General features: G+C 36.8%; 9 protein-coding genes, 1 long non-coding RNA gene and 1 pseudogene across 13 annotated transcripts; 6 read left to right on the forward strand and 5 right to left on the reverse strand.

The window, feature by feature from the left end:
• The first annotated feature begins 9,452 nt into the window (after positions 1-9,452).
• LOC126595088 (zinc-finger homeodomain protein 11-like) lies at positions 9,453-11,071 on the forward strand. The gene has a single exon (XM_050261430.1). The coding sequence runs from the start codon at positions 9,783-9,785 to the stop codon at positions 10,782-10,784; it is 1,002 nt and encodes a 333-aa protein (XP_050117387.1). The 5' UTR covers positions 9,453-9,782; the 3' UTR covers positions 10,785-11,071.
• A 4,094-nt stretch (positions 11,072-15,165) lies between these two features.
• LOC126597407 (60S ribosomal protein L34-like) lies at positions 15,166-16,638 on the forward strand. The gene is made up of 4 exons (XM_050264204.1): positions 15,166-15,334; positions 15,533-15,612; positions 16,099-16,208; positions 16,304-16,638. Exons 1-4 carry the CDS (start codon positions 15,256-15,258, stop codon positions 16,398-16,400), a joined length of 366 nt encoding a protein of 121 aa, XP_050120161.1. The 5' UTR covers positions 15,166-15,255; the 3' UTR covers positions 16,401-16,638.
• Positions 16,639-18,006: 1,368 nt separating this feature from the next.
• LOC126595698 (protein FEZ-like) lies at positions 18,007-22,094 on the reverse strand. The gene is made up of 3 exons (XM_050262004.1): positions 19,842-22,094; positions 19,216-19,538; positions 18,007-19,058 (listed from the first exon to the last, which is right to left on the reverse strand). Exons 1-3 carry the CDS (start codon positions 20,029-20,031, stop codon positions 18,183-18,185), a joined length of 1,389 nt encoding a protein of 462 aa, XP_050117961.1. The 5' UTR covers positions 20,032-22,094; the 3' UTR covers positions 18,007-18,182.
• A 2,265-nt stretch (positions 22,095-24,359) lies between these two features.
• On the reverse strand, positions 24,360-27,485 carry LOC126594779 (uncharacterized). Its single transcript, XM_050261035.1, has 10 exons — positions 27,144-27,485; positions 26,943-27,034; positions 26,756-26,863; positions 26,562-26,644; positions 26,030-26,163; positions 25,839-25,888; positions 25,662-25,754; positions 25,050-25,141; positions 24,827-24,933; positions 24,360-24,705 (listed from the first exon to the last, which is right to left on the reverse strand). Exons 1-10 carry the CDS (start codon positions 27,420-27,422, stop codon positions 24,664-24,666), a joined length of 1,080 nt encoding a protein of 359 aa, XP_050116992.1. The 5' UTR covers positions 27,423-27,485; the 3' UTR covers positions 24,360-24,663.
• A 6,265-nt stretch (positions 27,486-33,750) lies between these two features.
• On the forward strand, positions 33,751-38,690 carry LOC126596600 (probable methyltransferase PMT2). Its single transcript, XM_050263233.1, has 7 exons — positions 33,751-34,039; positions 34,641-35,286; positions 35,431-35,641; positions 35,751-36,045; positions 36,465-36,836; positions 37,252-37,329; positions 38,071-38,690. The coding sequence occupies exons 2-7, from the start codon at positions 34,648-34,650 to the stop codon at positions 38,294-38,296; spliced, it is 1,821 nt and encodes a 606-aa protein (XP_050119190.1). The 5' UTR covers positions 33,751-34,039; positions 34,641-34,647; the 3' UTR covers positions 38,297-38,690.
• A 1,619-nt stretch (positions 38,691-40,309) lies between these two features.
• On the forward strand, positions 40,310-42,704 carry LOC126597664 (protein PHYTOCHROME KINASE SUBSTRATE 1-like). The gene is made up of 2 exons (XM_050264478.1): positions 40,310-42,176; positions 42,600-42,704. The coding sequence occupies exons 1-2, from the start codon at positions 40,743-40,745 to the stop codon at positions 42,675-42,677; spliced, it is 1,512 nt and encodes a 503-aa protein (XP_050120435.1). The 5' UTR covers positions 40,310-40,742; the 3' UTR covers positions 42,678-42,704.
• A 1,745-nt stretch (positions 42,705-44,449) lies between these two features.
• LOC126595713 (uncharacterized) lies at positions 44,450-47,316 on the reverse strand. The gene is made up of 2 exons (XR_007613666.1): positions 46,481-47,316; positions 44,450-44,934 (listed from the first exon to the last, which is right to left on the reverse strand). It is a non-coding gene; the product is annotated as an uncharacterized LOC126595713 (long non-coding RNA).
• Positions 47,317-50,408: 3,092 nt separating this feature from the next.
• Positions 50,409-53,125, reverse strand: LOC126597024 (sphinganine C4-monooxygenase 1-like). The gene is made up of 2 exons (XM_050263777.1): positions 52,632-53,125; positions 50,409-51,246 (listed from the first exon to the last, which is right to left on the reverse strand). Exons 1-2 carry the CDS (start codon positions 52,851-52,853, stop codon positions 50,695-50,697), a joined length of 774 nt encoding a protein of 257 aa, XP_050119734.1. The 5' UTR covers positions 52,854-53,125; the 3' UTR covers positions 50,409-50,694.
• A 1,236-nt stretch (positions 53,126-54,361) lies between these two features.
• Positions 54,362-55,711, forward strand: LOC126595619 (uncharacterized). 2 transcript variants are annotated; one of them, XR_007613626.1, is made up of 2 exons: positions 54,362-54,805; positions 54,888-55,711. XR_007613626.1 is itself a non-coding variant. In XM_050261902.1 (2 exons), the coding sequence occupies exons 1-2, from the start codon at positions 54,528-54,530 to the stop codon at positions 55,503-55,505; spliced, it is 660 nt and encodes a 219-aa protein (XP_050117859.1). In that variant the 5' UTR covers positions 54,362-54,527; the 3' UTR covers positions 55,506-55,711. The 2 variants fall into 2 exon arrangements, 1 of the variants encoding a protein (XP_050117859.1); XM_050261902.1 differs by having other exon boundaries at positions 55,124-55,711.
• A 952-nt stretch (positions 55,712-56,663) lies between these two features.
• On the forward strand, positions 56,664-58,035 carry LOC126596786 (uncharacterized; annotated as a pseudogene).
• On the reverse strand, positions 58,031-60,667 carry LOC126595618 (origin of replication complex subunit 6). 3 transcript variants are annotated; one of them, XM_050261900.1, is made up of 10 exons: positions 60,377-60,664; positions 60,242-60,288; positions 60,045-60,149; positions 59,856-59,936; positions 59,550-59,661; positions 59,383-59,445; positions 59,188-59,275; positions 59,028-59,098; positions 58,469-58,558; positions 58,031-58,367 (listed from the first exon to the last, which is right to left on the reverse strand). In XM_050261900.1, the coding sequence occupies exons 1-10, from the start codon at positions 60,494-60,496 to the stop codon at positions 58,335-58,337; spliced, it is 810 nt and encodes a 269-aa protein (XP_050117857.1). In that variant the 5' UTR covers positions 60,497-60,664; the 3' UTR covers positions 58,031-58,334. The 3 variants fall into 3 exon arrangements, with proteins under 3 accessions (XP_050117857.1, XP_050117855.1, XP_050117858.1); XM_050261898.1 differs by having other exon boundaries at positions 58,462-58,558; XM_050261901.1 differs by lacking the exon at positions 59,383-59,445 and having other exon boundaries at positions 58,462-58,558; positions 60,377-60,667.
• Between the last annotated feature and the right edge of the window lie 281 nt (positions 60,668-60,948).

The raw sequence follows: 60,948 nt of genomic DNA on the forward strand, positions 1-60,948 counted from the left end.
GTAATTTAGTTTGAGATATAAGTCATTCACAATGTAGCCTCTTGGAGTTTATGTAGCCGTCTCGACAATTTTGTAGTGTTTGATATCAATAATATTTATAGTTTCGTAATCCGTTTGTTCGTTCATTGTGGTATGCACACCTTGATATTCAACTTGGTATCAGAGCGAGTTCGATCCTTAGGGTTCAATCCATTCTAGTTGGTATCAATTTGTGTGCCTTTGTCGTCGTTCGTTTTAGATTTGTTAGTTGATATTGATTGTTTGCAAGGAAATGAAAAATGAAAGAGAAATAGAAAGAAAAAAAAGGTTTTGCTTGCAGAGGAGAAGATTCCCCAGCAAATAAAAAAAGGGGACGAAGGAGAAAAGAAAGGAAAAAAAAAAAGGAACCACGGAAAGGAAGAAGAAGGAAGAAAAAAGGGAAAAGAAGGAAGAAACAAGGAAAAAGAAGAAAGGAACAAAAAATATGGCTGTTGTGTTTTGAGGTTTGGGGCCCACGTGATGCTGTTGTTTGGGCTTGTTTCTGTAGTTTGTTGTTGCCTTCTACAACAATCGCTCGAATGCTTGGATTGATGACCATTCGAGTGACGTTGTGGACAAAGTAAATTGGATTTTTTGATTGTTTGTTCAGAAGTTGGAATTTGCATTGGTATCGGCATCGGTATTAACATTGGTATTGGCATTGGCATTGGAATTTGAATTGGCACTGGCACTGGAATTTGGAGTCTTGCATCCATATCTACTTTGGCAAACCCATGTCATGTACCGTCATGAGTTTGACGGGAGGTGTTGGAAAATATTAATATTTATGTTTATTTTAGTATTTGAGTTTTCCTTATTAGTTTAGGATTTGGGTCTAACCCATCCTAGTTAGGGTTTCTTACGTTTAGTTTTCTATAAATATTGCTTGTAATTTAGTTTGATAAATAAGTCATTCACAATGTAGCCTCTTGAAATTTATGTAGCCGTCTCGGCGATTTTGTAGTGTTTGATATCAATAATATTTCTAGTTTTGTAATCCGTTTGTTCGTTCATTGTGGTATGCGCAGTCTGATATTCAACATACTACTTCCTATGCTCTTGATCCCTTCTGAATCAGAATCGAAAGGAAATACTAGCCCAACAAACTACAGATTAGTGTACAGCATTTCTGAAAGGAAAGTTTACACGAATTTTACGTTACGAGTGCTTTCTGGTGAGAGGTGTTGCGGCTCTAGCCATGGTTGGTTGGCCACAATGGATCTGGCAGACCTACCTATCTATGATCATAGCTCTCGTAAACTCTTTCAGAAAAGAAGCGACCATTCGTCTCCCTCCTCTAGGGTTGAAAGCAAAAGATAATGATCCCAGAACACCTCACGAATCCTTTCAAGGATTAAGTTCGAAAGGTTGTACTGTCGCTGATCCCAAATTGAATCCAGACAATTATGTGATTGCTGCGTTATATGGTAATTAAGATCCCAAATTGGCTATTACAAATGCAGGACACAATTATTGGATTTCCTTTAGTAAGGAAATGACTGATGTATTTTACAAAGGCCAAGTCTACGCAATTAGAAATTGTGGGCATGTGGTGACACTCAAGGTTGCGACGTTATACATAAAGAGTTTTGTACCTAGTGCAGACTTGGGATTTTCTAGTTGGGTATATCTTGTGGAATCAACGAAGGGACACCTATTCTATGTTCAAAGAGTTCGAACAACGATGAGAGCCCTTCCTCATATGAGTATAGGATTCATCGTTTGCAAGTTGGTATTCCACGATAAACCTGTTGAGCATGTTGAGGTGAAAAGCATTGGAGATGAGGCTTGGTTCGTCGATAGCAAAGGTTCATTCTCTGTTGTGGCTTCAAGTTTCCTGAGTGTACACCAAATTGCATACACCACACGAATGGATATAGGAGAAAACGGCAAGGATTTGTTGAGTGTGACATGGTTATGTTCAATTTAGAAGAACCAACACCCCGGCTAACTTTGCAAAACCTGCAACTTGGATTGTGCCAAATGTCTTTGCCTTGTGAACATAACTTTTCTTCCTATAATGTCTGCTAGTTCATCTTACAATTCTACTTGTTTTAGGTAACTGTCAAACTCTCTATCTTATGTTTCATATATTGGAATTCTCATCATTTCTTATATGATTTAATTAGTTGGTTAATATGTTGTTTTCAATTCCAAACGGTATGGAATCATATGTTCAAAACATTACTGGCCCTCTGATTGGAGCTTATGGACCTTTGAATTGCACTTTGACTTAAACTAAGAAAATATTCTGAGCATAGTTTTTCTTTTCAATTTATGTACCTTTTCTATTTTCGACGTAACATTGCAATTAACTAACTATTGATTTAGCAATATTTTTTTAATAATGTTAAGAGTTCTTCTCGTGAGGAACCTACTTGTCTCTCCACTTATGATTAACGTATTTTCACCATACGAACATTATAATCGAAATCATTTTCATTTTCTTTGGAGATCGTACATTCTGATTAACAAATCACCCTCCTCCATTAAGCATATTTTAAAATGTTTGCTTGAAGTATTGAATTACCTTTGATGTTTAAGCAGTAATGCTTATTTACAAAGATAGGTTCATCTTAAAGGTAATAAGTTTGCCCTTGACTTCAAAGCTACTGCTCACGATTACTCATTTTTATTTGGAGATGGCATCAAGATAAAAGAGATTATCCACTAATCTACAATTTCTATAATGCATGTGTAAGAATTCGATTAGACACAACCCTTACTTGAAAACGAATATTATTTTTACTTTGTATCTATCTTTTGGAAGCAAAATCCAAATTATTTGCTGCTACATGATTGAAGAACAAATGAATAATTAGAGAAAATAAAAAAGGGGATTAGTGATGTGATTACATATGCAAAAATAGTAATAAGATAATGCTTATCCATCCTGTGGGGGATTTAGCTGGCTCTGTGTGGGAAGTGGAAGATCTTTTAGTTTTGGGTGGAAGCTGGTTGGGTGTTTATCTTGTTGTGTAATACTAATATTGCATGAAAAAACATAAATGCTTTTAGGTGGATGCTGATCCACCCCATAAATATAATTTCAAGCAGCTCTTGTGATATATTATCCCCTTCTCTCTACTGCGTGCTCAGCAAAGGATAAAAATTTGATGGTCCATATTATAAAATGGTGCCCACACCTGCCACTTGTAATGGCAATAGACCCTTCTGGAATCTGGTTCTGTTAATTAATCAACTAGAGCTCGACATCTCTCAAGTCTCTAGTCTCGTGAAAACAATGACGATATCTCAATTTAATAATTATTAACCTTTTTAGCTCACTGTAACTTATCACTACCTTCACTGATATGATTTTCATTTATTCACGTATTATTAGTTGTTGAGTTTTATCACAAACCACATCCATAATATTAGTTGGTGCTATAAACTCCAAAAGACTGGCCTAAGTGAAAGTAGCAAAAGTTTAGAACTCGTAATTTTCATGTGAGTTCGAAATCTCAGTATGCATTTTTTTGAAGTAACAGATTCTATTTTAGCGTACCATTTGATCCAGGAGGGATTTGTCATTGCGTGTGGAAAATTATCTACACATTTTGAAGGTGGTTTTTTCGTTTTTTTTTTTTCCTGCGTTTCCTTAATTAGATTCTTCAGTTTTGCCTTGCGTGCCAAAGACACAGAACCCAGATTGAAAAAAGGACAAATTGGAATGAACCAATGAAGGTTTTTGAATGTAATATTTTCACTGCATACACTAATTTTGTCGTGGAAGCACTCAAAACTAATATTACAAGAGAGAGAGAGAGAGAGCGAATTGTGACATAATTTATCAAATATAGCTAAAAATTAACTTTTAATTTCAAAAATGTCACTTTTTATAAAAACTTTCAAATATATCCAAAATTTCATTTAAATAGACACAAATAGACTCAAATTTAACAATTAAATAAATTAAAGGCTTTTTAGCTACTGTCGCCTCAAGCTTTGGTCCAATTTCACATTCGCTTCAACACTCCACCACAACAACCCTATCCCTTCGACCCCCTCATCACCGGCATTAAGCGACGCTGCGGTTACCGCAAGTGGGAGTAGCAGAATTTCAATCATGCCTTCAACGTCTTTTTTCTTACTAATATCTTTTTTAGTTTTAAATATAAAAAAATAGTTTTTAAAGCTAATCCACATGTCGTTATATGATTGTATTTGTGAAACCCACGTAATGCCACATCATCACACTAACAGAGCAATTGATAGATTTTTCACGAAAAAACTAAAATGATCACGATGGACATATTCAAAGAAAGATAAATGATTCATGATAACAAATTCAAGAATCCTACTATTGATTATCATTAATTATTAAGGATCAGATTAATGAGTTATGTCAATGTCACGAATCATTTTGGCTAAAAAGCCTTTAATTTATTTGATTGTTAAATTTGAGGGTATTTGTGTCTATTTAAGTGGAATTTTGGATACATTTGAAAGATTTGATAAAAAGTGACATTTTTGAAATTAAGGGTTAATTTTTTGCTATATTTGATAAATACTCTCTCCAACCTTGGATAAAACTCAAATTTCCCCTTCCCCCGCCACCCCCCCCCAAAAAAAAAATCCAACCCAACCCAACCCAAGTGCTAGGGGTAGGCACGGTGCGGTTCGTTGCGGTTCCACCCCTAAAATGGAACTGGAACCGGAAAATATCAACGGTTCGGTTCGGTACGGTTCCGTTTAAATTTATTACTAGAACCTTACGGTTCGGTTTACACCGGTTCCGATTCGGTTCTTGCCGGTTTACGGTTCCGAATACTAAATTATTTGAACACCACATCATCATACATTCAAATACATCTTCTAAAACTGATTATATAAGTTGCATACAATACATCTTTTTTAATGCAAATGTCTTTGGCAGTGGCACCAAGTGAATAAAAAGAGACAACTAACAGAAATATGCATTGATCAGTTAGTCAACAAACAAAAAAATGAAGAACTCAATTACTCAAGCAGCATTAGTCTCCTGATATTGGCAGCAACAGCAACAGTGGCAAGCAAACAGAAATATTGAAATTGCAAGGACACAACGACAGCAGCAAGCAAAAATGACTAGAAATAGCAGAAGACGGCATATTGCTTGGTTGTCTCATGAGTCTCCTTACTCCAACACGTAGCGCTCCATTTTCACCTCTGGAACATACATGTAAAACAACACATAAGCAAACAATACACCAACTTAATGTTAAGCTAACAAAAGAAATTTTAGATTTTAAACTAAGTGTTAGAGATGATCTAAGTGGGGTGAGTTTATCCAATTCTGTTGCCCCTTACCGTTTATGTCAATTTGCTCATTGCGCGTGCTGTTGGAGAATGACAGAATTGTCAGAACATTGTATGGACAATTTTTTACTCCCTCGATTCCTAAAGCCCTTATTTTATCTTCGGGAAAAAAAAATTTCCTAAAGCCCTTCTTTTTCAATGGCCTATACCCAAGTAGCTAGCTAGGTTTCTAGTTGAGCATACAAGTCACTAATCACTATTTTTTTCGATTCTAACTAATCTCCGTTCTTTTTTACGTTGACGTGCAATGGTTAGAGCGGATATATTCTTTTGAATAATAATTTTGTATTTTAAAAACGAATTAACTTTTCTATTTTAATATGAAATAAACTGTGTTACGGTCAATCATTTATGTGTTTAGAATTTATCGGACACATGTGTATGAGCTAATTGTGACCGTTTGTATATGTGAGGTCTACAAGCTATAAGGTATCAATAGCTGAAATCACGTCCGACCATCCTTCTTAATAGGATTTGGGAAGAAAGTTGAGACCCCATTGTGATCTTATTTTCTAATTTCTTGGATTCTAACAAAAGCATAATTGAGGTTTATAAACATAAACGACAAGGAAACATCACATCTGAAGCAATGGATGGAGAGATTAGGAGGAGGATTACTCCAACGTTGTGTGCCTTTTGTTTTCGTTTTGAGATGACTAATATCTAATCCAAATGCTGTTGCCATGATTAATATAAAACATGGCGTGTGTGTGGGCGTGGCCGCATTTCTTGCTACGTTCTGTTCATTGCAACGCGTGGATGGATCATTGAGAAGATAACTGAGGATAGGACCAGAAACCGACATGCGTTTTAATTGTAGAGTGGGATTCTCTTCTTTTTCAATTTTTCTTTCGTTCATTCTCATCTTATTTAAACAATCATATTAAGTCACGTCTACATCGTTTTGTGTTGATTTTTTTTTTAAAAAGAAAAACAAAACCCAAGAGGAAAGTGAGAATGAATGAGAGAGAAAGGGAGATTTAGATAATAGAGAATCATACTCCTTTAACTTTTGATTAAAATTTAACTTTTGATTGAAAACACTTTTTTCTTTAATTTTCTGGTGATGACTTGTTTTTCTTACTAGTCAAGCAGCCTGTATTTGTTACTGGAAGATCCAGTTAACCTAAAGATGATGTCAATTTGCCATAATCATCATCATCATCATCATCATCATTAATATTTGATGGAGGGATGGACTCATAAGTTTAGTTGACAAATTGTGGCCTCTAATTTCAACTCAATTAATTCAAGGCTTTCTTATGTTTTTCAACCGTAACAGTTGTTAGCAGTTGGTGTTCTGTATTACCAATATGTTATAATGACAAATGCTGAGGAAACTCCTTTAAAGTGAGATTCTTTATGGATTTTCTGTTACCTCATATTTTAACGTTAATTTTCGTGTCAATATTATAAAATATCGTGTCAAAACATAAGGTGGCAAAGAATTCACAGACAGTCACACTTTTGAAATAGTCTCCTTAGCCTTTTTCGCTTATAATATAAGTGGGCGTCAAATTTATATTTTGAGAAATGCTAAGAAGGCTTTCTTCATGTACTCTTTGTGACATCATAGTTTAACGTCAATTCTCGTACCGATGTTACAAAGCATTGTGCAAAAAACATGAGATGACAGAGAGTTACCACTTTTGAGAGAGTCCTCTTAACATTTATTTTATATTTATTTTATGTATTTAGAAAGTATATACTTGACTTCTTTCGTTGGAATACTCCTTCTTACTTACTTATCAATCACATTTGACATGTGTGCATAAAAGTTAAATTTCTTGTTTTTCATAAGTTATTTGTTCATGTCTTAAGCCCTGATTTAAAGAGAGGAAATTTGGGATTTGTGGTAACAAAAATTCCATTCCTCTGATTGGTGGTTTTTGCCTAACGTTTTATAAAATGTGGCATGGTTTCATCTCTCTTGAATCTTGATGACCAGTTCCGATTTAAGGAAGAAATGGTGATCGAGGAGAAATGGATTCGTTGTGCGAAAAGTGTGTTACCACCTGTGGCTGCCTACCTAGTAAGGGCCGCTCCTCAGCCATGTATCACTATGTATATTGTTTAATGCTGTAGTAATACATGGCATTGCATGCTATTGCTTTGAAACTCTTGTGCATTTGATGTTCCAATCCTTATAATCTAGTAAAAATAATATTTGGCTATTAAGGGATGATTAAAAGTTCTTACTCAAAGTTGTTCGCCGTTATCAATTCACGGAACTTCATAATCGTTCACATTATAAATCACTATATAAAGATAGATTATGCAAAAAATCAATTAAAACTAAGGTCGTTTAATTATCTAAGTATATAAAAGCAGATGTATAGAATTGATAAAAACATTACAACTGTAACATCCCACATCGCCCAATTGTAAGCCTTTTATGTATATTCTCATCTCTACCTAGGAAGAGACATTTTGGGAGCTCACCGGCTTCGGGTTCCATCGAAACTCTGAAGTTAAGCGAGTCCCATGATGGGTGACCCACTGAGAAGTTCTCGTACGAGTTCCCAGAAACAAAATCGTGAGGGCGTGGTCAGGGCCCAAAGCGGACAATATCATGTTACGGTGGAGTCGAGCCCAGAATGTGACAATTTGGTATCAGAGCCAATCCCTGACCGAAAGTGTGCTAACGATGACGTCGGGGCCCCTAAGGGGGTGGACAACATCCCACATTGTCCAGGGGAGTGGATCATGTAAGCCTTATATGTATATTCTCATATCTACCTAGCACGAGGCATTTTGGAAACTCACTGGCTTCGGGTTCCATCGAAACTCTGAAGTTAAGCGAGTTCGCACGAGAGCAATCCCATGATGGGTGACCCACTGGGAGGTTCTCGTGTGAGTTCCCAGAAACAAAACCATGAGGGCGTAGTCGGGGCCCAAAGCGGATAATATCGTGCTACGGCGAAGTCGAGCCTAGGATGCGGTGGGGCCCCAGACCAAGATGTGACAACAACCGTCTATGTATTTGATACAATAGATTAACCAAACGACTTTAGTTTTAATTCATTTTTTTCTGAGATGATCTTTACAGAGCGACTCGTAATTTGAACGATTATAATAATAAGTACAAAGCTCTGTAATTCAAATACGAAGAGTTTTAAGTACAAAATTATACTTATCTTTGAGTAGTTAAACATTATTCAACTCAATAATTCATTTCAAAGTCCTAATAAACTTTCAAATTTTGATTTACACCAAGACAAAAAGCGAAGAAAGTATTCAAAAATTGGATTAGTTTGGTACAACTCAGAAGAGGAGGGAATCCCCACTGCCACAGGGCCACAGGGCCACAGGCAAAGCAAAACGATGCGCACCAGGAGGCACTGGGAGCTAGCTGTGTGCTGAAAACCCATGTACTATTTGAACTGCGAATCTTATGCGTACAACCTCACTCGCATGACACGTACACGTTTCGTTGGGTGGCAGGTGTCCAAAATTTGAATCGCTGACTCCTACGAATATATATTCCAAATTCCAAACTTATATAAGAACAAAGAAAATTTGCACAATAGTATACGAATTTTTTCCAATTTATCAAATTATCACCTAGACTAAAGAAACTTACAGTTGACCACTCAAATTTTGAATTGTATTCGAGCACATATGTGATATGTCTGCTTCTATTCATTCTCATTTCCGTCGAATAATGGCTCGTGACAAGAAGATGTGCACTTTGTAAAAGCTATTTTCGTAATTTCAATCTAATATGGTCTAGGTTTGATGAGTTCTGAGTTTTTTAGGAGAAAAAAGTTGTATATACACATAATATATGTCTATTGAGTGATGAACGGTCCCAGTATTTTAAGAGTTGTTTGGTATTTAATTTGGAACGTATGTTTAGTTTTTTTTTTTTTTTAATCAAATGAAACATTTGTTAAATTAGATGTTACATAAAAGAGCAGACGAAGTTTAAATCCACACCATTATCCTATACTAACATTCTTATCCATCACCATAGTAAGGAGTCACTTCAGTTCACATGAGTAATTGTACATAATTGAAAAAGTCAAAAGGAATATCATTTATGCAATTTTCTCCAAAAATAAAAGAATAGAATGAAAAGAATTATATGAGAGCCTAATTTATTGCTCTCAACGAACACATGAAGGCACGGACTGACATACGTTACCTCAGATTAAACCCCCATCCCTTCAAGAAGTGAGAGAGATTTTTTCCCCTAGCTTAATTAGGTGGTTGAGAATATTGGTCTGTGTTTTTATGGAGCTAAAACAGGTTTAGGTACACCACTAATTATTGGATTAAATTCATATCAGATATCTCTGCCCCCACTAAACACCCCATCTATATATTTGTCTTCACTTCTCATTACATCCTTCATCACCCCAATCATCCTCCAAAACCCCATTTAAGTTTTCAACTTTGAGCTTTCACACCCTAAGAACAAAACCCTAATCAGTTTCTTATGCTTCTTCTCGCCTAAAGTTATGAACTTTACCACCGTCACCGCCACCATCCAAACCCCAGATACGGACACCGAACCGCCCTCGCCGTCGGACCCCAAATCCAACTTCTTCAGCAGCAGGTCCTTATCCTTCACCAACGGCGCGTTCCAGCCTCAGTCGACGCCAACAATGGTGGTTGCCTACAAAGAATGTCTCAAGAACCATGCTGCCAGCTTAGGCGGCCATGCTCTCGACGGTTGCGGCGAGTTCTTGCCTTCCCCCTCCTCCAACCCAGCTGACCCGACCTCGCTAAAATGCGCCGCTTGTGGCTGTCACCGCAACTTCCACCGCCGTGACCAGTACAGACCCAAAAGTAATGTTATTCGCAACCCCCACCGCCTGCTACCGGCGCCGAAACCAGCTCACTACAACCACAGCTCAAGCCCCAGCCCGAGCTCGAGCCCCAACCCAACTTTGAGCCCGCAGTCTCCACCGCCAGTCTCCCACTTGCCCCCCTCCTATTTCGCTTCCCCGCCGCAAATGCTGCTCGCTCTCAGTTCCGGCTTCTCTGGGCCGTCTGATGAGCACCCCCACCAGCACCAACTCAATCCGACGGCTGTGAAGAAAACGGAGAAGTACCCAGGTGAGAAAAAGAGATCCAGAACAAGGTTCAGCCAAGAGCAGAAGGAAAAGATGTTGTCTTTTGCCGAGAAAGTGGGGTGGAGATTGCAAAAGAGCGAAGAAAGACTGGTGGAGGATTTCTGCAGCGAGGTGGGGATTGGGAGGGGAGTTTTCAAGGTTTGGATGCACAATAACAAGCACGGTCGGAGGAGATTGGAGAGATTGGGCAGCGGAAACGGCAGCTTAGGCGACGGTGGGAATATGAACAAAAATGTCAGTGAGATCAACGGTGATGGTGAAAGACTTGGTTTTGACTCCATGAATGCTCACATCGCCAGCTACAATGTCAATGCCAACCCCCTGAACGAAGGCAGCAGAGCAAGTTTCCACCTTTCCACCAATGGGTCGTCGTCTTCGTCGTGAACCAGAGAGAAAGATGGAAGCTTTTGGGAGATATTAAAGTTAATTAATCACGCTTATTAGTATAAACATCTCTTGTTAATTCGCTAGCTCGTTCGTTAATTAATAGCTACCGCGTACTGACCGATCTGCTACTGTTTTGGCGAGGCCGAGAGGAAGGGATTAGAGAGGATAACGATTAAAGAGAAAGTTAATCATATGTTTAGCTGAAAGATATTATTCTTAATGCAAAGTTAATTAGTCGATGTTTTTAGCTTTCCATTAGTAATATAAAGTTGCTTTCTTATGCAGACATGTTTGTTTGTTTTCTAGCTGCTGATTAGTCTTTTTCCTTGTGGTTTAACGATTATAATATTTGATATTTCCATTTTTGGGTGGCATGAATTTCGTGTTTGGTATTTTAAATTCCCTTTAAATGTTTAATATTATCCATTAAGCTTAAAGGCAAAGCCTTCCCCATGCTTGTTTGTCCTATAGGGCACCCGTATTCCTAATTTTATTGAACTAATTTTTAACTTGAATAATATTTGGTTATTTAAAGGATGAGTTAGAGTTTTTACTTAAAAAAACTTGCTTGTTGCTAATTTATGAAACTTCGCGTTTGTAATGAAAACAGTTTATATTTAAGTCATTCTATAAATATTGTCTTTGTTAAAAATCAACTAAACCTAAGATCGTTTAATCATCGAACTGTATAAAAAATAGATAACGAAATTGGTAAAAGCATTACGAACCGTCTATGTATTTGCTACAATGCTACAATAGATTGACTAAACGACTTTAGATTTAATTTATTTTTTTTGCAGAAATGATCTTTACAATGTGATCATAATATGAACGATTCAAAATCATAAACATAAAACTCTCTGAAGAGTTTTGAGTAGGAGTTCATACTCATCATTAAGTAGCTAAGCATGATTATTCAATCATATTGTATTATACTATTATTGGTATGATAGGTCATGTTATTCGTATCTAGATACTATTATTGGTTCGAGATACTATTGGAGAACCTCCAAATCATTCAACACAAATTTAAGTATAGGAGGAGATAAAACAAAAAAAAAAAGATTAGTGGTAATTAATCTTCATGAGATAGGGCATAAGATTATCAGGTCGAGATCTAGAACCGAGTCCCCGTGACTCTTTAAATTGAGATAGAATTGGGACCAGCAAACAAAAATTAATAATCTCCTTCATCAAACTTGTTCTTTGGCCTTACAATATTAATGCTTCCTTTCTGACATCACCAAATCCACCATTTCCATACTTATTATCCTCACCTGTGTGTCAAAGTTGTGCATGGTCCTTTCATTTTCGTAGTCTTCCCTTCACATTTCACTCAATCACTGAGAAAGGAAAGACCGCTTGCATAGAACGGGTCCACAGTTTCGATGACGTTTGTGGTAACGTTATGTCGAGAAACACCGGTTGCACATGAATTTGCATATCTGGTTTTAGGGTGTAGCAACATGTATGTACTAAAACAAAGGAAGATCACATCAAAGTTCAGATACATCTCTACAAAAGCGAATATAAATAACCGACACATTGTTCTAATCAAGTAACGTAACGTGCGTTGCTTTGCCGTGATGTTTAGACTTCAAAACGAGGAAAATGTTAAACTACGGACGCCGGGATTAGGTATGAAGTTTGAACCCAGAAGGGACATGTGTAAAAGATGTGTTGTCGTGCTGCGCATGCAGTTGTCTAATTTAGAATGCTGAAGATGATTGCCTGGGCTTTTAAGGCAAGCCAAGCAGGAGAGGTTGGCTAAATCCAAAAGATAATAATTAAAATTAGGGTTTAGGTGATGGAAGCGGTGCCCAGGAGCCTGTACATATAAAGAAATTTTTTATTGTGATGGAAACACGAGTAATGCATCACTTTTTTTTATATAAGTGGTGAAAAGTTTTACTTTTTAAGTTATTAATTTTTTAACACACATATCTCATCATTTGTATAGTAATACATGATGTACCATCTTGTATGTCGATCACACTAAAAAATCTCTCCTACAAACGCCACCCTTACTTTGTTTGATTGGTTACTTAGAACGGCAAGCATTGTTTTCCTTCTTTGCTTTGCTGCTGATGAATATATTTATATATAAATTATAATCCGCTATATATATATATATATATATATATATGTTGATGAACGATGGTGATGATGACACATCTCTCTCTGAGATTCTCCTAATCCAATTTTGTTGTAATCAATTTGATCCACCGCCCTATTTGTACACACGTGTCAAGAATCAAAGGTTAAGTCCTTGTTCTTTATTCTTCCTTACTTTATTTGGGACTTAGATCTCTTCATATTTTAATTTGGATTTTTAACTGATTTTGTTGGAACATGAATATTTGTTAGGCAACAAATAAAAAAGAAAGAAGCGATGCTTTGACATTTTGACAAATATGTGAGGGCTTATTGGGACAATGCAATGGCTTCATTCTTCTGGGGCCCAAATCTTTACAAATAGAAGACCGAAATTGTTTGTGAAATGTCACTTAGAGCGGCAGGTAACGTCAATAAAAAAGTAATGATATTTATACACTCTGATGTGAGTTTAATTTTTATCGATTTTTTAAACAACTAACAATTTAATTCACTAGCTTTATCGTTATTAAAAAAATACTGTTATATGATGAAATCAGTTTTAAGTGGCAAATCAAATAAGGACGAGCGAAGGCTATTGTCTCAACTGGCCTTGTTTTGCCACTTATAATGTTCCAAAGTTTCCGGAAACACTTTCAGCCGTGTTTTACAACATGCTTATAAATTATCATCTGCTCAAATCTCGTTGTAACATGATGTACTATGTGATAGTGTTCTATTACATGTGGAGTATGTTTGTTCCCAATTATCCCATATAAAAATAGAGAACTGTTATTAGCACTTCACAAATCTCATTTTACACTCCTTACAAGTGTTTTTTTCTTTCTAATTATAGAAAGTTTAGAGTACAAAATGAGATTTTTGGAATGTCAATAATAATTCCCTAAAATCATAGCATACTTAGGGTGGTCCCTCTCAAGGACTCCTCTCTTTAGAAGATCGTTTTCAAACGCAAGTCCTGTCGATGAGCTCTCAAGTATGTCAAAAAGGGACATGGATCCTCTCCGGATCCATTGGTTCTAATCCATCAAGTCTCATCATCTGGACCATTGCAATTTGATACAATGTCTACAAACAGGAGCTCACTTTAAAAGTTATAATAATTTTAACCATTGGATCAAATTTCAATGGTCCGGATGATGAGACTTGGTAGATTAGGACCAATGAATCCGGAGAGGATCCATGTCCATAAACAACATGGGAACGAAAACGAGGGCTCCACTTGAAGTGGCACCAAAACCAACGGCTCTCTTTTGAGTTTTGACAAGTTTAGCACTCTTTATATCAACCTTAATTCAACTTGAGCAATGAATAAATCACGCTCAAGTCTTCCTTCTTGGTGCTTTTTGAACTTCTTCACCACACAATTTCCACTTCTTTGTATTTCTTCAAGCTTTCTCTCCTTCTGCAATTTGATACGTAAATAATGATTATCGCTCTTTGTAGGGACCACAGTTAACGCCTATTTATTTGACTTGTATATACGATCAAATATTTAAGTGTGTGAATGGGAAATGTGTTATCTGGTATTCAGAATTTGTCACATCTACACTCAATTTTAGATATTCCTCATTTGAGGAAAACTGTAAAAGATAATGTAAAGTTGGGTACAAACAAAATACGCAGTCAAGAAATTGGCCGGCTGTGGCCATCATTATCAAGAAATTAGCATGTCATTATATACTTAATCATAATCATAACAATTTAAAACGTACTTGTCAAACCTATTCATAATGCACACGCATGTAAAGATGAGACATCAACATTTGAAACTAGACTCATACCATCCCATTACACAAGTTCGATTGGTTCAAAAATATAACTTTAATCCAACAAATGCGATTTATTTGTTTCTTTTAACCATCAAATCTATGTAGAATCAAATTCAGTTCATATCTAAAAAATGAAGACCGTATATGCCCCCAAACAAAATTATTCCTTGTAGTGCAACTTGTTGGTATAATGATTTTGACACAAATGATATTTTACTGGAAAAGAGATTCAAACTTAATTCAAAATAGAAAAACGCTATTATAACTAACTTGACTACGATTAGATCAACCGATACGATGATTTAAGTTGCCTAACATCTGCAAGATAGTTACTTGATCCAAAACAAAGTCCGGAAGGGTTTAGTGGGCCTAACTAGCCCAATACATTACCACAGTGGGCCTAACAAGCAGTCCAGTTTTTTTGTTAAAACGACATCGCATCAAATCATTGGTGGCAATGACGCAAAGATCTAATGACAACCCTCCGATCTTATGCAAATCCATTAAATAATTGTTCGTATAAAGCCTTTCATCTTCAACAAAACCCTAGACTGAGTGGCAGCTGAAACTCGATTGCAAAAATGGTGCAGCGTCTCACGTATCGCGCCCGGCACAGCTACGCCACCAAATCCAACCAGCACAGGATCGTCAAAACCCCTGGTAAACTAAATATTACTGCTCTTAAACCCTAATTCTGTTTGCTTCGTTTCTGGGTCAAATTTGTGTTTATTTGCATATGAAATGTTGGATTAAGATGGTTTTTTTGAGATTAAGATTGTATTTTGATTTGTGGGTTTTGTTTAATTTGTGTTAGTTGAAGTTCTGGTGCTGTTATTGATGATTGTTTTGGGTGAACAGGAGGGAAGCTAGTTTACCAGACCACTAAGAAGAGGGCAAGCGGGCCCAAGTGCCCTGTTACCGGCAAGAGGATTCAAGGGGTATTTATTTGCCTTATTTAATTTCGAAATGATGGTTCTGTTTTCACATATTCTGTTGATTTAATAGGATTTCGTTGTTAGTTTCGTATCCGTAGTCTTTTTGTGGGTTCACAGTGTTTTGCATTTGCAAATGAGTGAGAGTTTAATTCTTTTACTTAGAGATATGCCGCAACAATAATCCCAGTTTATTGGTAGGTTATGCATTAGAGTTGGAGCTACTATCTATGAAACTGTTGATCTACCCTCGTGTAATTGGATTCATATAATTTGTGCTAGAATTATCAATATCATGCTCAGTTCACCATTGTGTGTGGAGAGGGAACGGTTCAAGTTCTCGTGAATTTGACCTTCTCTCGAAGCTCAAAGTAAAAAGTACCCTTGAACTTATATATTCTGTTTGCAAAACAATATTGTGCATAATGATTGCGTAGTCCAGTTACTTTAAGTTTGTTCTGAGTGGCGATACATTGTTGTCATTGTTTGTAGATCCCTCACTTGAGGCCTACTGAGTATAAGAGGTCCAGATTATCTAGGAATCGGAGGACTGTTAACCGAGCTTATGGAGGTGTATTGTCTGGAGGTGCTGTCAAAGAAAGGTTCGTGTATTGATTTCATTACGACGTTTTCTTCTTCTTTTCATGTTATGTTGCACTGATGGGATTTAGGCAAGTTGCTTTCTATTGGTTTGCAGGATCATCAGGGCCTTTCTGGTGGAGGAACAGAAGATTGTGAAAAAAGTGTTGAAGATCCAGAAGGCAAAGGAAAAGCAAGCTTCAAAGACCAAATGAAACTCAACCGAGTTTTAAGTAGCTTCAGACTACGCTGATTTTGGCTTATGGTGAGCTATGGGATCTAATTCGAGGTGTTCCAATTTGTACTTTTATATTTTGTTGTGGATGGTTTAAGTTATGATGTTAAGTACATTTTCTTCAGAAGTGCATCCTACCATGGAATTTCCTGTTTTGTATTTCAGTGGTAACATATACGCTTTCGAGTTATTTGTGTAGTGTCAGATTACTAGCTTTATTTGCGATTGTAGTTATGTCACGGTTTTTACATGTTTCTGCTTGTGAATGGTGGGAACTCTACATGTTTCATCTTGCCCCAGGGGACATAGAAGTGCAATTTTTCAAGGGAAACAGTAAATGACCACCTAGCTTCTGTCATGAAGTGAAAGTATTCGCAGTCTAATACAACAAGGGTTTTTCTACGTCTCCCTCGAGCACACAAGATCAAGCTGAAAAGCGCTTCAGCCTGACGACATATTTGTCGTTAGGCGGGAGTGTCTCCTTGAACGGAGGACGGTCTTTGAGGTCATTCACCCAAGACAAAAGTGCCAGGGTCTTCGGGCCTCATGGAAAAACAGGATTCGTGGTATGATCTGATCGATATCAGAATCACTTGTTTGTAGTCAGCAATTAGGATTCGCAGTGAAGAAATTTCTTTGTGCAGGATGTCCCGTCTTTCTTTAAAAAGTGAGGCTTTCTTAGTTCGTCCTACCTTTAACATCCTACGGTTCCCAACTGTTTGAAGTGATTAAATATGACTCATAAGTATGACAGATCATGATCATGATCATGATCACGCAGTAAAAAAGAGCAGGAACCCCTTTTCATCAATGTACTGGAGGATGACGGAGTGACTAGGAGGTGATCACGGTGATCGGGTTGCTCTCATGAATAAGAACAGGAACCCTTTTGTGGACATGATTGTAGGATAGCCGCAGTGATTCTCTCTCTCTCTCTCTCTCTCTCTCTAAACTTGGAAGAGTTATAGAAAATTTTGGTCTTTTTTATGTTTTGAATGATACAATTGGATAAAAAAAAGTTTCCCTGAATTTGTTTTGGTAAAATTCTCTTGGATATAGACTAATATCTAAATGGGCCTATCTCAGCTTCGCATTTTGCTCTCTCCGTATTCTAACGACTCTCATGAATATTTCGGCTCCGAATCCAATTGAAAGTACCTGCTCCTTTGGTTCTTGTCAGCCCCATGTACCAAAAAGGTAATTATAAAGAGACAAACAAAACCAAAGCTTCGACTGTTTTTTTTACAAAGAGTAGGATTATTTACATTAAACTACAAGAAGGGAGATTCGAACACTGGATCTCAAATGCAGAGGCAAATACTCTTAATCAACTGAGTTACAAGCCACTTACAAACTTTCTCGTTAACTATCCCGCCTATGTTCATTGCAAATCCTAATCCAATTTTTTGTTTTTTGTTTTTGTTTTTGGGTTCAAATATGATCCAATGCTTAGTACATATATAAAGCTTTCATCCAACATCCACGTTTTTGTTTTGGACACAAAAAACAAAACATGTTGATTAATGTTTTTAGGTCTCTCGAGTCTGAGGACATGACTTAGTTAATTTGATAGAGGACCCCAAACATGTCAAACCTGATCAGCCTTCTATTTCCTTAATCATACCCTTTGGGGCTTAATTAGCAAAAAGAATTCTACAAACACGAAACTTAATTAAATAATGAGCTATAGCCTATAGCTGGCACAACCTAATAAGCTAAGAAACATTAGTAATTATGCAATGTTTCTAATTATGTGACAAGTTTAAGTATAGCATCTGGTTGTGGACATTTCAGTCGGACATGGCGAAGACTCCCACGTCAAACTCGACTTCCATGCATCCCCTCCTCCTACATCCATAGGCAAAGGCAAACTACTCATCAATGGAAACCCAATATTTGATCTCGCACTTGTCTCCCACTGATGATCGTCTCTTTCTTCTGTCACGTTCGAGTTCACATTTTGAATGTTTTTAATCAACCCAGCTATATTGTCATAAACATTGCCAAGGTTATTATTACTTCCTTGCATGATCTCATGATGATGTGCCAATGCCGTCGACGAAAAGCCTCCGTTAGTACTAAAGTCAAAATTAGTACTCTCTGCAGAGGAGCCCTTGACGTTGTTGCTGCCATTGTAATCTCCAACCATCGAGGATGACATGTTTAACAAGAAGGAGGACACATCCACCGTGCATTTTTCAGCTGCTGGTCCGGATGAAGTTTCTAGAGGTGATGGAAATGTGAAGCTAGGGTTAGAAAAGTAATCTGATGATCCACTGGGAAAATTGGAGGAAATGGGAAAGTACTGATAGGGTAGTTTGACACTGCAACCCATCATCAGGGGGTTTACGGGTTTGTAGGAGTTGGGATAAATATCTAGAGGGGATATATTGCTTGTTGTGGATGAGATTTGTATGTCATTGTTGTTGCCAGAGAAGTTGGTTTTTGATGTCAGGCTCTCTGAACTAAACTCATGATGTTGATGAGTTGTATTGTGTGCACCTTTGGAGCCTAACATATGATCACCAAAAGTGTTTGTTTCAGGCAAGGCAGACACCCAAGAGTGATTAGAAAGGGCTCTCTGGTGAGCATTACTTGAATTTGTTTTCTTAAATATCCTGCATATTGCCCATGAATCCTGCAACGTGTATATATAAATATTAGCATCGGAAATGTTTTTGTCAACTAGTCTCACAAGTTTGACAACAGATTGACAGTTTAACAATATAACAATTAGATATTATGTGAAAATAGCGATGCATATATAGAAAAATAGTTTTTTTTTTTTGGCATACATTTGCAGGAATAGTTTTGTCCATGAACGATGATGATCTCTTTGGTGGGAGTGAATCCGTGACAGAAGGTAAACGAAACTCATGCATCATCCAGTCGGTTTTGACCCCTTTGGCAGCTCTACCTTTGTAGAAAACAAGAGACTTCTTCAACCCAATACACTTGGAGGAACTACATGCATCTTCGGATGAATAGATGGGACGGTCGGTTCCTGTTGCTTTCCAGAACCCGGCTCCGGTAACCCTGTTAGGCCTTGTGCTGTTTCTGTATTTTCTGTCCCTTGGACAGTAGAAATACCACTCTTTCTCCCCAGAAGCTGCCAACTCTACACATATCATGCAAAAAAGTAAGTTAAAAAGTTTATAGCTAAGCCGTTCAAAACAGATGCAACTAAAGCCCTTGTATATTTTGAACAAATTAGAAAGTGAAACCCTAACCTTAAAACACAGATTACATACACACAAACATATATAACAGATATTAGGTTCAAAACTTCTATGTAGTAGTGGTAAATAGCGGGCATATCAAAGAACACATAAGAGAGAAAAAGATGCTATATAATATTACACGGAGATGGAAGTCCTTTTAGTCATGCATGAATATGTAAGATTATGTTTTGAAAAATTACTTGGAAGATCCCAGGGGTCAAATTTATAGATGTCGATTTGCTTGATGAGCTCAATAGAGAGGGGCCTCTGCTGAACCTTCCTCTTGAGATAAAACCCTACCAGCTCCTCATCAGTTGGATGAAAACGAAACCCTGGCAGCATCACTTCATCCATTTTTTCTCCTCCAATATTATCACTTCTCTCATCCATTTTTTTCTACAAAGCCCTAAAGTACTGGTAGGTATATACTGCTTCTCACTAACTATTTAAAGTTACCCAACAGTGAGAAACTGAAGAAATTAATGTTAATGTTAATTACAGTGCTACTGTGTGCATATATAACACCTGAATATGCCTGAAACTGCAGTAAGACGCAAACCCTAGCTGTAGCTAGAAAAGATGAACACACAGAACGAGAACGAAGAAGAAGAAGTGAAGAGGTGGAGTGAAAGCAACGAGTTTAAGATGGCGGTGAGGGATTGGAGTTAATTTGTAGGGAAAATATATGCTTCCTGAGGAGGGTTCTGCCTCCGAAGGATCAGCCGCCTTTTCTGGTGACTTAATATATATGAGTCTGTGTGTTTTGCGAATATCACGTTGGCTACTTCACACTCTCAGACAGTAGTACAGATAGAAATTAATTAGAAGGGAGCTCTTAAATATTGAAATCAAAATCAAATTAAAATTACACCTACCAAGAAAAAAATTAAAGCTGAAGTCAAGAAAATAGATTTCCATAAGAAGACCCTTATTTCTAACTTGGACCTTAATGAACCCAATTTAGGGTTTTGTTTATTAATCCAAGTATTGGAATCTCAAGGAAACCCACCACTATCAGCACCAGCTTATAGGGATTATGAATCCTTTTTTATTAATTAATATTTCTTAAATATATATGTTTTATAATACAAGCTTTTTATTCATAATTCATCTAAACTACTGAGCATTTGAAATTCTATACAGGGATGAGCACACTACTATAGAGAACTTGACTAGCCCTGATCTTCACCTCAACTATTAGAACGAGAGATTTGAACTTGAAAAAACACACTAGTCTGACCAACTTAATTAAGTTTAATCTACAAAAGATTGTTTATTAGTAATAATTAAGTTTTGGTCTCTCCACTACAAATCAAGACAAGGAAAATTTCCAAGCAAGTACTAGTTTTTTAAGTTGAGGTATTTGAATTGGTGTTTGGAAACGTGGACCTGAGCCAACCTCCAAGACAAAGCTCAAACAGTTTCAATATTTTAGAACTTGAATTCCTATGAGAGGACTTATTAGGATCCCATCATTATAATTAAGTGATATTATATTAGTTTCTCAATATCCGAAATTCCCGTTTCTATTCCATTCCCAGAACTTCTATTCCACTGACTTTGTCAGGTTCAATAGGTTTAATAATTTTAGCGTCATTATCTCACTCATCTGCAATTTAATCAGCTGGCTATTACCCTCCAAATCTAGCCAATATGGACCACTTGCCCTGGATAGAATACACAATACAGGTTACGTTTTACATGATATGGTGAAATTATGTGTTTGACCTTTCAGGAGAATCGTTCCACCTATCTTTCAGAAACTGATCAGAGTCAGAGGCTTAATTAAGTTATTAATTAGTATTTACTCATCTTATCTGGAAATTTCAAATTAATTACCATAGTTTTTACAGGTATTAGGAAAGCTAACCCTCAATGATTTTTTTGATGGTTATATGTTAAATATACAACTTCGTGCCCGTGTTCCCCTCAATTTTTTCTTTTCTAATTTTCTGTGCTGTAATGCATGTTTAAGTTTGTGTCACTATAGTTATATAAATTCATGATTATATATGATGAAAACTATAGAAAAGTAGATTTCATCCCAATTGCATTAGAATATTTTAGGAAAAACCCACACATCTTTTGACTATTTTTTTCATGTTAAAAAACATATCATATTGTGATAATGAGGTCAATTAATAGCTTAGAGTTCTCATCTAAGATTTTGTTTCATGCCTGCTTTACCCTCTACAGTTTTTATTTGTCAACAATACTTTTTTAATTTAATGTTATTTATGTGGTACAAATTGATTTTTAGCTTAAAAATCAATAGATTTGAGTCTTATATATTAGTAATGTAGATTGGTGTGATACCCAATGTGTAGGTATGTGGATGAGGCTGATATTAAAAGTATATGTAATGTGGATATATAGGTTTTGATACCTATCGTGGAGGTGATGTAGATAGGATTTGCTTACCTAGTGATGAAATTTCAATTGACTATGCATACTAAGTGTCCATGTGTTGATTGTATTTGGATTTTTTTTAAGAGACATTTTATATACCTCAACAATAGGTTTTATGACTTCCTTTTTTTTTTTCTACAAACGATATAGGGAAGGTTTTCAAACATGGGACCTTCGTTGCAAGGGCGAATGCTCTTAACCAACTGAGCTACAAACACTTGCAATAGATCTTATGGTTATATATGATGAAAAATATAAGTTATACATTTTTTTTTTGTCAAACGATAGATTTTGTTAGATTGGTGTTAAATTAATCACCGATGGGGTTTGAACTCATGGCGGTATGCAAGAGCTCAACACCTTCCACCACTGTGGTAAAGGCCACTTGCGAAAAATACAAGTTATACCAACTGCATGATTAATAAGTGACTGGAAGAAAAAAAATTGTCACATTCAAGTCCTGTTATTAGTGTAATCAGCCACCTTGTTTATTATTTCACAATGTCATTTTTTTAAGAGAAATGTTAAGGAGGCTCTCTTAAAAGTGAGACTCTCTATCACTTCACAGTTTAACGCAAATTCTCATGTCAACATTATAAAATATTTTGTCAAAAATATGAGATGACAGATAGTCTATGAAAAGTCCCCACTTGTGAGAGTCTCCTTAATATTTTTTTATTATTTTAAATTCTAAACTTCATCACAAAGTCAAAACTAAATGTCACTAGACTAGTTACAATGAATATTAACTTGCTAAGCATTTCATGAAAATCATATCTTATGATTGCTTGTTGTGTCGTTATAAGCATATATGGGTGGGGAAAGAGAGCTATGGGGCTTTAACGTACATTTAAGTCTTTTAAGATGAGTAAAAGTTTATCTGATTTTGTAGACTTTGGAAAAACCAAGTGTGGGATTCCTCAATTCCTTGCCTTCTGCAAAACCAAAAAGGTTTCATTTTTCCAACAGCAATGAATAAGTTAAATTACAGTTTAAAATCCATGCATTCTTCATTTTGTTAATGGATAATGCTAGGGAGATCAAAATGTAAAACTATATTTACAAATCAAATGATGTGTCATAAATAAGAAATAAGCACTAGACAGTAGTATTATGTGATTCAAGGCTCTTTTTTTCAAACAAATATTAATTAGTTCAAAGTCCAGTTGGTCATACAGTACTTGAGTTTGCTTACAAACAAGGTCTACTGTGCTGTGCTGGTTGGCAAGTGAAGTACTGTAGTAATCAATTATTCAAGAGTGATAAATTAGGGTTTTCACAGAGTCAAATGCCAAAACTTGGGGACTCCAAAGTCAGTGAAACTCCCCAAATTTCTTACCCTCGGTTGGAACCCATTTTGTCTGTTGATTGACCTAGAATTACTTCCCCGAGCGTGCAACCAAAGTCTTTAAAAAAAAGGGTCAAACTCTTCAACTCCAAGCATCTATACACCTCTTTCTACGTGAAACATTATTAACCCCCCACACCCTTCCATTTCAACCATTCATTAACTCTACCATGTATATTTGCAAAGGGCCAACCTAACACTCCACTTAACAAGGTTTATGAATTTTACCAACCGCACTCACTTGTAAACAATTGCTTGCTCAATATTCATTAATATTCACTATCAGCTTATAATTGAAATGGTTAAGAGGTTTATCTATGTTCTTAAAAAATGATGTGTTCAAGCTCTTCCTTAATATCGTTTGTATAAAATAAAATAAAAAAAAAATTATTATTAACACTTCAAAAATCTCATTCTACCATCCTCATAAGTGTATTTTTTTTTCTAATTATATAAAGTTTGGAGTGCAAAATGAGATTTTTGGAGTGCTACTAGAAATTCTCAAAAAAAATTATGTATCTCATAATTACATCACTTAAATCCTAATCTTTGCCTAGATTATGTTAACTTGTGTCACTGTGTGAACTGCTGAAGGTGAATTGACCCTTACTTCGTTAAGAGGAAATAATTAGTTAAATCGGAATTTCATGACTAAAGTATCTTCTATCTGGAATTGATACAATACTCTACTTAAGCTAATCTAAACTAAGAGGAAGGATATTCAAATTCAAATGTATAGGATGAACACATCCGTTCTAACCAATGTGCCCACGACCATTGCATAACCTTTTCCAATTAAGAAGGTTGCATGTACACTTTTGTCAACAAACAAGTGAGAAACAAGGGCCAATGACATCGTGGAATACAACAATACTACTTATATCATAATATTTTCTTTCTTTATTTTCTCATTATTTTCTCTTTTGTTTGTACGTCTTCCTTAGAACTCAGTCAACAACCAAACCAAAAAAGAGAACTTAGTCAAACAAAAGTAATACACTATACGGTACATACGAAAGCGATCCCACAGTACATTGTTTGTACGTTGTGTGTCTACACTGGTAGAGCCGAAAGTAGGTTTAATGCCTCTAATACATATTAACTTTTGCCTATTGATCTGGAACAAGCACCAAAAAGATTAAAGATCCTGATTTTTGGCGACATTTAAGCAAGCCTTGCAGGCCGTCTTCTAACATTGTGCACCCGTTGCAGCAATCCTCTGTGTCGATTACCATCAACGTAATATATACTCAACTACTATCCTATCAGGTTGTCTGCAACAGTTCCTTGATATCGTACCCTTGTAGCTGTCACATAAACAAGAAGATTGGTTTTAGCAATGAGAAAGAGTACTTGATGCTTACCCTTCAGCTTCGGAATTCGGACTCATCTATAACCATAACTTACATACTCCGAAATCTTGTTTACCTGAAGGAACGTCAGAAGCAAGATCACTCCTGAGTTCCAGAGAGCATGTATTGTGATGGGAGTTACAAGGTTGCGAGTTTGAGCATACGACAATCCCAGAGCAGTGCCTATACAGACCATAAAGTAAATGAGATAAAAATGTGTTTGATGAAACCTAAAGCACATTAATGTGCGCCCGAGGTGATGCACAAATTTGATTTGATTACTTTGGTAGACATGCTACCTAGCACAAACAGCTGGGGAAACTCTCCAGGAGTGAGATGTGCAAGTGCAAATACAGCGGCACTTATTACAATAGCCACTGGTGTAGGTACCCTGCAAAACACATTTTCAACGGCAATAAGATACTCAGGGATGAACACTTGACACCAACAAATGCAACAATACTAAAACAAGTGAAACTAAAAAGTTTTAAACCCATGCTCAGCCACCTCTCCGAAACCTTATGTAAAAATTTTGTATGATTCTGCCATTCTCCTACATAAGTACCTCAAAAGCAGTTTCTTCTACCATATATTTCTTATCCTCTACACTATTCCGGCTGTGCTCTTGTTAGTAGAAATATCCGATTCTGGTTGATTAACTCAGAAAATAAGTTTTAGGAGTGAACCAAATCACACTGTCTGGATGGCAACTTCCTAGTTAAACTAGCCCTCAATTTTCCAAAACTTATAACCAATTCTACGGGTAGTAATTACTGGGAATATTTATAAACAATTGCAGGCAAGCTTAGAGGAAGAACTGTGCACGTTTATTAGAGAAATTTAGATAGAAATACTCAATCATTTTAGGCATATTATGCAACTCTATTAAACAGAGAAAAAGGGAAGTATACCATTTAGTCATGGAGACCATAAAAAACCCGCGAAACACAGTTTCTTCGAGAATTGGAGCCAAAACTCCAGTGATGCCTAGCAAGCAAGCAGTACTGCACCCAACATTAACAAGAGCTTAATCAACTTGCTTAATCCTCAAGTTCTAGTGATGAAAAAGAAAAGACCTTCTAAAGTACCTAATACCGGACGATCCAATCAGTGGAAGCAAACTTACTAGAGCGTCCTTCTGAAATCATGTCAATATGAATAAAACATATAGTCATGTTAAAATTATAATTAAAACAAATAATTTGCTTATTAATTCAATCCAGTGTCCATTGCATCCTATAGATAAAGAGATAATAAGATAAATTTGAATAATTCAAACCTCTCGTTCTGGGCTCTCCCCCCTCAACATGGACAATGCAGCCCCTGTCACTGCAATAGCAGCTATGGCACCAACAAAACCAATCCCTGCCCACAATAGCCATCCCTTCTGTAGATTGAAAGGTTCCTTCAAATCTGAAACGGTAAAAGCTCATTATCTATTTATCAGAAATGGTAATAGCTAATTAACTCAATTGGCCACAGTCTAGAAATAGGCCTTGACAAACCAGAATCTGGCAACGATGAGCTTTCAAATCTAAATTTCGCAACTATATGTTAATGGAAGAAATACAGATTACTATTCATTGCAACTCAACAAATCACACATTCTATATATAAGCTACAACAAGAGTTATCTCATTGAGACATTTACCAAAATAATGTTACAACGGGTACCCTTTGCCACCGCTTTGCATTGAAGCAATTAACAGTGAGCAGGGTGAACGACAATCCAACAAGAAGAAAATTTACGAGTGTGTTTGTGTTTGTGTTTTCGTTCTAGGATAAAGAAATAAATTGGAAAAAATCAGTACCGTAGCGATAAACATCTTCAGGCAGTGGTTGGTAAGTGTTGGCAACGGTATATAGAACAGCAAGTACAGCTGCAGTTGTAATACTAGCGAAACAATAACCAAACCAATCAGACCACGTCGAAATTCGCTAAGCACGGTTATAAACACTGCAAAAGAGCTCCTGCAAGTAGAATTACAATGTGATTACGCATTACCCTTGATCAAGAAACAGTATCTCTGCCTTCTCATCCAAACTCAAATCCTGAATTCGAATTCCTAAATACGGTATAGCTGCCGCCTCTACCAGTCCTGTCAAAACAAAACTGCCTGGGACAAAAATTAATCTTTCTTCTTCTGAATTGTGATAGTAACATTTATAAGCTAATTAAACACTAAACCCACCTCAGCCCACAAGCAAGCGATGTTAACGACGCCGTTTGCCATTCCCAGGGGACATCCCACCGCTTCAAAATCAGCCACTGCGATTCATTTTCCTGATAATTTCACCCAAAGATGATTACTTTAAAGTTGAAATGATTACTTTAAAGTTGAAACTCTCTCTTCTTAATCTGGGTTCTCTTGGTTGAAGCTGAAAGCGAGTACCTTTTCTTGGAAATCGCCTTTGGGCTTTCCTCCGCCGCTGAAAAAGCAAATGTACGGCGGATTTCTGACGTTTCTGAGCCTTGAAAGCTGGGTCGATCGGCGCGGCGAGAAGCCGGGGGTGAAGCTTCTGCGGCCGTCGAGAAAAAGGGAGGGGATTTGGGTTTTGGAGGAAGTTGGCTTGGGTGAGTCCGAGAAGCAGGAGAAGGAAGATTGAGCTACAGATGTGAACAGCGTGCACACCATTGCTGGTTTTGATATTGTATTCGAACTTTTAAGCATGCAGAGAATTGCCGAGCAGCGGGAGAGACGACTGTTTGAGCAGGGGGATAAGGCTGGCCTGAGGTTTGCATAATTTCACTTTTCACCCCGTAATGTTTCTAAAATTGCATTGAGCTCCCTGTGAAGTGTGAACAAGTTGCTTGGGCCGTTTGGGTTTGGCTAAACTCCTTTGATGGACTCCTCCGTTGTAGGCTGGTATGACCAGGCCTAGGTGGGCTTTTTGGTATTTTGGGCCTCAGGCTGATAATCCGCTCGTGAAGGCTTTCACTCAGATGTTTTTGAAATCGAGTCGTTTGATAAACATTTCAATTTAGATTTTTAATTTTCTATTTTTTTGTTAGATTTGAGGGCAAATATAGAAGAGAAACAAGGGATACATGGCGGGAGAGATTTAGAAGAAATCAATAAGAAAATGGATGCAAAATTGACTTCCCTCACATCTTAAACATAATACATGAAAATCAAACCCTAAAAAATGACGTGGTTATAAAACGGGTTATTGACTTCTCAGTTTTACAACTGCTATTTGATACTTTAAAAAAAATATATCTTATACTGATCATTTATTTCTTTGTCACTTTGTTTGCAGGTGACTAGTATATTAGGTTCGTAAAATCATCCGCAAGCCAAATGTACAAGTCAAGACGTAGTTTTATTGCTATAACTTTTATGTTTATACTTGTGATTCTTGTAGCTGGCTCGAGCTTAACCATTTTTTTTTTTTTGGAAAAATAATAATATTGTAAACTATTATAGTTTATGGTGAAAAGTCTGATTTTTTTTTTAACAAATGATATTATCTATACTAAGTAGAAGGGGTGAGATTAGTCTCACAATGAGTTACCAGTAATGTGGTTAAATTCGCCTTTGGTGAGAATCGAACATACAAACTCTTACTTACAAATGAATAATCTGAATTTAGATGCAATGAGTCGAATACTCTACCTTATCCAAGTGCCCTAACTCACGTTTGTCAGTATAACATAAATTAATAAGATATAATAATGCGCATATCTTCGTCTGTATATTTATATGGATTAGGATCCTCTCCTGAGCAGATGGAGAGGATCCTCCTGACCAGGCCCATCGGGCCGTTCATTTTTTATCCAACGGCTACAAACAGGGGGTCCTCTAAAAATTATAATAATTATAACTGTTAGATACAAAATGAACGGCCCGATGGCCTTGGTCAGGAGGATCCTCTCCATCTGCTCAGGAGAGGATCCTGATCCTATTTATATTAACCTCATGTTTTCTTTGTTGTCCGACCTAACATATGACCAAATGGACCACCATTTGTAATTAAATGGTTCCAAGCCAACTTCCCCCAAATTTAATTTCTAATTATAAATTATTGGAATTTGGAATGGAAGCTGTTAAGTAGGATCCTCTTATCATACTTTAATTTAATATTTGATAATTCATGTGGAATTGAAATAATTCAGCAGCTTGATCCGATCTAAATCCGGCAAACTCTCTGACCGATTGGAGAACAAGGGAGCAAAGTGAGTTGCGTTCATGTTTTTGAGTCAAAATAAAATATGCATAAAGTCGTAGGACAAATAAACTAATGAGATGAAACTTGTAATGGTAGGGGAATGGGACATCGTGGTCACCCACACAATCTCTAGTCTATGTACAAAGCCAAAGTCCATTTAATATGCTTTTTTTTACATGTACGATATTATTTACAGTATGTATGGGAGAGCGAGTCAAGATTCATAGTAAGCTAGCTATAATAATTTGGTCTGAATTCTGTTTTGGCAAGAATCAAACTGAAGAAAAATATTAGACCGTAGTATAAAATGGCAAAACAATCTAATATTTACCAATTTTAGTAATTTTGAAAGGAGGTTTGAATTTATTAATCATGGTGTTGCTTGGCTATTGCCGCCCTATCGGTATTTGATTCCTTTTTGTGTGTTGTATTTGTAATGATCCCATTGCCTCATTGCTAAACCCTACTAATCAATAACATGCCATTTGTACATTGAGTTTTTTTTTTTCTCACCATCCTTAGGTAGTAAAAGTAGGCTTTTTTTTTTTTATTAATAATCCTTTCAACTCCATTTCATGCTTACTTTACTCTCTAAAATAAAACTATCGTCACTTCATACTCTAAAACTCAAGTTTCACTTTGAAAAGATTCCTCCATTTGGTGAAATGTTCGTCAAATATACTGAAGTGCAAGAAATCTTGCTGATGTGCACACCCTACGTTTGTTTCTGACAATTAAATCAAATGAAGTCAAAAAAATCAAAACCAAACAAAAAGTGCAAATACTTTTTTGATTTGATCCTAAACCACGCCTCATAATTTATCTATGTTCATGAGAATTCTCAAATATTAAGAAAATTTGCTTTTTCACCTTTCATTATACACAGTATGTAATCGGTGACACTCAATGTGGAGATGGTATATATGATAAGTTGATCGATCGTGGTAGGCTTTAGCTTTAGGGAATTTGTTTGGATCAAACAAAATTCTATACATTGGAGCAATTTGAACATCTCTAGATCTAGTTTTTAAATGATGGTAAATTTAACTTTATGAAAGTCATGATTATTGAAATGGACTTTAATTATATAGAATTAAAGCTGATAAATGTTATTTAGTCAAACTTTGAAGAATGTAATAATGTATGAGAGTGGTGGTCTATGTTAGGTGATACGTCATATGCCTATAAGTCGTCCTTGCCATCTCCTATGAGAATCTGAGTGCTGGGTGAGGATTTTGCCTAATCATTTTGATTTTTTACTTTACACATGAAAGTTGATCATTAATCAAAGAGTGCAACTTTGCTCACAAGGGTGATGGTCACTCTTGTTGATTATTATTAGATTAGTTTGGTTTAATTGATTTAATATATAGATCTCGAAATTTAAACTAATATAACTGAAATCCATAAAAGGATGAGCATCACCCTTAATTAGTGTTTAAAATATCGGTATTGATAGAAATATGGATATGTAAATGGGATGAAATATCGATGGATATATCAAATATCGACATTGGTGGAAATATCGATATGCATATTTAAAATGAAACTTTAGGAATTGTCAAGCGTTGGTTTGAACGAAATATAAGAGTTTCTCCAATATTAAACAAATGTGTTAGAAATATCGACGCTATATGTCAATTTTAACCTAAACTTAAGAGTTTATCTGATACGAGGTGAAGTTTAGACTTCACCGATTCATTCTATTTCCATATATTTTTCTGATTTTTTTTATATTCCTATGGAAATATCAGTCGTTTCGAACAAATTTTAAACTCTACCCTCAATTCAAAATGAAAAAAAAATGCGCTTTTAAAAAGTTGTTTTTATATCAAAAACGCTATTTATACCATTATTTATACAGTAGATATAAGACTCATATGTATTAGTGAATTCTATCTATATTAAGAAGAGAATACAAACTGTTTATACCATATTTAGAGCCTCGTATTTAGACATCGTATAAATACTCGGAGAACTTAAATGTAATTATGTAATAAAGGAATGGGCAAATATGTAATTAGGGGAGGAGCCCTTATTCTATAAAATGGCCTCCTCACCCTCACAAACGGAAAGGCCTCTCCTATCTAGAGCAAGGCTCTCACACTCTCTCCCTCACTTCTCAGAGAATACAATACAATCAGTGTGGAGGTAGCCCAAACCTTGGGGTGAACCACGATAACTCTTGTGTCATTTACATTACTTGCAAATTCACGGTCGGATTTACATTGTTCCAAGACCTCCGGTTTTGTGCATCAACACAAACGATATAGCACTTACTCTTTTTCATATATAAATTCCCCCATCAAACCAGAATTTCTGCTCCATCAAACGAGAGATTTTTCAGTGTGACCGTCATATGAGGTAGTACACCACGTGTTCTTAAATAAATGGTGGAATATATGTGTTAAATGATTAATAACTTAAAAATTAAAATTTTCCACCATTTACATAAAAACATATAGTGTACCATCCGTATTCCGGTCACAACTAAAAATTTCTCCCACCCAAAGACCAAAAATCGTGGAGAACCCCCTAATCCCCAGTCTTGCCATTTGTCTCTTCGTCGTCGGGCATTGGAATCGCACCTTAATTGGCGCGTGGGTCCCAAGCACTGTCAAGCTCTAAACGCTGTTTTTTGTTTGTTGGACTCCAAGCACTTCATAATCAAATAAAGTTTAATAAAAAGTTTACTCAAAATATAGACGTTCTGTCATATTTCACTTAGGTTAAGCATGAAAACATGAGTTACTTAGTATTACGATATAATGATATTTTTTTTTATTAATAAATAAAAATTCTTAAATTCGATTTTCGTAAAAAGATTAATTTGAATTACATTATTGTACATACAAGTACGAATAATATGTTTCACATCCATGATTAAATTATTTATAAACACAAAAGATATTAAGAAAGAGAAAAATTAAACTCGGTACTTCAAATACAAGATAAATGCTATTTTGCTTTTTTAAATGCAGAGAAATGTTATTTGCAAACTCTTTCTTGTAATTTAGACTACTCTATCTTAGACTCTCTTGCAAAAAGAATATATATCAATGACGAAAACATATAATTTATTTATATTATTTTGTTGTTTATGTGTTAAATAATAAATATTCACTAAAACGAATTATAACGTTTCTAGTTAGAAAATGAAAGGAAAACTAATGAAAAAAACTTGAAAACTTTGAGTTTTAACGATAAGGATAAAATAAACGGTAAATTGAATAGTAGCAGGTTTGACTTTTTAGTGTAAAAATGTGGTTTTTCGTTAAAATGAACAGTACCGCGAGCTTTTCGTTAAAACTCCCTATAATGAATTCCGTTACTTTGCAAGAGGTCATTTTTTTTTTTTACAAAGTGATATCTAAATTTCTATAAATATTTAGAAAAAAGTATACATTGTCCGATTAATTGGCTTAAGGCATATTGCGTACATAGTTAGTAAAATACATAACAAATATAATACATTAAAAATAATTATGTGTATTATTCAACTACTTTATTAAAAAAACATTTTGAAAACATTAGTCACTTTTAAAATTTAATATTAAATTTATTTAAAATATTTGTTTATCTTAATATTTTCAATATCATATTAAAATTACGTATAAAAATGTGAATTTTGTATATTTTATTAAAAATGTGTCAAAATAATGTGTATTAAACATAAAAAAATATGTTCGAATGTGAATAAACATGTATGGTACTTTTGAGTTATAATTATAAAAGACGTGCAATTTAACGAACCATTAAAACATATTAAAAAATAAAATTATTTAAAAAAAATACATTTGTACGCGTATAATATACTCAAATTTGCTAATTATGGTTGTGTAGTTAGAAGTTCAATATATTAAGGGTTGTAATATTCATACACCTTTTTTACTTTTCAGACACCTCACATACACCTCTTTAATTTCTCAGACAGCTTTTTAATTTTCAGGTGTCGGATCAAATGAATTGAAAAATATCAAATGATATAAATTACTAAGAAGTGTGTGTGGAGTAAAAAGGGATGTGATAGTACACCCCTATATTAATTTGTATGAAATATGACCAAAATTGCTCGTATTAATTTTGAGTACAAATCCTCCTTGGATCTAAAAAAACAGAGCCTAAGCATCAAATAATCTAGACCGTTGAAATTTATCAAATGGCTACAATAATTATAAATTTTTGAGGAGCCTCCTGTTTGTAGCCATTAAATCAAAGGGATGTGCTATTCACACACCCCAAATTACTTCTCACACATCCCTTGTTAATTTATGTTTGTTGATTTTCTTCAATTCATCCGATCCGACGGTCAAAAATTAAAAGGGTGTGTGAGAAGTAAAATGGGGTGTGTGGATATCACACCCCTAAATCAAATTTCAATGATCCGAATGATTTGATCCTTAGGCTCCGTTTTTTGTTTTTTTAGATTTGGAGAGGATCTGTACTCATTAATTTTGTTCATTCAGCTGTCGTTCCTAATTTTAATTGGTCAGTTAATGGTGAGAGAGCGAGGTAAATTGTTTACCCTCCTGTTTGGGTGCCTTTCCTATCCTCTCATATTTTGTGCAGTCATGGTTAAGCAACGTCAACATTTTATATTATTTTTCTTATAGAGATAATAAGACAAAAAATAATAAAAATATAAAATATTAACGTAGCCTAATCGTGACCGAACAAATAAGAGAGAATGAAAATGGCATCCAAACAATCTGCCTCGGTGAGAGAGACCGTGATCGCATCATGTCGTACAATTTTTTGTTTTGTTTTTTCTTTTCATTTTCTCTCCGCTTTTATATAATAAAAAAAATACAAGAGAAAATCCAGTTCCGCATATAAATGTCACAACAAACTCATAAATCCACAATTCAGAAAAGGGTCTCAATCACCCTCGGTCACCAGATTTTAAAGCTCCTTGAGGTTTTTTCAGAGGCTTTGTGTCGCGTCTCCACCGCCATCAGTGAATCCTCCACCTCCACACGCACACTCTCTCTCTCTCATAATATCAATTTCTCACCCTCATCATTCGAACACAGAAAAAAGAGTGAAGATTTTCTCTTTTTTCTTTTGCTTACGTTGGATAGATCTCGACGCTCTGCTCGCTTTTTCCTTAATGCGATTGGTAAGCGATCTAAGCATTCGCACCCCATTTTTCTTATGCAATTTTCAGTAATCCGTGTTTAATCAGCTTCTTAATTAGTGGTTGTTTTTGGGTTAATTAGAGATTGATCCTTGGTGTTTGATAAATTTAATTTGAACCTCAGCACAGTAAAGCTCTAATCTTTGTTGGATCTCATTTGGGAAACAAAAAACTCTGGAGTTTTAAAGCTCCAAGCTTCTCTCACTAGCTATTTTTAAACAAGCAGAGCATTACCCAGTATGCTAGTTTTGTGCTTTTTATTGTAATTAGAGAGTATTTGCTTGCTTTAAACGGATGCTTAATTTGTTATTAATGGATGCATTTGGATAATTAATTACACTTAGTGCTCTGCTATTTTGGTTAATTGGTTTGTCCTTTTTCTTGTAATTGTAAGTTAAGCAAATCCAATGCAGGTTTTACGGTGTTGTGACGTAACAGACGCACTCAAATCGTAATTAGACACAGATTTGTGATGGAATGTGTGTGTGTCTGTGTGTCTGTGTGGTGTTGCTAGTTGGTAGTGGATTTGCATTTTTTGGATTTCGTTTTCTGTGGCAATTAGTTAGTGTGGGAATTATTTCAGGTGTTCAATGGCTCCGAAAGCGAACGCAGATGGTCGGACTAGGAGCTCGGTACAAATTTTTATTGTAGCTGGTTTGTGCTGTTTTTTCTATATATTGGGTGCTTGGCAGAGAAGTGGTTTTGGGAAGGGAGATAGTATAGCTTTAGAGATCACTAAGAATGGGGCTGACTGCAGTATCATTCCAAGTTTAACTTTTGATTCCCACCATGCTGGCGAAGCTGGGAATATTGATGAATCAAAGCCCAAAGTTTTCGAACCGTGTCATCATAGTTACACTGATTACACCCCATGCCAAGATCAAAAGCGTGCAATGACATTCCCTAGGGAAGATATGAATTATCGAGAGAGGCATTGCCCTCGTGAGGAAGAAAAGTTACATTGCCTTATTCCAGCACCAAAGGGGTATGTAACTCCATTCCCCTGGCCAAAGAGCCGTGACTATGTACCATATGCCAATGCACCATATAAGAGCTTGACTGTTGAGAAGGCTGTTCAGAACTGGATCCAATATGAGGGTAATGTATTTCGATTCCCTGGTGGGGGAACGCAGTTTCCTCAAGGGGCAGATAAATATATTGATCAACTTGCTGCTGTAATACCAATAAAGAATGGGACAGTGAGAACTGCACTGGACACTGGTTGTGGGGTATGTTGTGTTCCCCCAATTCACTGTTTCTTTAGCCTTGATTCCATTCTTTTATGTTTTCCCGTTCTCTTATCTGGGAGAAAATGTAACATTTTTTTCTGTTTGTTTGATCCATATGACGTAACAATGGTATATTTTTCTTAGGTTGCCAGTTGGGGTGCATACTTGTTGAGTAGACATGTTCTGGCCATGTCGTTTGCGCCAAGAGATTCCCATGAGGCACAAGTCCAATTTGCTCTTGAGAGGGGTGTACCTGCAGTTATTGGTGTTCTGGGTACAATAAGGCTGCCTTATCCATCCAGAGCCTTTGACATGGCTCATTGTTCTCGTTGCTTAATTCCATGGGGAATAAATGGTAAGCATTAGATACACCAAACTCAGAGCACTTCTACTTGGTATGAATTGTTGATATCTAATAATCAGCAGTCATTTCTGACATTAAATTTACTATTTGTTATGTACAGATGGAAAATATCTCAAGGAAGTTGACCGAGTTCTTAGGCCTGGGGGTTATTGGGTGCTTTCGGGTCCTCCAATTAATTGGAAGAATAATTACATTTCATGGCAGCGTCCCAAGGAGGATCTTGAGGAGGAACAGAGACAGATTGAAGAAGCTGCTAAACTTCTTTGCTGGGAGAAAAAGTCTGAGAAGGGTGAAACTGCCATTTGGCAAAAGAGGGTAGATTCTGATTCATGTGGAGACAGACAAGATGCTTCCCGTGCTAACTTTTGCAAAGCTGATGAAGCAGATAGCGTCTGGTATTTTCCTGTGCTTAAATTTTGTTTACCATTCTCATTGTTTTTAATATTGGGAGGCCTTCGTGCAGTTATCAATTGACAAGAAGACATTGATTCTTTTTTTGGTCTTCCCTTATAACTTTACATGTATCCAATTTGTGTTCTCAACTTTTAAATGCCAGCATGTATAGGAGGATGATAGAAAATATGGGGCAACTACTTTAAATGAATGCTAATGGTGTTCAAACGTTGTTACCTTAGCAGACAGGGTTTGTTGTCATCTGTAATGAAAAGCCTTGCAGAATTATTTTTAGTTAAAAGGGGTCCTGAGGTCTAGATGGGTTATAATTAAATCTCATGTTTGTGCTTTTGCTTATCAGCTTATGCTGTTAACATAGATATATCTTTTCTTATTTTTTCTTCATTTTGGTTGTTATCAGGTATAAGAAAATGGAGGGATGCATAACACCATATCCTGAAGTTTCCAGTGGGGAGTTGAAGCCATTTCCAAAAAGGCTTTATGCTGTTCCCCCCAGGATTTCTAGTGGGTCTGTTCCCGGAGTTTCTGCTGAGGATTATGAGGAGGATAACAAAAAATGGAAGAAGCATGTAAATGCTTATAGGAGAATCAATAAACTAATTGACACAGGAAGGTATCGCAACATTATGGATATGAATGCTGGTTTGGGTGGTTTTGCTGCAGCAATTGAATCTCCAAAATTGTGGGTCATGAATGTGGTGCCCACAATAGCTGAGAAAAATACGCTGGGTGTTGTATATGAGCGAGGATTGATTGGCATCTACCATGACTGGTACCCTACTCTGAACTTCCCTCCCCTGTCTAATTGTTTTCCTCTAAAGCATCCTTTTTAGCAAATTCTGTTGACATTCCTATATAACCATTCAAGTATATTACACGCTTCCTAGGGACCTAGACTCTGCTTTCAAGATAAATCTTATTTCCTTTCCTGCTAAAAATCTCTTCTGGCAGCTGAACATTTGTGTTAGAACTTAAACCATGTCAATAGAAGTGCGTGTTGCGTATTTTACAGCGTGCATATGGCTTTTTCCAAAAAGGTTTTAGAATATATACCCATCTTTTTTTCATGAAAAAGAAAAGTTCCTGTGATGTGTTAAATAATTGTGAGGTCCTGGAGCAGATCTCTCCTTCCATTAATTTTGTTTGTTTATCAATCATTTTATTCTTTTTTGGTGATGCTATATCAGGTGCGAAGGTTTCTCTACTTACCCAAGGACATATGACCTCATTCACGCCCATGGTGTTTTCAGTTTGTACAATGGAAAGTAAGTATATCTTCATTAGTTTTTGGCTTTCTTTAGTGCTTTTTACTCCAACAAAGAAAGCCTTGGCTTATTTGGTGTAATACCTAATTAGATATTCCCTAAGTTACTTGGGCTCAGTACATAGAAAACTGTGTTAAGCTTGATTCTATGGCTGGTTCCAGTAAGGATGGATTGACCTTGATAATGTTAAGCTCATTTAGGTCAACCCGACATTGTGGACTTGTTTAGCTTCACTCAATCTTGGCTATCCACCCATTATGCTTTTTCTTGGTCGAATATTGTTCTTGAAGCTTATTGGATTGGCCTGCCTTATTTTTTCAAGTAGAACGATTAAGATTGGTTAATACGGTAGACTTTTTATGAAGTTCTTTTACGGTCCAACAGTAATTTCCCTGAGCACTTCGCTTATAAAAGATGGTACACGAAGCCGTTTAGTTGAGGGTGAGGTGATTCTTTTGGTTATGACGGTATATGCACTTGTAACACCAACTATTTATTAACTTGTCATAATAAGAATCTGACTGTAGTGTTGCGGAATCATCTTAATGAGGGATAGTATATGTAGATCCAATCAGGGGTAATTGTTTAAGTACTGACGGGGATTCCATGCTTGCAATAGTAGAGGTAGAACTAACCACTTCAATTCCAGATTGTTTCTTATGCCAAGACCAATTCACTGTTTTGCTTATGCTTTCCTTCCGCTTTTCTGTGACTGATTAAGCTGTATTGACTATATTGCAGATGCAATTGGGAAGACATTCTTCTTGAGATGGACAGGATTTTGCGGCCAGAAGGTGCGGTCATATTCCGCGATGAAGTTGATGTATTAATTAAGGTGAAGAAAATAGTTGGAGGAATGAGATGGGATACTAAAATGGTGGACCATGAGGATGGTCCCCTTGTACCAGAGAAGGTATTGGTTGTTGTCAAGCAGTACTGGGTTGGAAACTCCACCGACACACAATGAACGCCTTAAAGGACAGCTTCTGATATCGTGGATCTAAGCTGGCAATGTTCTCTGTTACAAGTCCTGACAGGGATGTGTATTTTTCCGGTGAGCACTTTTGCTGCCCGAGTACTGAGTACTTCATACGGAGGAGGGCTTACACAATCTATGTTTGCTAACTATCTTCCACCACGTTCCTTTGTAGCATTTTATAAGTAGACAAAGCTACAGAGGTAATATGCTTGTATGTTTAGAGTATCATTCATTTTACAGAACCCCTTTTTTGTTAAATCTGTACGCCGCAGAGGCCAAAATTCGATCAAACACTAGCTTCCTTAGTTGACTGTCGAATTTCAGATGTATGATTTGCACTTGCAGCCTGCAGCTTAATGTGTTTATCCTTTTACTCATTCAATTTCCTCTCGAAACATCGATATTCTCTGGTTTTTAAGGTTTCCTTTCCATTTTTACCACTTTATTATTTTCGCTTCTATGGCTCGTAAAATCGACATGTGAACTGCCTAAATCTGGCCGACTGGTGTTGAAAAGGCAAAAACCAACAACAATTGGAATTTATTGCGATGGGATGGAATTAGCTTTTTTGGTTTAGAAATGAATTCAAGTCCGCGTGTAATATTCATATCCTCACCGCCCTTAATTTCATAAGGTGAAATTTCTGTCCGGTCAGCTTCATCTCACATTGGATATGAAAGTCTTATGATAAAAGTTTAAAAGCTCTTCGGCCTCCCCAATCACTGTCATACCGGCACGGTAACACGTTACAAAGAGTCCCTTTTCATTGTGTTTCATCAAAATTATTGATGATAATTTTTCTACTGATCTGAAGAAGAAAAAAAAAATTGACAGATCAATGGTGTTCCGACTTCACAAGACACCGCAACCTGTGGATACTGAGACGACAAATTCTGTGTGTCTTTGTATTAACAGAGGAGGATGGGTGCTATTTCTTTCTTTAAATGGCTTTACCTGTATAACAGATCAAATACAAATTATTATTGTTCACATACACTTCATATTCTCTAGAAATTTAAAGGAACGACTTAGAGGTTTGTAGCTCGAGAAGTCGAGATTATTTGTCTATGTGTCCGAAGTTTTGTGCTCAATTTCAAAAGAAGATAACTCAAGAAGACTGAAATCGCATTTTATTCACTAGAGTCAGTTCTAAAATGACTTGATTCGCTAACCGTAGAATCTATATTTAGTGATGAGGTGAGGACCGTTGCCTGTTGAGGACTTCCGACTTGGATTACCAGTTTCTCATAGAGTTTCAAACGCTTAGGGATTAATTAGGGAGGCGGTCAGCCGCCTAGTGCCTTGGTAGAAATTTTTAGAACAGTGGTCATAACTTATTTTAAGAAAATTAATCATGCATCCGAAGTCATGTATATGTTATGTATAGGTAAAAAGATTCAATAGGATAGTATGACCACGTGATTGTATAATATCCAGAATCCTACTTCTAAGAATGCCAAACCAATCACGTGATCGGGTTATCCTACCGAAATTTTTTGTATGTACATACAGAGGGCAGCTCTAGGTCTGTTGTTAGTCATATCTTCTTTAAGAAAGAACCAGAAGTTGAAAATTTTCTTTGGTATTATTGGAACCCAACAAGTTGGTGTGAGCTTGTTATATTTGTAGGCGTCCAAAATGTTCAAATAAGCACCATGTTATATGACAGCCGCAAATATGGAAATCGAACCAAACATTTAACGTATACATTTGGCAGATTTCTTGGAAATTTATATGTCGAGTTGATACATTATACAGAGTAATGCTAGGAAGATCACATATTTATACTACATTTGTGTGCTATATCACATAATAAATGATGCATACAATTAATATCCGATAAGATAAATTTATTAATTGACGTGACATGTACATATCAGTTATCACATCAAATAATACACATAATATAAAAATACGATCCCCCAACATTTTCCTATTACATATAATGGTAACCTGAAAACCAATGATTTTTTCCTCACGTGAAAAAATGGCAAACTGTCAAATTAGGCAAACAAGCAAATATGTCCCTACCCTCTGAATGTACAACTTTTCATGTTCCATGATAAGCCTATGCCTCTACATATACAACCATACTTCTCAACTAGCTCTCTCACCAGCCTAATCTTCTCTAAGCCTCTAAAATATTCAACAAAAACCCTCCTCGTCAATTCAATTCCTCTTTCAATCCGATCCATCTTCTCTTCGGTTTCAAATTTTCAAACTTCTGATTTTTTTTCTTTTTTTTTTCTTTTTGTAGTTTTATGTGTTTTCTCCCTAGCCTTTGGAAACCAATTCGTTTTCTCTACTTTTTGTTACATAGAGTTTGTTCGAGAATTCAACCCTTCACTCGAGTTCCAGAATTCGATTCAACTCCGCTCCACCAACATTACTTGTCTCAAAAAAGTTTCTTGGAGAATTTTGAGTTCTCTTCTCTATGGCCATTGTTACCTCAAAATCAACTAGTAAGGCGAACCTCTCGCAAACTTTTCCATTCGAGAACGCCGCCGCCAACCATGATGCTTCATTTTCTTCATACTTCAGCGGCAATGAGGAAGCCGTCGTGCATAAACTCGCCGATCAGGCGAGCAAGGAGCAGCAGCATAACAATAACATTCACTTGGGAGCAGAAAAGGAAGCAGCTGACGACGAAGAAATTGGAGTGTTCAGAGCTGAAAAATACTTCAATGGAGTAATAGATGAGGAGACAAGCGTCACAAGCCCGAAAAGCGGCTGCAGCAGCACAAATAAGTACCATCATGACAAGGATAAACCAGTAAGTATGGATCACATGAAGATAAGGGTTCAGCCGGGGACTCCGAGTGTGCGTTCTGAATCGAGCTGGAACAGCCAAAGCAACTTGCTTCGAAGCGCGTCGAGAAATCCTTACCGGACAAACACAACTACGGGAAACAAACAGAGGAAGAACTTCTTTGCCAGCCTTGGCTGCAAATGTTCGTGTTCAGATAAGAATTCGGTTGATGTGGATGAACACGTCGGCGAGATCAGCTTCAAGAAGAACGACAATGGTGCAAACACAAGCTGCACGACAACACCAATTAATCATAAACCTCCTGGTGTGGCAGAGATTGTTGATGAAGTTGTAGTTGATATGAAAAAAAGCGAAAAGCTCGAAAAGTTAGGAGTTGAGTTGGGAAGAGAGAACTGTTTTACTTTCCCAACTTTAAAATCCGGGGCGGGGAGTTTGCCGCCGAAGATGCTTCCCTTTCAACAAGCAGAAGAGGAAGCAGAGAAAGTGAGGAAGTCTCTGGAGGTGTTCGGCTCCCCTGTGTTTGTGAAGCGAAATAAGTCTTTCGCCCTTGGAAAAAAACTCACAATGCTGCCGCGGGATGAGTTTCCGGCAAATTCTGGTGGTGTAATCTACAACAATGAGTCGGATAGTGATGCAAGTTCGGATCTTTTCGAGATCGAGAGCCTCACCGGCAAAGCAAACCCTTTTCTTGCGCGGCAAGCATCAGATGCTGGCTCTGCGACGCCAACGAATTGTTATGCGCCGAGTGAGGCGAGCATAGAGTGGAGTGTGGTCACCGCCAGCGTTGCTGACATGTCCATGATGTCCGACTTCGAAGATCACCAGAGACCAGCGAAAATGGCTCCGAATTCTACAAATGCCAAAGCAAGAATGAGCAAGGAAATTCTGAGGCACCACTCCGGGGCACTGTTGGGTTGTAAGAGCCATAAATCTGTGAAAGTTGCAGGAGATGCACACAGAAGTACATATCAACACGAGAAGAACAATTTCGAACCACAGATCATGCGTCACCGGGCAGAATCATACATGGCAGGGACAAGGTTTCAAGCTGAGACAACTAATAAGCTGGCAAGCTTTGATGCCAGAGTACAAGGGCAACATGCTCTTGCACAGGGACGAAGCCAGAAATTTAACTAAGAGCCCACCTTAAAATATTTGAGCTGCTTTTTTGGACAAATAAAACTAGTTCTTTTACAAATGCTGAAAAAATTAATTTCAAAATGCCTAATTTTATTACTCTATTGTCTAATTTTGTCTTTAATTATTGACAATCTAATGCTCATTTGTACTAATTAACCAAATACATGCAACTCAACAAGATTTAGGCATTAGTGCGTGAGAAAAATATTCAGGAGGGAGGCGCATTTAAAAACTAAAAGAGGATTTTCACTATTTTAATATGATTAATTGAATAATCTGCATACCAAAAAAGATGGAAATGATTAATCGAATAATTTGTGATGCAGAAAAAATGGGATGAGAGGGGACATGTGCCCCCACTGGGCCTTACCTCCCTCCGTCCATGCTCTTGCAGCACGGCCGCTTCCTTGTTCACATTCACCACATGCTTCACATCTTTTTGTTCATGTAGTCAAGTAAATCTATTTATTGATGTAGTATATATAGTATATGAATTTAACGGCTGGATGTGCATTAAAGAATTTAAAAGGTATATCTAAATCACTTAAAAGTTAGAAGGCAATGCATACCATACATTGTCACACTTGCCATAATAAACTCCACAATACCTAGTGTACGACATACAAAACTAAATTTAATGTAAGACATATATTATTGAATTTAATGACTAAATATGCTTGAGTATCCAATTTCAATACGCAATAGTTCTTTTTATGTCTATATCTAACTAGTTTTCTTACTAGTTCCTTCCAACCTTTTCTGCAAGGAAAATGCAAAGATTTTGGTGTATGTTGCTGGCCTATTACACGCAACCACAGGAAAGCTACTTTTCAAAAGCTTCCTCTTCCATGACATGCTTAGAAGGCTACAGATCTATCTTTCTGTTTTCTTGTATTCTCGTGGATTCAAAACCGAGGCTCCCAATACTCCAATTTCAGTGCTTCACAAAAAAGCAGCTTAAACGGGAAGCTAACATGACCGAGTTGTCAAATCTTTATTCCCCTTTAACGACCACACCTGAAGTGACACACACACACATATAAATATATCTAGAGAGCTGATTTTCACACAACTTTTATAGCTTTTCTCACACCCCTCTTTGTTCCTGGTCATTGGATTGAATAAATCAAACGAAAATAACAGACATGATTAGCCAGAAGTGTGTAGGAAGCTATAAAATGTGTGTGTTTATTATTTCCCTATATCTAAACAAAGGTAAACTGTTAAGCGGTTACAAATCTTTTACACTTTTCCTCCTTCACAATTGCTTTGAACTTCAGTAGAAACAGAAATAGCAGAAACATTGTATCCAGTCTATGAACAGAAAGCTGTCCATCATCAGAGACAATCAAAACTCAATCAGACCCCACACTGGGATGGATTTGCTTCCCACTTGTAATAAGTAATCCGGGTATGAAGCATGCATCTGGTCTTTATAATGATTGTCAATATGAACAGACTATTTACATTGGTAATAGGAGCAAATATTATATAATTTAGACAACATTTGGTTCAGGCAAGCCATGCTCTGGGTTATTCCTTCCTTAATGATGATGTGACATTAGTTCATCGAATCATTCCTCATTCAATAGTGATGTGATATCATTTCATCTTTAAAATGTGATAATCACAATTTTTAGTTTCCTTATTATCATCTACATATCATATCTAGAAAATTCATTCACTTTTAAAAACCATTAAACCAGTCATATATGTCAAAAAATAAAAATTTATGTAACGAGTAAGATCCTTATTAATCGTCAATTTAAATCCATCAATAATCACACATAAAGTGATTTACATTAGGTCCCTCATGGGAGAAGGTCTTGGGTGCAACACCCATACGTGGTGGGCAATGGGGGTTGTGGGAGTGGGGTGAGGTCATTATATAGGATAGTGGTGGGTTTCATGGCAAGCGGTGGTAGGCCATAAGGGGAGATATTGTATCTTTGTCTGCACATATACGTAATCCGAGTACCGAACTTCAGAATTTCTCTCCTAAATTTTTAGTTGTGACGTTAGGGCTAGAAAGATTCGTAAGTTAAAAAAATAAGTTCAACCATGAAGAGTGGCCTGAAGCCAGAAAGGTTCCCACGTGTTCCTGAATACAACCTCCAAATCAAATAATTCACTCAATTTAGTCTTCTCTTACTATAATTTTCCATTCTCTCCAGCTATATACTTTTTAATGTCGATCTTTCAATTTTAAAGGAAGGAATGTCTTCCAAAAATGACATAATCCTCACCATGAAACATTCATACCCTCATTAAAAACTAGAGGCATAATTGGATAAGCATCAAAATCTGCAATAACTTGCTTATAAATACACTGCCCCATTTCTTGCCCTTCTATTTCAAGTGCCTGGGCCAAATATTTTATGATTTATTTCAGTACTAGATCTCATCCCAAATGAACAATAATATGAGGGAGAGGGTCTACTACTGACACTAGGGTTTCTACTTTGTACCAGTAGATCTCAGTGGTGATGTTGTTTGTTCGGAAGCTTTCTTAAACATTCCAATTGTCTTGACGTGCCACGAGAAGAGGAGAGCTAAGTGAGAGAAACTTGCATGTCAAGGCGTAAATACTGTCTTTGGGGTTACTTCTTCCGACAAACGTTGGTCACATTTCTTTATGTTATTTGTACCACTAACCGGTTTATGAATGAGTGATCTAGAAGTAGTCTTTCTGGCCTTTAACTTAAATGCCTGTAACCTTGTGAGGTGAGAGGTAGGAACAATAAACCTCGTCATATTGTAAGAAAAGTAAAGTACTAAAATTAAACGAGAGATATTTGCACGTAAAAAATGTACACAATTTTACGAGAAGAGAGACAGATATGAAAAATGTATAAACTCTATGACATACAAATTGTATTAGAAAGGGGTAATGTTATGGAGATTAAATTTGAAGACAAAATTTGCAAACTAAATAATGTATCACCAATAAGAATGAGCACATTTATCAATGTTTAAGTAATAAATTAATCAACTTTCATGTCCTTTAGTTTTCAAAATTTGTCTACAAATTTAGTCTTCCTAAACATTATCCATTAGAAAGACGCACATGTGCAGATGTAAATTCAAGAAGGAGAACGTGCTTGAGGGCCTCAGGGCCATGAATGTGAGAGAGGACAACATCAATCAAACACACCGCACAAACACTGAGGGGTAATCGGATCAAGTGTTTACTTCTAATTGGAAAACGTAACCATCTTCATCTCTTTTATTAAAGTAAATTGTAGCAATGATAATTTATCTTTAATCAAATTGGAACAATGGTTCTTCAACTAAAAATTCATTACAATTGGTCCCTCAGCTCATCAAAATATGTAGTTATGATCATTTTCGTCAACTTCGTTAAAATTTTATCAAAATAAGTTATGTTGGAATGACCATTGCTACAATTGGGGTCCCTCAACTCATCAAAACGTGTAGCTATGGTCATTTTTGTCAACTTCATCAGATTTTTTTCAAAATGAGTTATCTTGGAATGACCATTGCTACAATTGAGTTAAAGTTGAGGGACCATTGCTTCAATTAGGTTAAAGTTGATGGATCATTGCTTCAATTAGGTTAAAGTTGAGGGATCAATGGTAATGAATTTTTAGTTGAGGGATCGTAGCTGTAGGTTTTTGATGAGTTGAGGGACCAATGATAATGAATTTTTAGTTGAGAGACCATTGCTCTAATTGAGTTAAAGTTAATGAACCAATGCTACAATTTACTCATTTTATTAAGTTAGGTATATAATTCAAGGAATGAGGATCCGGGGATATTCCAATCACATCCGTTCATCGTACATCATGCGGCCAGTTTTAGTTAGGTACTGTTTATATTTAATTTTAAATAAAAAAATTTATAATAATTTCTGACCGCACGATATACGATGAACGAATATGATTGAAGGATCCCCGGATCCTCATTCTAATTCAAGCACAGACGTTGAGGATCATGATTGTGATTGTGAACCAAAAAGCGTGGGAAAGTAAGCACCCCATGTCCTATTGAATTTAACAACTGAATGTGCACTGAAAAAATTAAAAATTACTTCTAAAGCACCTAAAAGTTAGAAGGCATTGCATACTATACATTGATGCATAGTCACACTAGCCATAAAAACTCCATACCTTAGTGTATAATATACAAAACTAAATTTAATGTATGACATACGTTACTGAATTTAATGATTAAATATGTGCTGAATATTCAATTTCAATACGCAATAACTCTTTTTAAGTCTGCATCTAACATTTTGTTACCGTTAAAAGATCATCAGTTCTTGACGAAATGGATGTAGCAGTGGCTTGTCGTTGAAATGGATGTAGCAGTGGCTTGTCGTTCCTTCCAACCTTCTCTGCAAGGAAAATGGATGTGTCTTGCTGGCCTATTACAAACAAATTGGTCCGCAGACTGCAGTGCAAAAGCACCTTTCTCCACGCATGCGCAGGAAAAGTGCTTTCCAAATACTTCCTCTTCCTTGACATGTTTATAACTTATAAGGCTACAAATCTTTTTTTTTTTTCTTGTATTCTTGTGGATTCAAAACCTGAGGCTCCCAACACTCCACCTGAGGCTCCCTACACTCCACTTTCAATGCTTCGCAAAAAAGCAGCTTAAACTGGAAGCTAACATGATCGAGTTGTCAAATCTTTTGTCTATATTCCCCTCTAAGGACCGCACCTGAAGTGAGATATATATATATATATATATATATAGAGAGAGAGAGAGAGAGAGAGAGAGAGAGCTCTAGACAACGGTGAACTGTTAAACAGTTACAAATTTTTTACACTTCTTTCATCCTTCCCAATTGCTTTGAATTTCAGTAGAAACAGAAATAGCAGAAACATTAACTGTATCCAGTTTTATGAACAGAAAGCTCCCCATCATCAGAGACAATCAAAATTCAATCAAACCCCACACTGGGATGGATCTGCTTCACACTTGTAATAAGTAATCTGGGTATGAAGCATGCATCTGGTCTTTATAATGATTGCCAATGTGAACAAACGTCCCGCATAGAGAATCTGGACAATTCTTGGCTCAGGCTAGGTCATGGTCTGAGTCATTCATTCATTAATGACGATATTACATTATTTCATTAGACCATTCCTCATTAATAACGACGTGATATCATTTCACCGTAAAAATGTGATAATCTCAACCTATATTTCTCTTTATTATTATCTAAAAATTAAGTCTACAAAAATTTATTCAATTTGAAAACCGTTTAATTATTTATATATGTTGACAAATCAAGAATTAATATAACAAGTCACATCCTTATAAGTATACATCAATTTGAATCCCTCAATAATCACGCATAAAGTGTTTTATATTAGGCCATCTCCAACCGAAGGCTGGCCAGAGGGCTCGTTTGAGCCCTCTAGCCCTCCAAGATTCCCCAATATATTAATATTTTAATGAACAGTACAGGGCCATATTTGCCTCCGTCTCCAACCGAGGGCCAGAGGGCCAAAGGGCTCGTTTTAGCCCTGTCACAAAAAACCGTCTCCAACCGAGGGCCAAAGGGTCATAGGGCCAAACATAATTTATTATTTAAAAACTACAATTTAATGTTGTATAAATGGCCTAGGAAGTTATACGAAAAAAATAGAATTGAAAAAAAATATGAAACAAATTTTGTGAAATAAAAGTTATAGGAAAAAAAATATGAAAAAAATTTGATTCATATGAAAAGGAAAAAAAAAGGGGAAAAAAAGAAGTTTACATTCATTAAAAAAAAAAAAAAAGAAGTTTAAATTCATTAAAAAAAAAAAAAAAAAAAAGAGACCTAATAATACAACGGCTACTAGCCGTTATATTAAAAAACATTTCAAACTATTAGTGTCGGTTATAACCGACACTAATAGTAGAACTATTAAAAAAAAAGAATATCTTTAATGCTGTCGGCTATAACCGACAGCAATAGGAAATCATTAAAAAAAAAAATAGCCAGCCCGGGGCTGGCTGGCTGGCCGAAAGCAGCCAGCCCTCCAGCCCTCTCCGATCCCGTGGGGCCCTCCCAGATTCCAGAGCCCTCTGGCCTAGCCCTCGGTTGGAGACGGTTTTAGGGCTATTTTCGGCCCTCTGGCCCTCTGGACCCTTCTGTTGGAGATGGCCTAAGTCCCTCACAAGAGAAGGTTTTGGTTACGGCGCCCATAGGTGGTGGACTATAAGGATCGTGTAAGGGGGTGAGGTTATCACATAGGATTGTGGTGGGTTTCAAAGCAGGTGGTGGTACACCATATGGAGAGGTTTTGTGTTTAAAGTCCGCACAGACACGTGAACTAGTTACGAACCCCAGAATTTCTCCCCTCATAGAAGCTAGAAAGATTCCATAAGTTTCAAAAAAAAAAAAAAAAAACCAGAGGTTCAACCATGAAGAGGGCCAGCAGCAAGAAAGATTCCCATGTGTTCCTTAATAAACCTCCAAATCCAATATTACAATCAATTTAGTCCTCTTAATATTATTTTCCATTATCTCCAGCTCTATCCTATTTAATGTCGATCTTTCAATTTTAAAGGAAGGAATGTCTTCCAAAAATAACAAAATCTCAGCATGAAACATTCGTACCCCCGTTAAAAACTAGAAAGCATATTTGGATAAAGCATCTAAATCTGCATTAACTTGCTTATAAATACACTGCCCCATTTTTAGCCCTTCCATTTCAAATCCTGGACCAAATATTTTATTTTCGATGTACATGTATAACTTTTTTTTTTAATAAAATTATTATTATTAAGTGGAGGGGTGAGAGTTTGAAACTATTAACATGCAGAGAGTTTCAAACTCAGGATACGTGGGTGAAGCCGCACCCTACCTACTCAGATAGGTGATGGAAGAATTTCAAACTCGGGATGCATGGATGTACAAGTATAACAAGTAAACTGCAGAAAAGGAAAAACAACAATCGTTTTTAGCAGTTTTATGATTTATTTGAGTCCTAGAACTAAACCCAGATGAACAATAATATGAGGGATTACTTCAGACGCTAGGGTTTCTACTTTCTACCAGTAAATCTCAGTGGTTATGTTGTTTGTTGGGAAAGCTTTTAGAAACATTCCAATTGTCTTGACATGCCACGAGAAGAGGAGAGCTAAGTGAGAGAAACTTGCATGTCAAGACGTATATACATATACTATAACCTTGTGATGAACACTAAACCCTGTAATCTTGTAAGAAAAGTAAAGTTAAACGATAGAAACTTGCTCTTCACGAATGAACACAACGTTATGAAAAAGAGAGACAGGTACGAAAAATGTATAAACTCCGTGACAAGCGAATTGTATCAGAAAGACATGCATGTGAAGATGTAAATCCAAGGAGGATAAAGTGGTTGAGGGCCATGAATGCGAGAGAGGATAACATCGAACAACATCATACACACCACACAACAAACACTAAAGGGTAATCAAATCAAGTGTTTAATTGGAAAACGTAACTATCTTCATCTCGTTTATTAAGATAGGTATATAATTCAAGCACTCACGTTGAGGATCATGGTTGTGATTGTGAACCAAATAGGATAGCGTGGCAAGTAAGCACCCCACACAAAACTTAGCTACCAACCAAACCATGAATCTTACAAAATTTCCTTAGGTGTCGGTTACTAGTCCAGAAAAGAGATGAATAGGATTTGCAAGGGTGAATTTGAATTTTCATTCAACCAGAGTAATTTAGAATATCGTATATGTCTCAGACCAAAAATAGCAGATGGACTCCCTAGTTGACATTCTAAACGAACCATTTTCAGCACGAAGCAGTTTGGCACAACCGATGGTTCTGGTTAACTCGTAACCGGAAATCTATTTCCTTAACACATAGGAATTAGGATCCGAAACCCAATTGAACGACAAAATCGAAACAATAGATTGAATGCATAAACCAGAAACATGCTGCCCATGAATGGAGCTTTAAACAAAACTTAGAAAGTACTAACATCTAACATCTTGTTGTCTTAAATAAACGGAGTTGGAATAATATGCCACCACAAGAACGGTCAACAATCATTTGGTTATGCCATTTTGGGTTTTGCTCTAACCAAAGCTATTGCATCGTTTGCCCCAATGATGGCCTTTTTTATCTCATCTGTACGCCGATCGAGATTGAACTTTCATTCTTACAACTATCGAGCATGAAGAGAAACTAGAAAACAATCTAGGGAGGAATTAGACTACATAAGCGAGTAGACCTGCACAATCACATCCTCAATCCAAAAGCAAATGTAGTTCACGATGACATAATCCGGTGGAAGATTGAAACCGCCGGAGCTACTGTCGGAATTTATCTTAATACATGAATTCTTGATTCCACAACTAAGGTTTAAAACTCATCCAAAAAGGAGAACAAAAGAATAAGGCACAACACAGTATATGTATATACAAAAACATTTAGGCAGTGTGGTTCCCTAAGAAAGAAAAAGAATAAATACCGGTACAATCGAATATAGACCCGTGTTTCCTCATGTAAGAATCAGTTCTCCTTCTCTACTTTCTTAGGCCGCACTTCAAAGCCCCCACCTGCTCTCTTCTCTAATGAGTAAGGCATGTACGTACCAAGTATTCTATCCCACATAACAAAGAAAGGCTGGGAGAAGTTATACTTGTTTCCATAGAGCTGGTGATGGACATCGTGGTAAGCAGTATTATTTCTGAACAATGCATGGAAGAGGTTCCCAGGAAGCCATAATCCACAATGATCGTCCACCGTTTTGATGGTCGCAAAGGAGAAGAAGAATATGGAGGCCCGAGGAGACATACCAGAGAAGAGAAAAGATAAAGCCCCGCCAATTGTATCAAGGAGAAGTCCCTCCACAGGGTGATTGTACAGAGCTCCAAATGCATAGGGCACAACAAGTCGGTGATGTTGGGAATGGATATGTTTGTATAAGAACTTGTTGTGGTGCATGTATCTGTGCATAAAGTATTGCCAGGTATCCAAAACCACCATTGCAATAACAAACTGTCTTCCTAGATCAATGAAAGAAGGCTTTGTAACTGCATCCCCGCCATCATTTCCTGTCACCTGTCAATTAGATTTTTTTTCATAAGTTACGTAAATAAAATCAACAAACAAATATGAGCATACCGCAGATGATGCATCAAGTCTGAAGAAGGGGTCAGGAAATGGAAAAGATGATGGCAGGGTGCTATCGATAGTATAAGCACAATCTTTTAGCCAAAAAACAAAACTACCATATCCCTGCATAAATGAGGCAGAATTATAGTAATGACGGTAATTCATGCATCAATTGGGACTTTAAGAAAATGGAACTCTAACTAAGACTTGTGAATAACACTACATGCAAAAATAGATTGCAACAACCACAGCAGAACCAAAAGCAAGTGAAGAAAAGGTAGCACAATGCATAGTAAAGATTCTGTTTTAACTCCCTAAAAAAGGTTATCATGAGGAAAGCAACGACAATCTTGGATAGTGACAAGTATCAAATTTGTTTCGTGTAATTTGTGGGTCAATATTAAACAATAAGGTGGATGAGGGACCTAATGTTCTCCACCTAATGATACTCAATCATCACCATCCTTTAGTGAAAGTTTGCAGTACTTATGACATACATTCAAGTGGAGCACCTAACTATTCAAAAGCTAAAACCTTTACAAAGTAAAATTTTCACAATAGTTCTTCAGAAAAAAAGACATACAAACTGACTGAGGGCGGCCACAGCTAGACTAGTTCTGGCTCAATCGTCCTAAACTGATCAATGAACCCAATTTTCTATAATCATGTTACACTTTCCTCATATGCTAACAACAAAAGGAAAGAAGCTTGCATAACACACAAGTCCATCCCTTGAAAACTCAAACGTCTTCCACGGTGAAGCTTAGATTCCAAGATATGTCATAAAGCATGATCGCTAAAACAATATAATGCGAAGAGGATAAGATCACCAAAACCTAAAGTATTAGGTAAACCAACCAAAAGAAGCAGGACCTGCTGCAACCATCACATTTCCAACTACTTTCCTAACCATGTAATAGAAAAAAACACGAAGAATCCAAGGTATTATGTAACTAGGCTGCCGTTTATCAGCCTGTTTGTTACATTTTATTTTCTTTTGACAAACGATTGAGTTAGTGGATTAAATTATTAGTTGTTAGGGGGAGGGGGATCTGGGGGATCAACGCGGTGCATAGGCATTAATGCTTTCTGCCACCAGCTGCCAGCCCGTTTGCTACAATTACCACACCATAAACATAACCCAGAAAGGAAAAAACATGTGCAAAACCAAATTATCAGAATTTATCTCCAAAAGAAAATTAATCAAAATTTGAGCCTCCCAAACCAAAACTTTCCCAATTCATAAGCTAATCAAAATTATTTCCTTCTGAGCATGGAAAATTAACCAAATTTTGCCTCAACAAAAAGGGAAAGGAAATTGAAGTAGTTACCGTGAACAGGATAATAGCGACAATAGCCTGAATCGTCTGCTGCAGAAGAACCCCTTTGACGACGGTTCTCTTGGAGACCAAATTCTTCTCGTCCTCATCCTTCCTGGTGTGCAATCGGTACTCCTCGAACGAATCCAGCAGCACGTAAATCCCCGAATACGCCCAATATATCAAAACCGGGACGAAAGTTCCCAACAGCTCATCGGAAACCTCGATTCCCATCTTTTGATTTTTCAGGGGGGGAAAAAAGACGATCAAGACGAAGAAGGAAACCCACGAATCGAAATTCGCATCAAAAGTTATCGATTCGATTCGAATTTTACTCCAAACGGCCCTAAATTAGAGAAAGCGAGCCTAACCCTAAACTAAATTAGGAATTCTCTTCCCCCACCATTATTGGCGTACGCTGGAAATGCAATTGAGTTTTTAAAAATTGGAAATTTTTTAGGAAAAACATATTAAAATAATAATTTAAAAGAAAACGTGGGTCAAGTTTTGATTTTCCTGTGGGTTCCCGTGGGACGGACAAAAACAGAAAAATGACGGCAAGATTTTTCTCCCGTTTAAAAGCCGACAATTCAACGCGCAAGGGTGGAGAGTCCAAAGTGCCCCTGGGGACGACGTGTCAGCTTGTGCTCCTTGGAAGGCATTTTGGAGATTTTACAAATTATGATACCAAAAGTTCATGTTGATCAAAGGAATAAAAAAGGATACGAATATTACGAAATATGTCGGTAACGTACACTTGTGGTATCATATGACGTTTTGTATTTTGATCCCATGTGAGTGTGAATCTTTGGTATGGACATTATATGATTTAATTTGTAAGGTGGTTTAATAAAAAGTCGTCTGCCAAATTAACCATACAACAAAGAGAGTTTGAGAAAGTATATGAAGGAAGATGCTGAGTTGGTTGGACCCTCTACCTTAAGATTCTCTTTTGCTAGGCACAATGTTGGTCTTTATTTTTATTTTATTTTTTATATCTCTTTTTTATATCTTTTTTTTTTAACAAACGATATTATCTACATTAAGGAATTTGTGGGCTTAGCCTCACAATGTGCTAGCATTAATATGGTTTAAACTTGTTTTTGGTGAGAATCGAATCTAAGACCTCTCATTTATACAACCTCTAAGTTATGAGTATCAGATACGTGTACATCCTTCAAAAGGTTTACGCTAGTTTGAATGGTCCTCTTGCAAAGAACTGCAAAGAGCAAATACATCTTCGTTAGACCCATTTCAACCATGGGCTAAAACCTATAATTCCCCTTCTCCCCCCCCCCCCCCAAAAAAAAAAATCCACTCAAACCCATGATCTAAAATTAACCTAAAATCTAAAACCCAAATGGGGTCAAATACCAGCCCAACTTTAGACCACAAAGCAAAGTGGACCCTAGCAAATGAGACTGAAACTGGGGCTGTGAAGCCCACTGTCCATTCCCTACTCGCCTACGCGCTGCATGCGCCAGGCAATTTTTGTTGCCCAACAAACCCACGTGGGGTTGTTCCCCTGAGTGTCAGACCATTAAGTAGCCCAACGGTTAGTTTTCTTCATCCAACGGCTCGATTTAAATGGGTCATTGGTTAATCCAACGGTCCAAGTTTAAATTAATTTTTTTTTAGTTTTATATTTATATATTTATTGAATCCAACGACTTAGATCGAATATAATCAAATCTAAAGGTAAAAAAAAGATCTAACGGTCCAAATTCAAATTCAACGGCTAAAATAATTAAAAAAAATTATTTAACTTAAAATTCAACCAAAAACTCTATAAATACCTATGTATTTGTTCAAACATCCACACAAAACTCACTTTTCTCCTACAATTCTTCCAATTTTTCTTTCTACCATTTCTTCTCATTTCCAAATTTTTCAAGATGGCAAAAGAGCATGTTAGAGGTCATAATTAGACCTTTGACGAAGATATTGCTTTATATTTGGCATGGATTTCTATTAGCGAAGATGGTGTCGTCGGCACGAATCAAAATAGAAAGATTTTGTGGGGTAAAATCGTTGATAAGTTCCATGAAAACTCCAACGCCGATCGAAGGGAAGTTGGTGGTGTTTATAATCGGTGGAAGATTATCAACAAAGCGTGCACTTTGTGGAAGGGAAGCTTGCAAAAAGCCATGGTTGACATGCCTAGTGGAAGGGGCACCTCAGAAATTGTGAGTTTCTTTGTTGATATTTTAGTTGTCATGTATATAATAGTATTTTGCAACTAATTATTTTTATGTATTTGTTGCATAGGGTGACAAAGCAATAACAATTTATAAGACAAGAACCACACCAAAAAATCAAGTTTTTAAGTTGCATCATGCTTAGAACATCCTCAAGGATTGTCCGAGGTGGGGAACCAATGCGTACCAACAATGTGGAATATTATTTCATAGTGAAGCCCCACCCCTAAATGATGTCAATGAAAGTGTGAATTTTGCCGACAATGAATGTGTCAAACAAATGACCTCAACTTCTTCTTTTGCAAGGCCCCAAGGTAGAGATAAACAAAATGAAGCAAAGAGAAAAGGGAAGTCTCAAGATCCGATACGTGCACAGTTTGCTAGCGAAATTGCAAGAATGAACAAAAATCATATCTCTGGGCAAGAAGAATCAGCCCAAATGCATTTGGCCATGAAGGAAGAAGGGGATAGGGAGCAAGAAAGGTTCGAAATTAATTTGATGATGGAGGACCTCGACAAATACACTTCAGAGAGGAAGAAATACTTACGTGGTAAGCAAAATGACATTTTACGAAGGAATGCCACAAGGAGTATATTTCAAGATGATGATTCATCTCAAAAACTATCACACAAGTCCATCACCAAGTCAAGATGGTGGATATCATTATTAAGTTTATGTAGTTTATGAGTTTTCAATTGTATTAAGTTTACGTGGTTTATTAATTGTCTTTTTTTTTTTTAAGTTTATGTGGTTTATTAATTGTCATTTGTATTAAGTTTATGTGGTTTATTAAATGTCGTTTGTATTAAGCTTATGTGGTTTATCATGATTTTCATGTATTGATTTAGTGATTTTTCAAAATTTATTGGAATTTAAATATTTTTAGGTTAAAATGTTCATAAAATTAATTTAGGATAGTCTACATAATTTTTTTTAAATTTAATTTTAAAAAATAGCTTTAATTCATTCTTTGATAATTTCGGTCTAAAATTTTAGGCTAGAAGGATTAGAATAGAAAAGCTGTTTCTGGGCTAAAACCTAAATTTTCTGGGTTAAATATTTTTAGGTTTTAGGTCAAAGTTGGAGATGTTCTTAGGATTTTCCATCTCAATATGCATGATTGGTACAGGGTGAAGATAAGGTATTGGTATATGATTCAAGTAGAGAGAATAAAGCTTTATAAAATGGAAAACCGACAAAGCAAGCCAGTGAAATGCGAAGTATGAACTTGGTTGAGAGGTTGACTGCCTTCATCGACGCTGCTAACAAGGAAGATGACGACGAGGAGTGAAAGTTGAACAGTTGTAAATAATCACAAACTTGATTAAACAAACAGCCAGAATTTAAGAGATTACATTGATTATCTTATTAGTTAAGTTAAGATGAGTAAATTAACCGATTAAGATAAGCAAATAGTTATATTTGATACTTACTGGGACTCTCAAAAAATAAAAAATAAAATAAAATATAGGAAACTAATGAAAAAGGTTTGAAAACTTTGAGTTTTAATGATAAGGACAAAATAAAGGGTAGAGTGAATAGTACCAGGATTGACTTTTTAGTGTAAAAATATAATTTTTCTTTAAAATGAACAGTAGCAGTAGTTTTTCATTAAAGTTCTTATAAAATATTTTACTGGGACTCTAATACCTCACTCACTGGCGCATCAGAGAAACGGAAGGCTAAGAAAAATGCCACGTCCAACTGAAACTACGTACTACAGACAGAGGAAACTACTTAAATTAGAGATTGAAGATGAAAAACAAAACACTAGCTAGATAGTTTAACCGACCGGAGTAAAGAAATCAAATAGTGGCCGGAGCCGGTGGCTGGATAACGGCGGATATGGCGGACGACGAGGCATCAATGAGGGAAAATGGGGATCCGTTGGCCCTGTGCCTAAGCCTGTAATTACCTTAATTTGATTAATCTTGTTGTTGTTGTCGTCAGTATATGTTCAGAGTGGAAAATAAGGGTGAGTGGGTGTGAAAATAAGGTTTTATTTAAACCCTTCTGAAAACATTATAACTGTTCGCCGTAAAACAAGTATAGTTTCCAAAATATACTTACCACGTATAGTATAAAAATAGTTACGGTAGCTTGCAAAATCTCAAGAATTTATTACGGCACAATATCTCGTAACTAAAGGTATGACATCCAAAATCACAAAATCTAAACAGTAATGTAAGTAAAAATCAGGTGCCCAATCAATCTATACCAGCACACCAGCTGGAGTCGCCTAATGAGACCTGTCGACTGAACTAATTGCTCATCAATCTATGCTAGCACACGAGCCGAAGTCGCCTAATACGACCTGTACGATAGTACCGGGCATGCTTCTTAATTGTTTAAGAAGCACAACCTGGTTACGTTGTTCTGTTAAAACTTAAAAATATCATGCGTGCATGTTGTATTGATTTCTAATTTTGTTCTTGCGTTGTCATGTGCATGTAGCATCGTCTTAGGGTTAGGAGGAACCTGTCGATGTCGATATCAAAATGGGCAAGTCTTCCCGCAGCCCTTACGTTCCTAATTCTGGATAACTTGTTGGAACCCATTGATCATGTTCGCTTTGCTGCCGTTTGCAAGGAATGGTGTTATCTTTCGAAAGTCTATAATCTTGCAACGCAACGGATGCTTATGGTGTGCTTCCCATGCTCTTGATCCCTTTCAAATTAGAATCACAATCACGAGTAGAAACTACCGGCCTGACAACAAACCGAGCAAGAGCAGTATACAGTATTAATGAAGGGAAAGTTCACGAGAATGTTCGGTTACCTGTGCCTTACGGTCAGATATGTCGAATGTCGTGGCTCCAGCCACGGTTGGTTGGCCACGATTGATCTAGCGGACCAACCTATAAACATAACTCTTGTGAACCCTTTCAGAAAAGAAGAGACCATTCATCTTCCTCCGTTAGAGTTCGAAGCCCAAGATATGAACCCAAGGTTTCACCTCTACGAGAATTATGTCCAAAAGGTTATATTATCCACCAATCCCAGTTTGAATCGTGACAATTATGTGGTTGTTGCAATGTACCGCGCAGATTGCAGGTTGGCTTTCACTAAAGCGGGAGAGAACTATTGGAGGCCCTTCCCTATAAACGGGGACTGATGCTGTATTTTATCAAAGCAAAATCTACGCAGTTGGATATCGGTTGGGATGCATCGTCTCAGTTGATGTTGAGAAGTCACAAGCACATCTCACAAAAATATGAAATTCTCTACATTTTGATTCATTTCGACACAATGTTGGTTTCATCTAACATAAGAGCGGTCCTAGTTTATCTTGTGTGTTAGGCAACGAGCATTCTTATGGTTTCCAAAAATAATAAAATAAAATAAAAAATTGCAAAGCTCCAATGAGTGAAATAAATCAACCCAAGATACTCAACGAGCAATGGCCATCCGCAACCAAAAAAATAGCTGAAAATTCTATTGATACAAGGCAAACATGTATCATCCTATACAGCCTCCAAGTTCTGAGTTTCGGATACGTGTACATCCTTCAAAAAGTTTAGGCTAGTCTGTCTGGTCCGCTTGCAAAGAACTGAGAAGAGCAAACACATAATAGTTAGGTTTTTCTATCTCAATGTGCGTGATTGGTACAGAGTGAAATGATCTGAAAGGAAGTGCATTCAAACCTTTTGCCTTGGTTTCTTTATTAGATGTGAGGACTGAGGTTTTCCAACCCTCATAGGCATGCTTTTCCATCTTTTTGTGCCGCTTGTAACTCGAAGGCTGCAAGTTCAAGTGCATCAAAGTCAAACAGTTACATTCCATGGTTTTCATTTCTTGGGTGGATACTCTAGGGATCGTTAAGATAAGTAGACCGATCAAGAACAGAAAAACAAAAGCTACATCATTTGTTCCCTCATGCTGTACGGGCAGAGTCCACTCTAAAGAAATGGATGGTAATACCCGTCGCCATAGAATCCAAAATAACATAAACGATATTAAAAGTGAACCATTGCGAACCTATCAGAGTTCTAACATATATCTCAAGTGTAGAAAATCCAGTTGCTTTGATAAGGTAGTGGCAGGATTGCCATCAAATGTGGCCAACCGAAAGAACAAAAATAGCATGATAACAGGTTGCAGGGACGAAGCCTGCAAGTCTGTTTATGTGTGCTTATATAAGGGCAACCATAAACAATGCCTTCAGCTCAGCTAGGAACCGATGTAGCAATTAGAATTAGGTTATCAGTACCTCGTTTCCTTCATCGGAAGAATAGCCACCATCCTCAAGTTTCCTTTTCTCTGGCAAAACATCTAGAAGCTCTGCGAAAAATCAATAAGTTAATGATGGCAAAACATCAAGTTATGCACCATGGCAATGTTATAACATAAATTCAGAGACTGACACCTACCTCGGTTCCCCTTCACATCCTTGGGATCTTTCCTTTCCTTTTCAGTCCCACAAACATCAAAGCACAAGTCCTTCATGGAAGTCGAAACCTGCAGAAGAAGCTCACATATATGATAGATGTACATAGTGAAGACTAGAAACAAAATGTAGTTGGCAACAAAAGATAATCTTGCATGGTAGAAAGGCTCTATCTTACGGAAGAGAATTCAGTTTCAGATGCACCACAAAGCTCAATTAACTTAAGCTTGTCTACCTTTAACTGCAAACATATTAGGTATGACACTGTAATTAGTAAAAGCTCAACGGAGTTAATTACTTTCTTGCCTTGAAACCAAGTGAGAGAGAAAGAGGTCACGGGGATACCTTGTGTTTTTTCGCACACAAATAGAATGCCACAGCAATGAACACAGGTCGAGTGAAATCGGCACTTGCACGCCGAGAAGCTGGCAACGATGCAAGAAACCGAGTCTTGTAACTGAAACATAACAGAATAAAAATTACACTTAGAATCGAGCCATCCTAACAAATTAACAGAACGTGATGCTCTCAGCAGCATTCTGTCAAACATCTAGCATGTAATATGCAGCCCCATGAAGCAAACACATGAAAGTATGCATCAAAACCCAAAAGAGATTGACAATGAATCGCGGAAAGGAAATCAAATCTTACAGAGACAAAGCCTTCTGTACAAAGGGAATGATCCGAACACACCCAAACTGAATTGCCAGTTCTCTGACATCCAGCTTGTTCCTACACAACCACCACAACACACAATCCAATCCAACAATCAGTATCCACTCACTAAACCGAAAAGTCACATCGAAATCGGTACAAACAAATGAGAAATCGAAAACCCACTTGACCCCGAGACCATTCTGCATCGAATTGTAGGATCTGGTGTAAGCCTTTTCAGACATCCCACTCAACATTATCGCCTTTTTCCGATCGAATAGGAGCCCCGATCTGTAAACCAATTCAATCCGAAACAATTACAACCATAAAATTAAAGTACGATACTGAAAGCCAACGCGATTGCAAAATCAAAGCTCGATTACCTTGTGGCGGCGATTTCTAAGCAAATCACAGCTTTGCAAACCTCGCCCTGCGAATCATAAGCAAAATCGATAAACAAAATACCCAGTTGGGAAAATTGATCAGATAGAGATTTAGGGATTTTGAGAGAAGCTTACGACGCCGATTATGGAAGAGTCGAACTGGATGTCGCAGAGACGGCGGAGCTCGGCGGCTCGTCGGATGACGTGCTTGGAGTCGGAGAGGTCGAGCTTCCTTGCTATGTCGGAGAGATCCATTTTTTCTGAGATGTAATCTCTCGCTGATTGGTGGGTTTTAGGGAGGGAGGGGGAGAGAGAGTGAGAGAGGGTTTGGCGCTGCAATTGCCATTGCCATTGCCATTTGAGCACTCTCGAAAATGGCGGGAAGTGAATTTTGCTGGTTTCGCGCTTAATCGGTTACTTGGATTTTGCGCGGGTAGTTTTTGGCGCCGCTGCGAATTTTAAAAGGACGTAGGTCTCGATCTACGGTTGACTACTTGACTTGATCTCTACAAAATTTCAATAATTTTTCGTAAATTTTCATAAAATCTCAACTGACTCGGCTCCACGTGAAAAACTAAACACTGAGTTGGAGAGTTTTTTTTGCCATTTTTTTACCGTTGTAAGTCTATGTGACAGTTTTGAAATGAAAAGGAAACACAACTTTATTTTTTCATTTTCCGTGAAGAGGGAGATTATGATCAAGCGCT

This window comes from Malus sylvestris, chromosome 13, assembly GCF_916048215.2.
Source record: "Malus sylvestris chromosome 13, drMalSylv7.2, whole genome shotgun sequence".
Classification (NCBI taxonomy): domain Eukaryota; kingdom Viridiplantae; phylum Streptophyta; class Magnoliopsida; order Rosales; family Rosaceae; genus Malus; species Malus sylvestris.

Bases quoted from the DNA above. Each gene is read 5' to 3' on its own strand.
- LOC126595619 (XM_050261902.1), top strand. From the start codon at position 54,528: ATGTTAGAGGTCATAATTAGACCTTTGACGAAGATATTGCTTTATATT. The intron at 54,806-55,123 runs GTGAGTTTCTTT...TTCTTTTGCAAG, and splicing joins GAAGGGGCACCTCAGAAATT to GCCCCAAGGTAGAGATAAAC.
- LOC126595698 (XM_050262004.1), bottom strand. From the start codon at position 20,031: ATGGATGAGAGAAGTGATAATATTGGAGGAGAAAAAATGGATGAAGTG. The intron at 19,539-19,841 runs GTAATTTTTCAA...TGATATGTGTAG, and splicing joins TGACCCCTGGGATCTTCCAA to AGTTGGCAGCTTCTGGGGAG. The intron at 19,059-19,215 runs GTATGCCAAAAA...TACACGTTGCAG, and splicing joins ACAAAACTATTCCTGCAAAT to GATTCATGGGCAATATGCAG.
- LOC126597407 (XM_050264204.1), top strand. From the start codon at position 15,256: ATGGTGCAGCGTCTCACGTATCGCGCCCGGCACAGCTACGCCACCAAA. The intron at 15,335-15,532 runs GTAAACTAAATA...TTGGGTGAACAG, and splicing joins CAGGATCGTCAAAACCCCTG to GAGGGAAGCTAGTTTACCAG. The intron at 16,209-16,303 runs GTTCGTGTATTG...ATTGGTTTGCAG, and splicing joins GGAGGTGCTGTCAAAGAAAG to GATCATCAGGGCCTTTCTGG.
- LOC126597664 (XM_050264478.1), top strand. From the start codon at position 40,743: ATGGCCATTGTTACCTCAAAATCAACTAGTAAGGCGAACCTCTCGCAA. The intron at 42,177-42,599 runs CATGCTCTTGCA...CCTCCCTCCGTC, and splicing joins ATGCCAGAGTACAAGGGCAA to CATGCTCTTGCAGCACGGCC.
- LOC126596600 (XM_050263233.1), top strand. From the start codon at position 34,648: ATGGCTCCGAAAGCGAACGCAGATGGTCGGACTAGGAGCTCGGTACAA. The intron at 36,046-36,464 runs GTATTTTCCTGT...GGTTGTTATCAG, and splicing joins GATGAAGCAGATAGCGTCTG to GTATAAGAAAATGGAGGGAT. The intron at 37,330-38,070 runs GTAAGTATATCT...ACTATATTGCAG, and splicing joins TTCAGTTTGTACAATGGAAA to ATGCAATTGGGAAGACATTC.
- LOC126597024 (XM_050263777.1), bottom strand. From the start codon at position 52,853: ATGGGAATCGAGGTTTCCGATGAGCTGTTGGGAACTTTCGTCCCGGTT. The intron at 51,247-52,631 runs GTAACTACTTCA...TCTAATTGACAG, and splicing joins TCGCTATTATCCTGTTCACG to GTGACAGGAAATGATGGCGG.
- LOC126595088 (XM_050261430.1), top strand. From the start codon at position 9,783: ATGAACTTTACCACCGTCACCGCCACCATCCAAACCCCAGATACGGAC.
- LOC126594779 (XM_050261035.1), bottom strand. From the start codon at position 27,422: ATGCTTAAAAGTTCGAATACAATATCAAAACCAGCAATGGTGTGCACG. The intron at 27,035-27,143 runs GTACTCGCTTTC...TGAAATTATCAG, and splicing joins AAGGCGATTTCCAAGAAAAG to GAAAATGAATCGCAGTGGCT. The intron at 24,934-25,049 runs GTAGCATGTCTA...TGGTCTGTATAG, and splicing joins TCCCCAGCTGTTTGTGCTAG to GCACTGCTCTGGGATTGTCG.
- LOC126595618 (XM_050261898.1), bottom strand. From the start codon at position 60,496: ATGGATCTCTCCGACATAGCAAGGAAGCTCGACCTCTCCGACTCCAAG. The intron at 59,276-59,382 runs GTAAGATAGAGC...CTTCTTCTGCAG, and splicing joins CTGAAACTGAATTCTCTTCC to GTTTCGACTTCCATGAAGGA. The intron at 58,559-59,027 runs GTACTGATAACC...TTGAACTTGCAG, and splicing joins CTTCCGATGAAGGAAACGAG to CCTTCGAGTTACAAGCGGCA.